Here is a 72,089-nt window from a genome sequence, read left to right as displayed (position 1 = left end):
AATATGAATTTCTGGTTTACTGACTCATAATTCAGCATTTGTTTCCTCCTACTCATGAAGTCTCTGCACGAAAAAGAAAAGAATTTAAAGTTTTGAAATTCTGTCAAATGCTATGTATAAGAGAGTGAAAAATAATTTTTTTTTGCACCACCAGCAAGTGTTTTATTTTTCTAATTTTATTATTTTAAGTAACATATCACATTCTTTATGTTACAACAGGGTCAGCTAATGTTTAGAATGATGAGATGTTTAGCAGTCTTTGAATATTGTCGTACAGTCAGTCCCTAATTAGCTTCAGAGGTGGAATTCTTTTGGCTTCATTACTTTCTCTTCAGGGAAGTATTAAAATGACAAATTATGAAAAGTTAAAATTGGTTTAGATTGAGCACCATTATTAGAAACTTAGAGTATAACATTCACAGTGACTACCTATTGTTTCTTCTGTAGAAAATTACACGTGCCCCAAGTGAAATTCAAGGTCATTCGAGCTTTGCTATGCACTTATACAGAAAGGAATGATGGTGTTGAAGGTGGAGGCCTGATTCATTCAAAAGGACTCAAGTGAGCAATTTGTATCCATTTCTAGTAAATCAGTGTGTAGAGGGAGTGTCGATATTTGGGATAACGTTTAATTGTAAGGTTCTGCAGAGGTAAAATTACATATTATGCTTTGACTGGGTATGAGATTGTATGCAGTCTGGTTATTGGGTCATGTTATCAGAGGCTTTTGCTTTCCCTTCCTCAGTTTTGCCTCATATGGTAATGGGTGTTTATTAGATTCTTGTGGCCTCTGGGGGGAAAAATTATGTTTTCTTCTTTTAAGTGGCTATACAGTCTTATCATTTCTCTTCAGAGAGTTCTCCTGGGTTTCACTCTCTTTCTCTTTTTTCCCCCAGCAGCTTTATTGAAGTTTGATTGGTAAGTAAAATTGTAAGATATTTTAAGTATACAACGTGGTTATTTAATATATATAAGTGCTGTGAAGATTCACACCATCAAGTTAATGAACACATCTGTCAACTCACAGATTTACCTTTTTTCTTTTTAGTGAGAACATTTATGTTCTACTCTTAGCAAATTTCAATTATACAATGCAGTGTTATCAACTATAGTCACCATGTTATGCATTAGATACTCAGACCTTATTCATTGTGTAACTGAAAATTTAGAAAATATAACCAGAAGTGGGATGGCTGGATCATATGGTAGTTATAATTTTAATTTCTTAAGTAATCTCCATACTGGTTTCCTCAGTGGCTGCTCCAATTTACATATCCAGCAATAATCTATAAGGGTTTCCTTTTCTTTACATCCTTGCCAGCACTTGTTCTCTAGTCTTCTTGATAATAGACATTCTAACAGGTGTGAGGTAATATCTCATCGTGGTTTTGATTTGCATTTCCAGGATGATTAGTGATGTTGAACACCTTTTCATGTACCTGTTTGCCATTTCTATGTCTACTTTGGAAAAGGGTTATTTTGGCCTATTTTTTAATCATAGTATTTGTCTTTTTGCTAGAGCGTTGTATAAGGTCCTTGTATATTTTGGATATTATTGGATATGTGGTTTGCAAATATTTTATCACATTCCATTGGTTGCTTTTTCACTGTGTTGATGATTTCCTTTGATACGCAGAGGGTTCTTTCCTTTGATGTAGTCTTGCTTGTTTAGTTTTGCTTTTGTTGTCTTTGCTTTTGGTATCAAATACAAAAACATCACTGCCAAGACCAATGTCAAAGAGCTCACCCTTTATGTTTTCTTCTAAAAGTTTTACAGTTTCAGTTCTTACATTTAAGTCTTTTATTCACTTTGAGCTGATTTTTGTGTATACTGTAAGATAGGGGTCCTATTTCATTCTTTTGCATGTGGATATCCAGTTTTCTCAGCATCATTTACGGAAGAGAATTCTTTATTCATTGTATAATCTTGGCTCCTTTGTCATAAATTAATTGACTGTATATGTATGGGTTTATTTCTGGAGTCTCTATTCTGTTCCCTTAATCTATGTGTCTGTTTTTGATGCCAATATCATATTGTTTTGATCACTATAGCTTTGTAATATAATTTGAAACCAGAAACTGAGATGCCTCCATCTTTGTTCTTCTTTCTCAGAATTGCTTTGGCTATTCAAAGTCATTTGTGATTCCATACAAATATTAGAATTATTTTTTCTATTTCTGTGAAAAGTACCATTGGAATTTTGATAGGGATTGCATTGAATATGGATCACTTTGGGTAATATGAACACGTTAACAATATTAATTTTTCCAATCCATGTGCATGGAATATATTTCCATTTATTTGTGTCTTCTTTCATTTCTTTCATCAATGTCTTATAGTTTTCAGTGTACATATATTTCACCTCCTTAGTTGAATTTATCCCTATTCTTTTTAATGCTGTTGTAAATGAGGTTGGTTTGTTAATTTTTCTTTCTTATGTTTCCTTGGTAGTATGTAGAAATGCAATTGATTTTTGTATATTGATTTTGTATCTTGCAACTTTACTGAATTAGTTCTAACGATTTTTCGGTGAATTCTTGAAAGTTTTGGCAGATGATAAGTCATGATTAAGACATGTTAATAAGTTATCAGTCTCACTGGAGGCCCCCTTGAGTTGTGAAAACCACTGTAAGACTTGGCATCTGGTATCCAGAGATATAGGGAGAAAACATGTGCAGTGAGGCTGCCTGCCCCATTCCAGAGGGACAGCTAGCCTCCCACATTTTAAGAGCTGTCAATGATTGTCTGTACCCAAGTCACACACATTTCAATAAACTCGCAAATTAAGTGTGTGAGAGAGCCCAGGCATTTAGCTATGCTTTAAGCTCCTTGGTAACACTTGTAGAATCTTGGGCAATTTAGGTAGGGCAATGAGTACTCTGGCCCACCTACCTCATGCTTTCACAGTTTCTAGTGGAAAGGAATTTAATGATAATAAGAATAAAAAAGACATATATATGTATATATTATTTTATAAGAAATAAATTTAACCTTTAATGCAGAGTTTTACACTTAAAAATACTGCCACTCAATTTTGCAGTGTCTATTATAATTTAACATGTGTATAATTTAAGACTTGGACATCCTATTTCTTATTCATACTCAGACACCAGGCACTGCCTACCAAGATGCTCACTGCAACATCGTTCATAGGAGTTAAAAGTGGCAAAATATAGGAATGTCCATCAATAGAAGGATGATTAGCAATATAATGCATAAAAGAATGAGGTTGATTTGCATGTACTGACACAAAAGTATACTCAAAATATACTATTGAGTGGAAATAATAAACTATAAAACTATATAACAACTATAAAACAGTATGATAATTTTCTTTAAAAAGCTACACCACATACTTTACACATACATGTCTATGTATATAAGTTCATAGCAAAAGATTTAGAAGGTAAATGTCAAATTGATAAAGTGGGTGTCTCTGGTAGTTGGGGCTTTTGGTTAGTTAAAACTGAAGTCTTTTTGTAATGTTTTAGCTTTACAAAAAAATGTGATAGAATTCTAAGATGGCTCCTGGGATCCCTGGGCCGTAGTGTACACATTTTGCATAATCCCTAGGACTATGAATTGGATGGATTTTATTCCCGTGATTAGGTTCTGTTCTATGTCACAGTTGATTTAAGAAAGGAAGATTTTTCCAGGTGGGCCTGACCTAGCCTTATGAGACCTTAATATCTGGGTCTAGAGGTCAGAAGCAGAAAAAGTCAAAGATTCAAAGCAAAAGGGGGAATTCCACACTTGAGAAATTCTACGTTGTAGAAGGAGGCCACCTGTCAAGGAATGCCGGCAGCCTTTCAGATTCTGAGAATGACCTCTGGCTGACAGCCAGGAAGGAAATAGGAACCTCAGTCTTACAATTGTAAGATACTGTACTCTGCCCCAAATATGTGAGCTTGGAATAGGAACGTGAACTCTAGATGAGGGAAGCAGCCTAGCCCATACCCTTACTTTAGTCTTAAGGTATCTTGAGCATTGAAATGTACATAATTTATTACATATTCTACTTCTTATTAATTCTCAGACACCAGGAGAACACAGCCATGCCGCACACAGACTTCTGAATACAGAAACTGAGATAGTAAAAGGATGTTGCTTTCAGCCACTGTGTTGGTAGTAACTTGCTATGCAGCAATAGAAAATCAATATAAATTTGTTTGAGTATTAGCTATTTAATTAATTTGATGTTATGAGAGCAATTAAAGTGTAGTTATCCTTCATAACTTTCTTAGTATTAACTGTACTTACAAAACAAGATATTCATCATTTGTCATAGAAGAGGGTAGCGGGCTTGTGTGCATGGTTCAGTTTTAGGCAGTCAGAAAGACCCTCCTAGCTCACCCGTGAACTGTGGACCTACCCTTTGGAGATCATCTCGTCCAGTGCCTTAGAAGTTGATTCTAATTCACATGTGGTTATATAGTTGGATTGAACATCCTCAGTGAAGACAGGGAACTCGCTATTTCACAAACAACCCCATTCCATTTCTGGCAGCTCTAATTGCTGTCAAGTTCGCTCCTAGAATAATCTTTTTGCCACATTTCTTGTGAGCCTCAGCTCGGCCTTCGGGACCACTCAAGTTCTCATAAGTGGTAGTCCTTCATAGACTCTAAGACTTCACTCATGTTCCCTATGAATACTTTCTTATTGTCTTCTTATTCCTCAACATAAAATAATAAAATACCCCATATCTTGCTTATACAGAGCTCTCAATCTCATTGGACAAGTTGAATTGAACACTGGACAAGTCCAATTTATAAGTTGAATAATAGTTTCTTGGGGTCTACCCTTAGTGGAGAGCTACATTTCCCAAGTATTTAGGGAAGCTGAGCATCACAGTAGTTGTTGGCTGGAAGAATTATGAATCATTGATGATGATACACATTCAATGCTATCAGAATAGGAGAAAGCCAGGGTTTATCCAAAATAAGTATGAACAAGCTGTTTTTACTCTACTTAGCAAATGTTTTTATTTTATTTTATTGCTTACACCGGCGATTTTGTGGCCACAATCACAGCATACAGCAGAATTAAAGTATCTCAGAAATGAAAGAAACTAGAAGCTGTCATAATCCAACCATCTTTTCAATATAGCTGTCCCCACTTATCAGCACTTTCAGTTACCCAATGGTCCAAAAATATTAAATGGAAAATTCCAGAAATAAACAATTCAGATGTTTTCATGCCATTCTGATTAACAAGATTAAATCGCATGCTGTCCAGCTCTGTCCATCCTCGGACATAAATCTTCTCTTTGTCCCTGGTGTACCTGCCCGCTTTTCACTTAGTAGCTGTCTTGATTGTAAGCTGGATCTTACAATCACAGTGCTTGTGTTCAAGTTACCTTTATTATACATAACAGTGGCCCCAGAACACAAGAGTAGAGATGCTGGCAAGTCAGATATGCCAAAGAGAAGCTGTAAAGTGCTTTCTTTTAGTGAAAAGATGAACGTTCTCGACTTAATAAGGAAAGTAAAAAGATTGTATACTGAAGTTGCTAAGATCTATGGTAAAAATGAGTCTTCCATTCATGATATTATAAAAAAAGAAAAAGAAATTTGTGCTAATTCTCCTGTCACACTTCAAATGGCTAAAGGTATGGCCACAGTGAGTGATGAATGCTTCGTTAAAATAGAGAAGGCATTAAATTTGTGGGTGCAAGGCATGACAGCATTGTACCCACAAATTTAATGCCCTTTCATTGTTTGATGGTCCTTCTTCTGATACATTATCATTACCATGCTACCTAGTGCTACGTCACTATGCCTACGTCATTTACCTCACTTCATCTCATCATGGAGGCATGGTATCATCTCATGTCATCACAAGAAGAAGGGGGAGTGCAGTACAATGAGACATTTTGAGAGAGAGACGGATCACATTCACATAATGTTGATTACAGCATGTTGTTATAATTGTTCTATTGTATTATTAGGTGTGTTAATAAGTATGTTGTGCCTAATTTATAAATTAAACGTTGTCATAGGTATGTATGTAGTATCGGAAAAAACATAGCATATAGGGTTCAGTACTGTCCCTGGTTTCAGGCATCCACTGTGTGTCTTGGAATGTATCCCCACAGATAAAAGGGGGCTACTGTACTTTAATTCTTTGTAAGACAACCCCAGCTTTTCCTTGAACACATCTGGTAACAAGGAGCTCACTATCTGATGAGGCATCTAGGTCTATTTTTAAAACTTTTTTCTCACAGAAACATTTTCATATTGATTTGAAATCTGTGTCTTTTTAACTTTTTAAAATTTATGATCCCAGTTCTGTCCTCTGAGTCTAAACATAGATCTGTCTAATCCATCTTCCTTTCAGATAATTAAAGTCAACTGTCGTGTCTCCTTAAGTCTCCTGTTCTCCAGCTCAGCATCTTTAATTGTTTTACCCTTAATTAAAGAATCCTAAGGTGATAGCAGGTTTTATTTTGCGTGTGTGACCATTTTCATATAGTTTCTGACTGAATTTGTAGCCAGAGAAGGACCCTGATCCTTTACATCAGAGCTGATAATATGACATGTCTGAGACTTCTTGGCTTCCTGGTTTGCTGCAGAGAGGCAGGGTGTAAGTGCAAGATGCATGGTATCAACAGTTTATCAACCAATCCGAAGACATTTAAAAGAAAGTCATTTCATTTTCTTCCCAATTCCTGTGTGGACCTCAGGGTCTACCTCACTTTATCTCCAGAACCTAGAATTCTAGTTTCTAGAACTTCTAGAAGTTTCTGGTCCATGGTGCAAAACTTACTTTAGATAATATATATCTAAATATAAATTTCTAAATATATATTTAATATCATAATATCTAAATATTTAAACACAAATAGTAGGACACTATATACTGTGTTCTGTTATTTCTTTTTTTTATTTAATTGTGTAATTCTAGAAGTCTCTTAATAACAGAATATATAAATCTGCTTTGTTCTTTTTAATATTTGCATATTATTCCAATGCATAGATGTACCTCATTGATTTAATGTATCCCCTTTGATGGACAGTTAGGCTTTTTTCTTTTTTTAAAAATTTTATTTTGCAATTATAATTAGCACTGCAAAAATACTTTTGTATACATCTTATCACATAGGAACAAGGCTATGTCTAGAACAGTAGTTCTCAAACTTTAGCATGTACAGAATCACTTGGAGGTCTTGTGAAAACACAGATTGGTGGGCCACCAACCCTTGAGTTTCTGATTCAGTAGGTCTGGGGTACGACCCAAGAAATCACTCTCCTAATGAGTGCCAGGTGATGCTACAGCATGGCTGGTCCAGAGAACCATACTTTGAGAACCTCTGCTCTAGAATACCCAGTGAAATCACTCCATCAAAGGCTATGTGTTGTACATTCTCCTTATCCCTGATTCCTAGTGATCTGGTTAAAGGGGAAGTATGAGTGTCAGGCAGCTTCAGGTAAGTGATTCTGAGTGAGGCCTGCCTCTGCCCTGCCCCCTGGTGGAGAAGACGGGGAGGGCAGAATAATCAAAAGCACAAACAAAAGACTCTTTGCTGCCAAGTCTAGAGGCTTTATTATCTTCAGTGCTTTCAGCCCACCATCTGCTATGTCCACTAGAGCACCATTGCATGCAAACTCTTGAAAGCTGCTTTAGTTATCTTCCTTTTTGCAAATATGGTGTAGGAAAACCACACTGGGCACCTCTGTTTACTCTGGGCTCAATGGCTCAGGCCCTTGTAAATACTTTTACAATGCAGATACATTCTTGTATCTGATACCCCTTGTAAAAGTATTTACAGGGGGGACAGGATGGTTTCATTGCTGTGAAGACAGGATGTTCATCCAAGCACTCTCCTTAATTTTCCATGACTCTGTGGGTCACCAAGTCCCACAACACATTTCTTCCTCCCCTTTTCTCTGACCTGGGTCCAAAGCATTCTATCCCCTATTTTTGGCCTATTTAAATCTCTCTCTCACTCCCCAACCCCTGATAATCACTGATCTTTTCCTGTCTCTATAGTTTTGCCTTACAAGAATGTCATATAATTGGATTTATAAAGACTTAGACTTCCTTCTTTCACTTATCAATATGCGTTTTAGATTTATTCATGTCTTTTTGTGGCTTGATAGCTCATTTCATTTTGTCCCCTTTTCAACAAATGTTTATTATTGAATGTTTACTATGTCATACATATTGTCACACATAACATACAACTTACCATTTTAATCATTTTTAAGAATACAATTCAGTGGCATTAAGCATATTCCGATTGTTGTACATCCACACCTTATTTTAATAAGGCCCAACTAATTTATCAATTTTTTCTTTCATAGATCGTGTTTTTGATGTTGTGCCTAAAGACTGTTGTGAAATCTAGAGGTTTGATTTTATCCTATGCTTGCTTCTAGAAATTTTATAGTTTTGTGTTTGACATTTAGGCCTGTGATCCATTTTGAGATAATTTTTGTGAAAGGTGTAAGGTCCATGTCTTGTTTTTGTTTGTTTGTTTGTTTTTGTTTGTTTGTTTTTGCACGAGTGTCCAGTTTTTCCAGGATCATTTTTTGAAAAAACAATTCTTTCTCCATGGAATTGTCGTTGCTTCTTCGTTAAAGTTCACTTTTTCTATTCGTGTGGATCTATTTGGAGGCTCTCTGTTCTATTCCATTGATTTATGTGTCTATTCTTTGACAATGCTATGCTGTCTTGATTGTTATAGCAATTTACTTTATATTAAAGTAAATCTTGAAATTAAGTAGTCAGTCTTCAGAATTTGTTATTGCTCTTCCTTCTCTTCCTCCTCTTCCTTCTCCTCCTTCTTCAGTATTGTGTTTGCTATTCTGGATCTTGCCTTTCCATATAAACTTTAGAATCAACTTGTCCATATCTTAAAATAATAGTTTGCCATGATTTTTACTGGAATTTTATTAAATCTATAGATCCAGTTGGCAAAAATCGACATCTTAACAAGACTGAGCATATGTTTACATGATTATTTTTCACTTACCCTTGACAAAGATCCAGGGCGATTTTTCTTGGCTCTTCATTGTGAGAACCTGGTTTGGTTCCTAGAGGTAAAATCTATGAAAACTGGAGGGGTATGCCTAAAACAGGAATTTCTCATTCTTGTGCTCATCTACACTCAGCCTCCAGCAATTCCTCAAAATAAGTATTTAAGTGTTCCTACCAATTTATGCCTCCAGTGGCTTTCGGTCTGGATAAGCTGATCTTGGCTGTGTTTTTTTGTGTTCTCTTGTCCCTCTAGATTTCAGAATGGATCTCTGCCCTGCCACCTGTATTCTCTGATGGTCCAAGAAAATTCATTGACTTTCAGTTTGTTCAGATTTTCCTTATTCTAAGGGTGAAAGTGACCATTTCTACGTTCTTTGTGTGTGAGAGCTAAACCCAAATTTCTCTTAACATTCAACTTTTAGATTTTAAAAACATCTCCAAACAAGAAGTTCTGACAAGTCGCCTCTATATTGTAGCTAAGGTACAAGTATTGTTAGAATTTTGTAAATTTGATAGACTGTTGTCATCTTGGAAAAAGAAGAAAGGAATTGCTGTTTGAGAAGAGATTTCCTTCTGCTTTCCGGGTGGGCTTGATAAAGATATGCCCTGAGTACAGATCACGTTTTAGCCTTCTGAATCTGAGGTGAAGCTAATTGGAAAGATGTGATGTTTTATGCTAATTAGATTGTCAGTGGCACCTTGCAGAGGGACCATGAAAATTCTTTGGCAAATAAAGTGAGATTTTTCCTGGTCCCTCCCTGACTGCAGGCATCAAACAAAGAGAAGTGAAAATGGAAAATAACAGCAAATCTGAATGGTTAGGAAATACACTAGAATTTATTGGCTGGAAATTTACCACAAGTGTGCACATGCAGTCTTAGAGAGTTCTTGAGCAAAAAGCAAGATGGCTCTAATTTGTTTTAAAATGTGTCTGTAGTCCTATCAGTGAAAAATAAAACATGGCCACATGAGGAGAAGAGTGGATCTTCAACGAGGCAGTGATAGAACCATGAGATTCCAGACTGAGGGAGACCTGTAGGGGGACATAGTAGGGAAAATTTCTGTTAGATTTTTTCAGAAGCAGCCAGGGGGCAGCACAGCAGTTTGGTTCTAAGTGCCAAAAAAGGCATTGAAATGGGTCCTCTAAATGGACACTTATACTAAAGAAACGAACTACAGATGGTGTTTCTTATTCAAGGTTCACAAACACCTCCCACAAACACCAGACAAAGATATAGTCAGGCATTCAAATGAGAATAAGAATAAACATCTAGAATTCAGAGAAGCTATCTGAAAAAATGGCAGTAAAACTTTGATCAACTGATCATAACAGGTAGCAAAAGATTGGATACATAGAAAGTAGGCAAATTTATTAGATAGCACCGTACTAAATAGAACCTCCAATCCTGAATAGGATGGAAATCCCTTTAAACAAATTAAAAACAAAATAGCTGTTATTTTTGCGCATAATTTTTTAAAGCTCACTGCCCCAAGTTCTGTTTAGAAAACTGTTTGAAAGTCTGTCCATATTTAGTCCAATGATTTTCACTGTCTGCCAGTCCATTTTCAGAAATAACTCCTGAAAAATTAGAATGACGACCCTGAACCCATAAAGAGATTCAATTCCATTCATTATATTTGTACATTTATGAATGATCCAGACATTCCAGAAACTTTATTTTTGCAAAAGCTGTTTCTTCCTTAGATAATCAGAAAATCCGATTAACATGAAAGTTCCATTATTGTTTAGTATTTTAGTTAATGTATTCCTTTTATCTATCATCCTTTGGCCTGAGCCATGGTCAGATAGAAAGCGAGTTATAGTCAATGACATTTTAGGATTTAACATTCAGTCTGTGAAACAAAGTAGGTTAACATCAAGATTCATTCCCTCTGTTTATATAATAAATTTAAACCAAGCTAACAATTCTATTGCATCATTCTATAATCATGAGCTATTGTCAGGAAGTGACTTAATCCATAAATAATGGGCTATTTTTTTTTTTCTCTGAACTCCAAATTAGGAGTTCAGAAATGACAAATGTGATAATACTTTTGTGGATAATGAGAGAGAATTTAAAATGTTGGCTCTCCTAGTAAATCCATGATGGAGAGTCACAATATCCACCACTACTCTTTTCTACTGGCTTGGAAAAGTTTGGAGACCTCACTAAGAGAGTGCCTCATTCATTCATTCATTCATTCATTCATTCATTCATTCATTCATTCATTCATTCATTCATTCTCTTAAGATTCAGTCTTTCCAGATGTCTCAAATATAGCAGGTCCTCTGGTTTGAGTTACTTGGTTTCTGCTTGACACATGTGCAAAGGACTTTTCCTAAATAGAAGATGGGCCTCTACTTAAATGTCACTGTGAGAGAAATGCATATTTTTTTTTCTGACAAATACTTCACTTAAGTCTGAGTTGCATACTTTGCACCAACTGGCCTTGACTCAAATGAAGTTTTCGACCAGTTCAGAATTAGTAATTAACAAAAACAAAAAAACTTTGGTTGCTTCTGATTCATGTTAAGGTCAACCAGTGGAAATAATAGCTCTAGGCCAATTTCTGAATGTCCCTGAATGTCAGTAGTTATTCATTTTGGAAAAGAGAGCAGATAAAAATAACAAAGATAGAGGCAAGTGTTCAAGACTTGGTATTTTGATTTGTTTATTAGGTTTCTATTTCCTGTAGGAACTGCTGGCATGTCATGCACTCTTTCAAAACACATGAATTTGAAAGGTAAGAATGTGCTTAATTTGATAACATGAAAATCAACTTGTGGATCTTTAAACTTTTACATTTCAAAGTGGTTGTTACTATTATTATTAATAATATTACCACTGTCAAGACTGGCATCATTTTTTCACCTATTGAATTATTTCATTCAGTGAATATTCCTTAAGCATCTATAAGTGCAATGCTCTGACAGCACAATTGCTTCCCTTTCCCCTACTCGCCCACAAAACGTTTCAGGTAAATCTTAATAACCACTAGTCATTTTTGGCGTTCATTATTCTCTATTAAATAGCAAGTGTTTACTGATATACCTTTCCATGGCTTGAATCAGTCCTGGGGTGGGTGGGGAAGTGTCTATGATTGAGGGTTATAAAAGCAATTAGTGGTTGCTCTGGTCATCAAAGAGAAATAGAAGGTCAGACAATTAAGTTCGTGAACTCATCCTATGAAAAGTGCTACATACCTCGTTGCTGAATATCACTACGGTCACCTTTGAAGTACTCCCCTTGGGAAGCTATGCACCGATGCCAGCGCCTAGTCCACCCTTCAAAGCAATTTTGAAACTCTTTTTCTGGAATAGACATCAGAGCTATCGTCCTATTACACTTGATGTCCTGAATGTCATCAAAATGTCTTTCAATATTTTCTTTATCTTTGGGTAAAGAAAGAAGTCATCAGGGGCCATAACGTGAGTAAGGAGGGTGGTTCCAATACAGTTATTTGTTTACTGGCTAAAATCTCCCTCATAGACAGTGCCCTGTAGACTGGTGCATTGTTGTGATGAAAGAAGCATGAATTGTTGACAAGAAGTTCAGGTCTAACTTTTACACGCAGCCTTTTCAGCACTTCCAAACAGTAAACTTAGTTAACTGTTTGTCCATTTGGTACAAATTCATAATGAATAATCCCTCTGATATATAAAAAAAGTTAGCAACAAGTTCACAATAATTGTTGCAACAAGTTTGCACATGGAATCGTCGGAGACCTGGTATGTCTGTCTTCAGTTTTGTGTCTGTGTATATTCAAATATCAGGCACAAATAAACCAAAAACGACTACTTCCTTTCAATTTATCAAAGATAATGACGATTATTTTGGGTTAAACCTTACATATTCAAAATAGAGTATACGAAGAGCATTATAAATCAATGCATTTTAAAAATAATTTGGATTTTTAACCTTTTGGAAAAACATAAACCAAAACAAAAACCTGGACAGTGATAATTTTGATGTAATAGGTCCTTTTATCCTTCTAATGAGAATCATTTTATTATTTTTCTTTCTGATTATGGAAGTAACGTATTCATTGGAGAAAAAAATTAAAATACAGGGAAATGTTTTGTTGTTGTTTTTAATATTTACCATCTAGAAATAACCATAGTATTTGCTATGTGGCTTTCATTTTTTTGATGAATATTGCATTCATATCCTTTAAAAAATTTTTACACATGGAATCTTGTTAAAACACAGTTTTGTAACTGACCTCTTTGTTCTACATGTACTTGGCTTTGCCTGTTGATAGATAGCAATCTAAATGGTCACATGGAAATTCCATGACACAAGTTTATGGGGACTGATGGGCATTTATGCTGTTACAGTTTTGCTACTACTAACATAACATTTGTTGAAACTTCTTGCTCTTGACCTGCTTCCAAAATGTGCTTTCAGGCCTCTGAAGTGAGGATGTTGCTTGAACTTTATAAATAACTGAGCTTGGTTAGGGCCTGGTGCTAATAACACGAAGGTTGCCGGTTTGATCTCTGCATGTGCCCCTGTGAGCTGCGCCCTCCTTTAAAAAAAAAAAGGAAAAAACTATATAAATAGCTGAGTGATCACCATATATGTTGGGCCTTGGCTGCTACTGAATCTGATTGTAGGAGATATCTAAATTCTCAGGTCCCCTCTTATTCAGGATGGAATATGCTGCTCTTCACAAATAGGTCAGTGCTCTCTGAGAAACTGAAAGTAGCTTTTCAGGCAGCTTGGAAAATTGTGTATCTTATTTTCCACCCCTTATTTATATCCTGCTTACCCTGAAGGAATTGGAAATCCTTTTACGTTTATCAACATAGCTCTTACTTTCCCTACAGAAACATTTCACTTTTTAGATATACCAAGTAAATGTTTGTTGAAATGCATGTCATGATGAATTTTCTGTGTGCTAAGAATAATATTATCTTATGTGCAGTAGGAGTGGGACATTTCAAATTTAGGAACAAGGATTTTTCTGCAGGAGGATTTGCCATGTGGGTTCAGCTTGTGGGTTGTTCTTCAATTATCTTTTTTTGGAAATAAATCCATTTGCGGATTTAACTCCAACTTGCATTACTTTGATTTTGCTGCTAAAACAGAAGGAAAGATTAGTTTATCAGATTGCATTTTGACATCACAGAATTCTAGCTTCTGGAGGCAGAAGGAATTTAGAAAGCACATTGATCCTTAACTTGTGTTACTTGAATGAACTTTAGGACTCCATTAAATCCCCAGAAATAATTTGCAAATGTGTGCGTGTGTGTGTGTGTGTGTGTGTGTGTGTGTGTGTGTGTGTGTGTATTTCTTGTAGATAATGTCTAAAGCTTTTATTTGATTCCCAAAGGAATAGATGATAGGAAAAAAAAATGTTTGAAAATCGCTGAAAGTCCTCATTTTAAAATTTAGGACCAAACTAAAATGCAGAAACCTCACCGAAAATCAGAGAACTAGTTAGTAGCAAAGTAGAAGCCATACGCCCCTCCTAAATTCTACTTCTAGGCAGGTAGAGCCCAGTATTTTGAGCACTACTCTGCTGGTCAATGTTTAACAACCAGCTCTCCAAAAAAAAGAGTATGCGTATGTGTACATGCATAACTTTATTATAAAATTTGTTAATATAAAGGAAGTATATCACACCATGTACAAATAATAAAAATAGTACAATACTCTTTACTATAAATCACATACACCAATAATTTCAGTGTGACTTGCTATTTCTTACAAAATCTGCTATTTTTATCATTCTGTTGCCAACAATAGTGTCACAAAACCAAATTGTGATGACTATTGAGTTCAGTCAAGAAGTCACTCACCTCACTGACAATCAGGTGGAGTTCCAACATAAATGTTAACTATGCAAAGGTGAAAGAACTCATTCGACAGTGGAGTAAGTGATTTCTTGGCTGAAACTGATGATATTTTTCAAATACTGTGATATTGACAATCTAATGGCAATAGACACCCACACTTTTCAGTTCAATCTGCATTTTTAACGTTTTCTGTATCACTTGTTTAAAGCTTAAACAACCAACAAAACTGTAAGCCAAGCCCCGATTTGTAGTGCTTATCGATTTATATTGTGTAAATATTCTCATCATGGCTGATTTCAAGCTGCCAATGAAATCTCACTGAGCCAGATGTTGGGAAGAAATGCCTGCTAGCACACTATTATGTGGTATCCTCAATATTTAGAAACAATAGACATATAATTCATAACTTCAATAACATAACTAATAGTAAAATGTAATAAAATAATTAGGAAGTGAGTATTCATTACCCTATTTTTAATCTAATTTATTTAATTGTAAGTTTGTGTAATTTAACTTTTAAAAAATGGCCAAGTTTTAACAATCAGCTTCCAACATTCCTGAAATTTTAATTATTTGCTCTTGTGAAACAGTTAAAGCCAAGTCCAGCTCACTACTGGTTCTATCCTGGAAGTTTGCAATGCCTTGAGCTGAGTGTGGGAAAGAAGCAGAGTTGGGCTAACCAAATCCCAGGATCATGGAGCATGAGGGAATAAAAACAGTCTGCGTGACAAGACAGAATCTAACACTAAGGAGACTGAACAAAATGCCCCATTCCAAGAGGTCACTGAAGAGAATGAGATAAATCTGTTAGCACTAAAGTAGAAAGCTGTGCATGATTTCCTAGTAAGTAAAAAGTTTACTTACTAATAAAAAACACAGTTTTTGTTTTATTTTTGTTTTATTTTTTAATTAAAGTTTACTGGGGTGACAATTGTTAGTAAAGTTACATAGATTTCAGGTGAACAATTCTGTAATACATCATCTATAAATCCCATTGTGTGTTCACCACCCAGAGTCAGTTCTCCTTCTATCACCATATATTTGATCCCCTTTACCCTGATCTACCACCCTCCATCCCCATTACCCCCTGGTAACCACTAAACTATTGTCTGTGTCTATGAGTTTTTGTTTCTCATTTGTTTGTCTTGTTCTTTTGTTTTTGGTTTATATACCATATATCAGTGAAATCATATGGTTTTCTGCTTTTTCTGTCTGATTTATTTCGCTTAGCATTATAATCTCAAGATCCATCCATGTTGTCGCAAATGATACTATTTCATCTTTTCTTACCGCCGAATAGTATTCCATTGTGTATATATACCACAACTTCTTAATCTATTCATCTATCGAAGGACATTTTGGTTGTTTCCATGTCTTGGCCACCATAAACAAAGCTGCAATGAACATTGGAGCACACATGTCTTTATGTATAAATATTTTCAGATTTTTTGGGTAGATACCCAGGAGAGGGATTGCTGGGTCATATGGTAATTCTATTCGTAATTTTTTGAGTAACCTCGACACTGCTTCTTTAGCGGCTGCACCAGTCTGCATTCCCACCAACAGTGTATGAGGGTTTCTTTTTCTGGGGATGCTTATAAAATTCCCACTCTGCTTCTTTAAGGAAAACTACTCTAATGATGGACATTGTTCTTCAGGGCCTCTGGAGGTCAAATGCTTTATATTTTTTAATATGACTCCCCTTAAAGACTGGACCACAATAAGGACTGGCTTAGGGATTACACTTTGAGCCCAAAGGCACCAGATAGTGCTATGGGTTTTCCTAGTTGTTTACAGTTCAAGTTCTTAGTGGCTTGCTTTTCTTTTACATGTGAGTATATTTTGTGTCAACTCCTTTATTCTATAGAGCATGTTCAATAAATGCTTGTTGGCTCATTGGGCAATGCACAGTGACATCTGTGGAAGATGTAAGAAACATTCATCTTTCCTTCCAGAGAAGCTAACAAAAAGAGAATATATGACTTCAGAAAAGAGATTCTGCTCTGTATCGAGGTAAAGAAATCTACAGAATCTGTAGCAGCTCAGCTCATTTTTAACTGGCTATATTGAGTAAGCTTCTAGAGCTGTTTAAATTACTTATAATAACCAAATTAAATATAAATTCAGTGTTCCTAATGCATATCAACCTGATTTTTAAACCACGTTGGTGTACCAGAAGAGAACTGAGGTGAGAGTGAGACGTTCTATATTTGAAGAACTGGTGCTGCCATGTACATTGCCAGATCTCTGAGTTTCTGTGTCCTCATCTATAAAATGGAAATTCAAAAATACCCCTTAGCAGATGAATTTATAATGATAAATGCTACAATTCACAATGGCAATAGAACTATGAATCTTTTGGAACCAATCACTTCATTATGGGAACATTAAGACAAATTGCAAAATCACAAAGGAGGATGGCATCTGATCACTGGACATGCAGCTCTATCTATGTCTGTTTTACCCTCACCCAGGTGTGGCCCAGTGATCACATGCTCACGCTCTGTAGACAGACAGCCAAGGATCACATTCCAGCTCTTCCATATTCAGCTCTACGATTCTGCTCAAGTTCTCTAATCTCTCTAATTTCATTTCCATATAACCAAAATGAGGATGATGAAAATATTACCCACTTCATTGGTTGCGGTTTGGGTTTAATGAGACAACACATGTAAGAGTGCTTGGCATTTAACAAGAGCCAAATCAAAGTTAGATATTTTTGTTTTAAAAAATATCATAACAAACTTACCTGAAGGTTTGTATTTTTTTCCTCCCAAATCTTTCTGGCTCTTTCAACCATGAGAGTGGAGGAGATGAAGATTTGCTTTTTGACATCACATACTCCATAATTCAAGAATCCCATCTCATAAGAGAGAGTTTCTTAAAAAGCAACTTGTTCTTCTTTAGATGCCTGATTTTAAAAAACAAACAAACAAGCCAACAAGCAAACACTCTCCCAAATTAACTTTGTATCTGAGAACTGTAGCTTCAAAGATTCTACTCTATCCTATTTCCATTATCCCATTATGACGAATTACAATTAAGTTTTAATCAAGATGTCTAAATCCATAAATCATAGCAACATATTCCCTTGTGCTTGTTCACTTTATGTGACCTAGTGAACAGAAACAAATGAAAATCAATTAAGGATATGTAACAATCTGACCTTTGAAGTTGGACTCAAGGCTGAAAGCCAAAAGCCATAATTTAGTATCTAAATAACTTTGTAACCTTATTTTTACCTCTTTTATTGAACAAAATTATTTGGAAAAAAAAAATTGTGCTGTGAAAAAGATATACCACCTTTAAATGCTTCATTGGGAGTAGCATTTAAAAGACTAATGACAGCCATCCTCTTGCACTTTGCCCTAGTATTTTGAAGTTCTACCGATAAATCAATACTAAATGCATTCATTATCTTTGAGGAACTACATATGTGAATTAAAATGCCATCACTCCACTTTGCTTGACATAACGGTGTTGACTCTTCAATTTTTATTTTGAGATCTATTAAGCAAAGTCTTTGGGGAACATTTTAATTTGAGATAAAGCTTATAATTCCATTCACAAAAAATTAATTCCTTGCTGGATATGTCCTAAAGGAACCAGAATCAGCTTAAGATCATTATAATTACTAAGGAAAAGAAATATTAGGTTTTTATGAAATTGATTTTTCATACCAGAAAAAGGTAAGAACTTTGGGAAACTGATAGGGGATAATATTTAGAAATCATCTTCCAAATTAGGGTAGCAGACTCATCTAAATTTTATGTTAACGTTGATTCATTTTCCCCTCTTTTCACTCTCAGAAGCACATGAATGAAATAAGCAAACTTTATTTTACTTTAACATAAATTGCCATTTGCTTAGAGTGACTATTTGTAGAGCTTCAAAGAGGTAATTGTGTTCAATAGATTGAAGAGTTTTTGAGCAAAATACTACTCAGTAGCCTAGACAGAGCATATATGCTAGGAGTGACGGAAGGAGAAGCAGGTAGTGAGGGAGGAAACATATAAGATTTAAGGGAGCTTCTAGTATACCTAAAAAGTTTGGGCAGTTAGAATAATCAAGGTCTTGTATTATGTGTCAAATGAGTGGTAAAGAGAATAAATGAGATCAGATTTTACATGGATTTGAATTTAACAATGCAAAAGTATTACCATTCATGTTTTATCCTCCAAATTAAAAAAAATAAATGCCCAAATTTCAAAGCTGGCTGTCTGGGTGAACTCTATATTATGTTTTGACGGTGGCAAAATGTTGGTCTACTTTAGTTGGTAAATGGAAATACCCAGCATCCTTTGTTGGAGTTGCTTAGTATTGTTTATATACATGTGGTTTTGATGACTGCTGTACTATTTTAATACTATTATTATAGTTTAAAAAGATTTTTTTTTTCTGTAACAAAGTCATATAAGTGTTCATTATGTGGTGATATTGGTACAAATGTTTATGCTAATGTTAAAAAAGAAAAAGAAAAAAACCTTTCCCAGAAACCAAGATCTTTGGAACAATACATGAAGATAATGAATAAAACACATGAAAGAAGCTAAAGAACCCCTACTTTCCAAGAATTTCTTCTAAAGATTAGAGATAATGGTGAAAAAATAAGAAGCAGAATTAAAGTAAATGTAGAGTGGTTATAAAATTATATGTTAAAGGTATACATCTCCTGTATGAGAATATCCATACAAAAACATCAGTTTTGAATTATGTGAGGTCTTCAGATATATACTCCTCACATGATAGTACTCTAAAGAGTAATAGGATATATGATATACTAGAAAAGGCAAATCTATAGAGACAGAAAATAGACTAGTGGTTTCTGGAGCTGGGAATGCAACAGGGATTAATTTTAAATGAGCATGAGGGATGTTATTGGAGTGATAAAATGTGTAAAATGAGACTGACTGGGCTAAAATCAAGGTGTTACGGGGCTGTTTCCTTCTGCAGGCTCCAGCCATAAGTCTGTTCCTTGCTTCTTCCAACTTCTAGAGGTTTCTGACATTCTTTGGCTATTGGCTACATCACTCCAATTTCTGCTTCCATTGTCATATCTCCCCCTCACCCCCCTTCAGCCCATTCTTTCTACCTCCTTCTTATAAAGATCCCTGTGAGTATATTTAGGGCCCACCCAGCTAATCCAGGATAATATCCCCAAATCAAGACCCTTAATTTAATCATGTCTACAAAGACCTTTTTGCCACAGATGATTCTGTGACTTAGAGGAGAAGGCAGGGACTTAAATTTATTCTTTTTTGCGCTCTCCACACCTAGCAGCTGGTGCATATGCATTTGTCAAATTGAAGTGAGGACATGAAGAAAGGTACAAAGGTAGGCATGAATATATGTGTCCTGGGGACCCTGCCTATATTGTTAGATGAGGACTGAAGGAATACAGCATTAAGGGTGGTTGAAAATGGAGTGGAAAGGCAGGTTGGGGCTATATTGCTGAGTGCCCTGAATAGCAGGCTGGATTTCCAGACTTAAACTAATGAGGAACTGTTAAAGACTGTTGATTATGGGAAAGAAATGATTATAGGAGATTTTGATAAAAGGTTAATCTGGTGAATACTGACCAGGTATAGTGACTCGTAATAGTTGAATCACGATACGAGGGTATGTCTGTTAAGATTGATTGTATTAGTTCTAAAAGGCATGGAAATTCCAACATAATTAAAGAAAATAAGTTTATTTTTCTTCTATAACATGGGAACTGAAGGTAAATGGCTGTGAATTCACATAAAGCAAATTTTCCTATGCTCTTAGAGCAAAATTCAAATGGGAGTATTGGAGTATTGGGAGTCAGAACAATCTTTTTAAAATAAAGAAGTGATAGACATAAATACAAAATAAACAATGTTTCGTTTCCAAAAGGGAAGGGGGTAGTAGAATATTTAACTTGGGAACTTTCAAGGGTTTCTCAACAATAAGTAATAGTTAGGTACTTACTGTCCTTTGAATGACCTTGAGAGTGGGCAAAGTAGGAAGCCAGAAGCCACATAAACCTCGCAGCCTCAGACCACTTCAAACCCTTTGTTGTCTATGGACTGTATCTATAATTGGAGTTGGAAGGTGTGAGGAATAGGACATGTGTTTTGTAATGGTTATTTAGTGCCTATTAATATAATGATTTTTGGCAATGACTGTATCTCCTTTCTCTAACATCTTAAGAAGAAAGAAAGAAGAGTCTTCTAGGTCATCTTTGGTGGCCACAAATGGGCAGGAAGCAGAGTAAAAAGCTTTTCGATACAAATGTTCTTCCTTTATAATTATATACAGCTGTCTGAAAATCTTTTTAAAGTAGTGATTACAGCAGAAATGACATTGCCGATTTGGTAAAGTCATAAATTCACAGCTAAGAAGAGATTGAATGCTGGCAATTATGAAAAAATAAGAGACATAAACAAATAATCCTGAAAATAACCAAGTTATTTATGTTTTGGAAAAATAGACTAAATTACATTTAAGGTATTCTATGATTATCAATAAGGTTGTACTAAAACAACCTTATTGATTAATTCCACTCTTCACTATAACTTGAAAAAGGAAGGTTCTCAGAGCAGAAACTTTGTGTGTGGCATTCACTGCTGCCCGAACTTCACAGTCAATCCCTTCCAGGACTGAAGGTTATTATAATTTCATGAGGGAAGAAGACAGGAAAATCTTAGCTTTAAGGAAAATCATGCTTTAAGGAAAAAATTTTAAAACAGTAGTTGTTCAACTATCAATGTGATGACAAAATAAAATATCCACAGTCACATGGGGACTCTGCCTTGCCCGATTCTCCAACAACTTTCCTAATACTCCCAAGTGCTAGTTCTCCTTTAAGGGAGGACCTTTTTTTTTTTTTTTTTTTTTTTTTTTTTTTTTTTTTTTTACATCTTGCCATCATCAGTTAGACCACATTTACCAAAGGGAAATCTTGCAGACTCTCTGTCACTCTTCCTTCCACTCCATGCAGGTGATGGATATGTGAGTTGAGAGGATTTGCTCTCCAGACTTGGACTTCTCTTTCCAGGTCGTGTGGGCTCAGGCTCTATTCTGAAAACAAGCTCTCTCTGTACACATGTGTGAGGCAGAATTCAGGGTTTAGGAAGAAGTAGAAGACCTATGCCTTTTGCTCCAATTCCATTTCTGTACTACTGCTTCAGGGGTCATCTGATGCTGGCTCAAAGTGTACTTTTAAAATTTCAATACCACTCTTGTTCCTTGAATAGGAGCCTTGCAGGGACAGGAGGGAGTTGGAAGTCAGCAAAGCATTATTCCATCTCTGGCTGTACTATCACTGAATACCTTCACATTTAATTATCCTCCTTTAAAATGATATGACTAGTTTTGGAGAGCTATGTGTCTGTATTGCATAAAGATAAACATACACATACCCTCTGGCCAGCAATTTCACTCCAGATAGAGTGCTGGAAAAACTTTCATACATTACAGAAGAAGATACATACAAAAAAGTTTGTTGCAGCTTTGTAATAGCAAAAAGAAAAGGGGTGGGGGAGGGATTACCTAAATGTCTAACAATAGGACAATGGTTTAATTGTGGCATATTTATAGAATGAAATATTATTTGTCAGTAAAAAGTGAATGAACTAGAGGTCTAACACTTCTCATTTATAGAAATGCTATGTATTTCTTGAAAAGCATGCTATATACATCAATGGATGCATGCATATAAATTAAATTGAATAAATTTTAAATTAAAGTATTAAATTTAAATTGAATAAATTTTATTTAAATTGAATACCTTAATTTGAAAATGAGAGACACCAAATTCAGGAGAATGATTGTGTTTAGACAGGATACCAGGAAATAGTATTGTGGAGAGGTACAAAAGAGCTTTAGTTGTAATATTTTAATTTTTTAAGCCATGAGTGGGGTACACATATGCTTATTGCATTATTCTACATTCATTTTCATGTGCTTGAAATATTTTATTTCTAAAAATCTTCCAAATCCTCAAGAGATGCCAATAATATCACATACTGACCATTTTAAAAAAAAGAGATATCTTTTAGACCAAAATGCAAAGAACAACTGTTTTCTCCTGAGAGAGCTTATGTTTTATTTTATTAACAAGGTCAATCACTCACTAATAATACTTCCCTTTTCCTTTGCCTGCCTGGAAGCTCAGAGCCAGCTGAGAGCTCTAACTTTAAGAATCAAGTAGGACCCTGTATATCTGTACTTTTTCTTCCCTGAACTTGATTTTTTATAAACATATGCATTTCCTTTGGTCCTACATTTATTTGTTCTCTTTTATGGCTTTATAAACTTCTTCCCATTCTTTGAGGAAGAACAAGAGTTATAAATAAAAATATAAAAGTTGTTTTTTTTATGTTCTAGTTTTCTCTGTGTTCACATCAACATATAGAATTTGCACTGGGCAGGACTATGTGTCTGCCTTGTTTACTCTTCTATACCTCAATGTCTAGCATAGTGTCTGGCATTCTGTGGGCATTTAGTTATTTGGTGCTTAAATGAGTTAATAAATCCTCAAATTCATCCTTAAACCGATCTTGATTTTTGCACATTTCAGAGGTGTCCAATTTGTCTTGTTATAAATTTAGCTTTCGTGAATATCTTGGTGAATATCATTTTGGATTATTTCCTAAGGTTGTTTTTCCAGGAGCAAATTCACATGTGTCAAAAGATATGAGCACTTAATGGCTATTGAAATGTTTTTCCAAACTGCTCTCCAAAAAAGCTTTTAGCAGTTTCTACAGCAACTAGCAATGTATGAGGTGATTTCCCCAGAATATAATGTGTTTATTTTGTACTGTATTCATGCAGAATTTTGTTTTGTTCTGTTTTACAATTTAATACATTTCAAATTACAGCTTGATGTGGGGTTAATAATTTTTTTAAAATTATGTTTACCTACATTTCTATCATCTAGTTTAAATCACTACTGTTTTTACGGTGAATTGAATGTGGTCTTGTGAAGAACTCATTTGGTTTTTCCAGACCTTATCATAAACTTTCATTATTTAATATGACCCAGCAGAAACAATAACCCATGGAAACTATGGAGGCTTCTTAATTTCCAATAATTGCCTTTATGACCTATAGATAATAAACCTCTTTGGGCTTCAAATTTCTCACCTATAAACTGGAGACAGGAATATGTACCTTGAATGCCTATTGTCTTCAAATCATATATATATATATATAGTTACCACCACATGCATGGCAAATGCCCAGTAAATAATAACTATTGCTGTTATTTTAATTATGTCCTTTAAAATTAGGTTTATAATCTGGATGATCATTGATTTTATTTCCTGGTCTGTGTGCATAAGGAACAAATATATATTAATTATGGATTTTTTCATGATCCATCTTGAACTGCCTTAATCAAAAAGTGGAACTTATCAATAGAAGGGTAGAATAATCAAGAAGAAGAAAGAGCAGGGATCCAGCTGCACCTCCAAATACAGGAACCCTCAATCCTGATGTTGCCAGAATGTTCTCTCATCAACTCCTATTTCTGGTTCTCCCTGTACTTGAGTGCCATTCTCTTTCTCCACGGGTAGACTTTTCCCAGACAACTGCCAACCCCCACCCCCTCCAAGTCTGACACCTTACAACTTCACTTTCTGAGTAGGGATAGCCTAGATAGTTCCTCAGATTCTAAGTTCAAATATTTTAGGGAGGGGGCTTTTTGACCCAGCTTGGCTCAGGTACTCCCATCCCCAAGTTCTATTCAACTCTGGCTGAGGTAGGGATGTTGTTGGGTCACCAGACAATATAGAAGCTTCTATAGAAACTTTTAGGAAAAAGAGGAGTGGTGTTTTCAGAAAAAAATGAGGGATGAACAAAACAGTCTGTATTCACCATAAATTTAAATGGTCAAGAACCCCTTGAGAAGGACGAATTAGTCCTTTGGGGGTGGGCATAATCCCTTTTTAGTAGATATGGAATAAAAAAACATAATTAGAATGATGTATAAGGTTCTGGGTGAGGGGCACCCAAATAGTAACAGGGTGAGGTGGTGCTGTGTAAAAAGGATGTGTGTGTGTGTGTGTGTGTGTGTGTGTGTGTCTGTATGTGTCTGAAAGCCTTGCAAGTTATTCTTCCTCTCAAAGTGCTCAATGAATAATTGTTGAATGAGGAAAAACATTTAATAAATTGCCAAACACAATACCTAGCACATAGTAAGTGCTCAATTAACACGTGTTGAATTAAAGAGTAAACACAAGCCTCAGTTTTACTCTGGGTGTAATTCTAAAAATGAATGTGAAATAATGGCCTGATGGTAACTAGAGAGAATCTAAGAAATGGGCACCACAGTACCAGTAGAATCCATGAAAATAGCACTTGACAACCAAAAATAACTCCAGTTAAGTGTCATGAACCATAGTGAGAGAGCGAATCAGAAGTGGCAGTGGGAACTGATACAATACAAACCAGGAAGGGCAGAAAGACAAACTCCCTGGGGTATCTTATTATGTTGTCTCCAGGGACCTGAAAGTCCTGGACCTGTAACCAGGAGGAAAGTTTTATTAGCTTATCAAATATCCTGCTTTTCCTGACTCCTTACTCTTCTCTGACAGAATTAATCATTAATTTCTTTGTATGATGTTGTGTATTGTAAAACTCTACTATCTTATACCGGGGGTGCCAAAAAATGTATACAAGTGGACAAGGGGTGCCAAAAAATGTATACAAGTGGTCAGTGTTGCTCAAGCAGTAGTTCGCCATAATCAGCAGTGTATGGACGCTAATAGTAACCATTGTGAGCACCTCTTGTAACTGAAGAAGTCAAACGTGACTTGTATTCATCTTTTGTTATCGATATATATTGAGTATTATAATTTTAATACAGTTTTCCTTTCATAAAATGTGTATACATTTTTTTTGGCACCCTCTATATTTCCTGTGATACTTTATTCATTTGCCTACATATCTGTATTCTACAAAGCCAGGTTTTTTAGGACAGAAACAGGGTTTTATTCTTCACCTAGCACAATGCCTAAACATAATATGTGCACCAAAATTTATTGAACTTTATAACAATTTAATTATAATATATACACAACAGAATGTTCAAATGAGGTTCATTCTGTGTCAGTTTTAGCTGAGGCTTCAAGACAATAATTGATAAAAATGCCCATATACATATTCCTGGATTACCAGTGCTGGACTTGAAAAGGAGTAGCTGAAAATCAGTTTTATAACCCCAGTAAACTCACCTCTTTGAGATATATACAGGTTTAAAATAAAGTGGCCAAGGAATGGGAAATTCAAAATAAGATATCTTCAGAGGGAGCCACAGTGTGTTCCCATGAGGAAGGGGAGGAGGTTGAACCTCTCTGGCCACAAAAGCTTAGAGGATTTCAAGCAGATGACTTGAAAAGTTTCACCTACGATCCATTAAACTGTAGGCTATTGCAAAACCTTTACCAGGAAAAACCAGAACTCTAGAAAGTAAAGTTGGCTAGAAAAGAGATTATTGTCTTGAGAGTGGCCTGTACTCTCAGGATTTGTCAAAGTGAAAGGTGTGTAAGAAATGGATGTCTTGATATAGACAGCAGGCCTGGAGCCATTTTTAAAGGACTTGGACATAGAAAGCATTCAAGGGACAAGGAACTCTGCCTTTTTTTTTTTAACATTTTACTTTTATCTTCAATAATTACTTTTTTTTTATTAGTTTCAGGTGTACAAGACAAGGGGGTTCACAGTGTGAGGGATATAAATGATGAACGTCTAAGGAACTCTACCTTTTTTGCATGAAGTGTTCCACCAAAAAGCCAAGGACTGACAAAGGGTCTGTCACGTAAAACTCAGATATTTTGTTCAACATTATTTCTGGGTGTGTCTGTGAGGGTATTTCTGGAAGAGATTAACGTTTGAATTCTCATAGCCTGAGAAAAGCTTGTCGCCATTAGGTATCATCTAATTTGCAGAGGGTCTGAATAGAACCAAATGTGGAGGGAGGTAGAATTCTCTCTCTGTGCTTTAAATCTTGAGCTGGAACATTAGTATTCTCCTACCCTCAGACTGGAACTTACACTATAACTGCTGCAGGTTCTCAGACCTTCCTATTCAGATTAGAACTATACTACCAGCTTTCCTGAATCTCCAGTTTGAGATGGCAGATTGTAGGGATTTTCAGTCTTCATAATTCTGTGAACTAATTCTTTATAATAAATATCTATTATGTATACATATATAATAAACATATATATTATACAACTACATATAATATATATGTATTTATATCATATATGAGTATATATGAATATATATCTCTCTATATATGTCTATATATAGATATTTATAGGTATATACATATACATATACATATACATATATATGTATATACATATATATATATATATATATATATATATATATATATATGTATATATATATATCTCCAATTCGTGCTGTTTCTCTGGAGAATCAAGACTAATCCAGAATAATAAGCAGCCAGGTACTGGGGAGTGTTGCCCAACTATAGAAACCTGAAATAAAACATGAGATTGCTCCAAAAATGGAGGGGTTTCTGAAGATCTTGTATAGGGTCTCTAAGAAAGAGAATCCCTTTAGCGTCATGCAAGCTTGGAGATACTTAAATTGCCTGCTACAGCCAGAGAAAACCAGTAGTTGGTATGTTTGTTTTACAAGTGAGATATTGCCTGCCCCTTTTTCCTTCTTTTAGTTTGGGTTCCCGTAGAAGCAGATTCTTAGACATATATGTGAGTGCAAATAGTTTACTTGGGAGGTGATCCCAAGAAGCACAAGTGGGGAGTGGGGAGTGCGATAAGGAAGGGAAGGAAGCCAGTAACACATAAGAATTGAGTCGGTTACTGCTATGGGAACTGAAGCTCAAGCCTTCTGTCCTGGGATATATAAAGAATGTACCTCAGAGTTATGTCGACCACGAGAGCTGGGTCTCTGTCAATTCTTGATAGCCATTTGATGAGGGTTGCTTTTTGGAGCGTTAAGTCCTCAGAAGTTCTGGCCTTCTCTGGATCCACATGGAGTGGACGCCAGTGGCCAAAGAATGTCCTCCATTGTAGAATCATCCCACTTGCAAGTGGAAGCCATAGGTAACCTGGACTGAGTTGAGGGGTTATGGGCAGGACAATGACAGCAGTTGCTGGACATCCCCCCAGCCTACTTGGGTCCTAGGGTGTCAAAAGCAGCCCTGTAGGTAGGGAGGGAGAAGTGGAAATACCCTCCTGGGAAATAGAAGCATCTGACTGTAGGAGGGCTTTCCGTCTGCCGCAGCCCCAAGCTGAGGGAAGGGAGAGTCTCTACATTTGAATAGAGTTTTGAATTTCTACTTTTGCTAAAACTGGGCATTTTAATGCCAGAAATGAGTAGTTTGGGGACTAAAGAAGTGACCAGAGGATGACTCGTTCTCTGATAGTCACCAGGAAAGTCATAAGACCTGATCTAGATTTCTTTGAATAAATGGGAAAGAACTCCTCCAAGAGAAGGGCGGAAGAGACAGCAGAGCGTATCAAATATATTGCTTTCCTCAGGGCACAAATCTCACTCGTGTGCTATTCAGCTGAAGAATTAAAAATTCAGTTAATCAGATTTTTAATCTATAGAATAACAAATAAAAAGTAAAGTAACAAATAATAAATTAAAAAAAAAAACATTTATTGAGAAATTTCCATGTTACCTGCTCTGCACTGAAAACTATGAGGGATATTGTACAAGATTAATCCTAGTCCCTAATGGGTATTAACAGTTTATTTGTGAATCTAGATTGTGGGCAGAATTTTTCATTAATGACTGAGCAATTATGTGATTTTAAGGACTAATTTTTTTCATTCATTACTTACATATTTTTGCGTGTTTACATGTTTTTTTTAATAACTACTAGTAATCTTCAAATAGGGCCTTACTCCCTGCAGATTTATCTAAATATTTATCATTGCAATACTGACTATTACTGACTTCTTAATATTTCTTAGTGGGAAAGAGTTTGAAGGTAGAGTAAAATCACAAATCTGTGTGAAAGGTTATACTAACTACTGAATATATTATTTAACTAATTTGACTTTACAAGTTACCTATATGGTTATATAATTGAGGATCTCGAAACCAACTGAGATGTTCGTTAGCTCCAGAAGTATCATGAACTCAGCACAAGCAAAGGTGATAGAACATTTTAAATGTATTTTTCCTAAAAATATAATAAAGAAGGCAAAATAGGACAGCATACTATTCTTCTAAATTATTAGACCAACTGGTATGAAAGTGATCAGTAGAAAAACAATCTTGATCACACCCTTGAGAAAAAGCTAGTACACAGTGTATCTCTTTTCCTTGGCCTGCTTCACAATGTTCTGATGTTTTCCTTGATGGCCTTGAGACCCCCTTGGTCATCTATGGTAAGTGAAGAGGGGGTATTAGGGAGAAAAGATAAAATCCCCCATTGATTTGAGCACAGTGAGTGTGGACTTACCAACCAATTTAGAGTGATCAGATGCCTTGGATAGGGAAAGAAGACCCTGTGACATAAGGAACAGGGATGTGGTATGAGGAATTCTGGATTTGAGTACCACTTTGCTCCTTACTTTTCATCCGTTCTTTTTAAAAAAATTTTTTACTAAATTTATGGGAGTGACATTGGTTAGTAAAATTACATATGTTTCAAGTGTTATTTCTATAATACATCATCTATATGTTGCATTGTATGTTCACCACTCAGAGTCAGTTCTCCTTCCATCACCATATATTTGAACCCCTTTACCCTCTTCTACATCCCTCCTTACCCTCTAGTAACCACTAAACTGTTGTCTGTGTCTATGTTTGTTTGTTTGTTTGCCTTGTTTGTTGCTTTTAGTCTTATATCCCATATATGAGTGAAATCGTGTAGTTTTCAACTTTCTCTGTCTGACTTATTTCGCTTAGCATGATACTTTCAAGATCATCCATGTTGTCACAAATGGCAGTGTTTCATCTTTTCTTATGGCCAAGTAATATTCCATTGTATATATATACCACATCTTCTTTATCCAACCATTTATCAAAGGACACTTTGGTTGTTTCCATATCTTGGCCACCATAAATAATGCTGCAATGAACACAGTGGTACATATATCTTTATGGATAAATGTTTTCAGATTTTTTGGGTAGGTACCCAGAAGAGGGATTACTGGGTTGTATGATAATTCTGTTCTTACTTTTTTGAAGAACCTCCATACTGTTTTCCATAGTAGCTGTGCCAATTTACATTCCCACCAGCACTATATGAGGGTAACTTTTGCTCCACAACCTCTCCAATACTTATTATTACTTGTCTTGTTGATATTAGCTATTCTAACAGGTGTAAGGTAGTATCTAGTTGTGGTTTTGATTTGCATTTCCATCACAGCTGGTGAAGTTAAGCATTTATTCATCTCTCTGTTAGCTGTTAGTATGTCTTCTTAGGAGAAGTGTCTGTTCAGATCCTCTGCCCATTTTTTAATTGGATTGTTAGTTTCTTCATTGTTGAGTTATATGAGTTCTTTATATATTTTGGATATTAGCCCCTTATCAGAGGTGTTGTTTAAAAACATCTACCCCTGTTCAGCTGGTTACCTCTTTGTTTTGTTGATGGTTTCTTTTGCTGTGCAGAAGCTGTTTAGTTTGATATAGTCCCATTCATTTATTTTTGCTTTTACTTTCCTTGTCTTTGAGGTCAAATTCATAAAATTTTCTCTGAACCCAAGATCCATAAATTTAGTACCTCTATTTTCCTTTCTGCAATTTATTGTTTCAGGTCTTATATTTAAGTCTTTGATCCATCTGAGGCAATTCATTTAACATTTCTGAATCTCCATTTCCATACCTGCAGAATAGAGATAACAATAACAATGCCCTAGGTTCTGGTTCATGGACTCTGTGTACCTGTCAGATTGGGATGGTAATCAGAGAGTAAATGGGTTTTTGACCTGAAGGGAAAAGGAGTAAGTCCCAAAGTTAAGAAATGAACTAAAGATCTTATTATACATGGTAGCTCCAGTCTGAAAGAATCTGATTTAGTAGGTTGAGGAAGAGATGCAGGGACCCACGCTCCTTGGTAATTTCTAATGTGCAGCCATTTGAAAACCACTGAGTTAGGGGGAGATGGCTACTAGGAAACATTCAAACAACTATCATATGGCTATGAAAATAGGATAGAAATCAGTTTCGAGATCAGGGAGGCAGAAGGATAATTTCCCTAACATATGGAGTTGCACGGAATAATCATGACCATATGAGTTGACTCATAAATCTTACTGGGAGATTCATGTAGGAGAAGATATGCTCCCCCAAACTAGTCCTCTTGAGATCCCCTTATAGTTCTTGGAAGATATATATGTTAAGCAACAGAGGCATAGCATCCCCAACTGCTCCTACCCTGGATAAAAAAAAATACTGGAGGATTTATTAAATAATAAAGTGTTGCATCATTTCAAGATGGTAGTATCAGCCCATTGTGGGGTACAATGAACTGGACTTTAGCATTTGTCAACCAAGCAGTCATTGTTAATGCAATATAACATATTTTTGCTAAACACTTTTAAATGTGCTACAAGGTGAATAGCATTTTTATCCCTATTTTCTATATATAAGCTGAAAACTCATCAGGCAAAATGTTTTGCTTAATGTCACAAAATTAATAAGGAGCAAAGTCCTAGCTAGGGTAAGACTCCTGTGCCCTTTGTCCTAAATCCTATGCTATTCTAATTGTAAGAGCATTTGTTCGAGAAAAGGATTTGGTCATGTCCAAAAGCAAAGTCATAGAGCTACATAGGAGAATAAGGGTAAGACAGGTCACCACAGAGGTACAGGATGCCAAAGATTCACACAAGGGACAGAGAAGACATACAGAAGCATCTAAGACATCAAGGTTAATAGTAGAAGATCAGGGATAAATCAAAACATTTCTATTATTTAAGAGAGAAAGTCTGAAAAAAGCTGGAAAGCCCTCAGGTTGTGATTCCATGCCTAAGCAGATATTAAGCTTGACACTGAAGGACCTCACCTTCACCCACCAAAAAATAGTCTCCTTAACATTAATTACTAATTAAATTCACTGTGTTCAAGAAAATTGTCAGTCACTTTATTAAATAGGGGTTGTGTGAAAACCAATTGAATTAACATATATTTTTTCACTTTTAAATTAGATGCTTGATATTATGTGGACAAAGCCTGTAGGTTTAATAAATATGAGTTACTGAATTGTCTACCCAGCTCCTCAACAAGTAATATTTAAATACACTATTTTGATCACAAAAATTAGGCCAACCATGACCATTAGCCACATCTGATTTTATCATGGACACAAAGTCCAATGTACAATTTGGTCCTACATCACATTCACAGAGGGAGTAGGTCCAGAGATGTGTAGCAATTTGTCCAGAAACAAGACTTGAATCTATATTTCCATATTCTCTTCATTAACTAGCCTCATTTTTCCTCCAAGCCAATTAAATGAATGTTTAAGAATAGTAGATAGGCGTGTTGGATGGTTCTAAGAAAACCTTTTTAATATAGATAATAAATGCAACTAAAGGCAACCTTATTATAAATGTGCTCTGTGTTGGGCATAGTGATTCATAAGCTCATTTGCTTTATGACTCATAGCTCTTGGAAAAGAACAAGACTCCAAGGAAATATTAGTTTCTATTTAGAACTGGTCAGTTGTTCACTTTCCTCTCCTTCTTTTTGAAAAACAACCACAAAAATACTGTAGCCGGGTAGAACCCTTCAAAAAGCATCAATATGTAAATCTTCATTACCTAAATTGCACAATAATAGAACTTCTTTGTTGTGTTCATACATAGAAGAAAACCCACAATAACAATAATTATTTCTGGAAAGAATAGCTACAGATGAGAGGCTTTAAAAAATGAGTTAGAGGCATACTATAACAGATCATGATTACTCATTATAGGCTTTTCTGTTGCTATGACTCAATCTTAACCCAAGTATCCTTCAGAAACTACAGAGTATTTTCAAGATTTCATTGTCATAACACACATTGGAGAGGGTATCTTAAAGTATCAGAAAATCATTCAAACTGAGAGTGCACTAGATGATGGGAGGAGAAATAAATTGTATAGGAGAAAATTCACTTGAGATAATAATCCTCCTCCAACAGTTTGAAAAGAAAGAAAAACAACTTACTGCAAGAAAATATATCTTCTCTTGGTTTCCCAATAAGAGGTTACTTGAAGAATACCTGTTATTTGACAGCAATGCAGAATCTCTCCTTATCCTCTTCATATTTCTTTTTCCTTTTGTCTGCTACCTAGTGTAATCCAGAATGAAAATGAAAACAAATAACTTGTGTAAATCAGGTCAGCTACTAGTAATAAAAAAAAAAATCCACAAAAATTCAGCTCAAATACAATAAAAAAGAGAGTGATTTATTGGCTTTTCTAACTGGGAAGTTCAAGGGGGACCAGGAATGGCTTGGTTCAGATACTCAATGGATGCTAGTACATTTGCGTGTCTGCCATTCAGGTCTGCTGTTCCCTCTATTGGTCTTATTTTGAGGCAGACTCTTCCATGAAAGTGAGAAAGATTACTGCACCCAATTTCCAATTTGTTAGTTGAGCAATCTAAGGAAAATGGGGGAAAATACTATTGGAACTTCTCAAATAGATGCAAAGGAGCATTTGGGCTCCCACTGAACCACCTTGGGTTGTACACCCAACCCTGAATCAATCTAAGGGAAGCTAAGGGAATAGATTATGTTAATGGCCAGGCTGATCTGCCTATGTGATCCACACAGACTGACAGTTGGGGATGAGATCTATGTTTTCTGTTACTGAAAAAGAGATGGGCAAACAAAAGCAATCATTTACTGCGTAGTCTGCCAGTTACTATTTTTTGAATCCAAAATTCTTCTCTGGGGCCCAGAGAATATTGTCCAATGATATTGCTCCTGAGGGGCAACATGGATCCTGCAAGCCCCTTTTTCTCCTGTCAACAGCCTCTCCTCTGCCTCCATCTTAATCAAGTCCTGGGCCCCAACTCTGCCCCTTGCTGATTTCATTACAGCCCATTTAGTCTTCAGGAGAACCATTTTCTCTAAGGTGCCTGGGATACACCAATATTAAACCTGAGAGGAAAGAACTGAAGCAGAGAATGAACAGAAAAAACAATTTTTCTTCCTAACATATTATAGGAATTCATGTTGATTACATTTCATTTTCTCAGAAAGTCTAATTCCCCCATCCGCATGGAGCTATTGACATAAGTACAAGAGACTGTGTGGCTAAAGAATTATATATGGGTAGGAAGCATGATTTACCTTTTTTTACAATCCTGATGTGCCAGACTTAATTTTGTCTAATAGATGTTGAAACATTTTTCTTAGATTTACAAGAATTACATCCTTTTAGGAAATGTCAGAGCTCGAAATCAAATGAGACAACAAATGGAGGAGCTGAATTAATAAAAGTTCTGCTTATGGTTATACTTTCACTCCTAAGAATTTATGGGGACTTGAAATTCTCAAGGCCAGAAATAGAAAACAGTTTGATGAGTATTGACATTTATTTAACATCTAGTTCATGTTTTCTGTGCAAACCAGAATTCAGCTCAATGTTCTGCTGAATGTCTGCTTTGTTACATTCCTGCTGTTTTCAATGTTTGGGAATTGAATTGAATTCACAGTGAAGGTGCTAAGGCATTTTGCTCATCTGGACACTGAATATAAAACTGCAAAGATGACAATTTTTCATTTCTTTTGGCCGTAGTACCCAAGATTGTCATGTTCTATGCATTCAGATGCCAAGTACCTCCACCCAAAGTAAAGGATGAACTTGGCAGGTAGCCAGTGGATTGCCTGAGTTGGGCTGAGATGCGGCCCCAATCACTGGCATAACACTGGAACTTGATTTGAGTGATGACTTATAAAAAGACAGCATTAAATAACTGACTCACCAAGTGAGTCACCTTTGCTGAGCCACAGGCTTTTAGTATCCTCAGAAAGCTATCAAGAAATCATCTTACTGCTTGCCTAATGCAAATGGAAATATCTACCATATTGATTCCACTCCCAGTTTACACTCTGGTTAGAGACCAATTTATACCTGGGGAGTGTTCCAGGATCCTGTTGGGGCAAAATTGTGAAATAGGCAGAAATTGTCTTCAGAAGCTCTTTTCTAGCCCCCTTCTAGTGTATATTTACTCCTACCTCTCAGGAAGCAAGCATTTTCCCTTCCTCTCTCCTTTCCTCCCTGCTCCCCATTTCTCTCTGTCTCTCTGTCTCTCTCTCTCTCTCTCTCTCTCTCTCTCTCTCTCTCTCAAACACACACACACACACACACACACACACACACACACACACACACACACAATTATTTCCTGGATTCTGATACGGGGACATTGTGGCTTTCTCCCTGCATGACACCTTCCACTCTGAAATTTTCCCCACTCTCTTGTTGCCTCCCTCTGTGCCAAAGAAATCTGTTCTCTACGTCCCTCTCCCTTGGGCCTTGGTAAATGGTTAAAGTTAATTTGATAAAGATAGATTTGCATATTGGGCAGAGAAGTTGACAAGAGATACTTGTATAGTATCAGAGAAACCTAATTTATGGAAGGTAAAACTTTGCGTCTGGCTGATATATGTACACTTGGCTCCTGAATAATCACTATTTTGAAAGGCATCACTGTTTGGTAGAGAATATAGACCAAGAGTTAGACATATTGTGTTTTCCATCTGGGTAATTTTGAATCAGTCTTTTAACTTATTTGAGGTTAGGTATTGTTACCTATGAAAAAAAAAGGAAGAATGAATGCCTTCCTTTCTTACCACAGTGGCCATGTGATGGTTTCCCTGCTTGGCAGATGTTTCTCCTCCTTCCCGATTTTAGTTTGCACAAACACCCATCCCCATGCTCAGTCTATGTGCTTTGCTTGATGGTATGCTGGAACACACTTAATCCAGAACAGTTAAAGTTAGCCTGGGGACTTTTACTGCAATTAGTACGTAGAAAACAGATGAGCTCTTCCTACTGGTAACTTAGAGTATTGAGTGGTCCTCTTTATCAACACCTGGGGAGAGCTACAAGCCTAAGACACTCCAGTTTAGCAAGAGAATGAGGCCATCATCTTTCTCTCAGGATCTGACTGTCAGTTACAGGAAAGGTCACTGGTTTCCCCGATTAGTTAGGAGCCCATCCTTGAATCTGTGCATGCCTGCTACCAAATCTATTCCTAAGCCATATGATCCAACAAATCCTCCTCTTAGCTTAAATCGTATTTGAGTTGGATTTCTGTCACTTACAGACAAGAGTGTTCCAATGAAACCATCCTGGAAGAGCAATAAAAAGAATTCCATGGAGAGACGTCATCAAAATGGTGGCATGAGGTGAGCATCTGTAAATCTTCCCTGGAATTTACAACTAATCGAACAACTATAACTCCACAAAGGACTCCCTGCACAGCAGACAGGCAAGACGAAGCGGCCCCAAACTGAATTCACCTAAAGGTGGGCGAATTGCACAAGCGGGGGAGGAGGGAAGGGAGAAGTGCAGAGACAGAGCCCCGCGGACGCAGGACGCAGACCTAGCTCAGTGCTCCGAGCTCGCTGCATCTCGAACTACTGCAGCTGTGGGAGAGGGAAGAACTCGGACTGCTAAGGCTCCTCTTATCGCCCTCAGGGCTGAGGGGGCAGCATATAACACGGCTGAACCCAACGATCAGAGCAGAGACCTCGGAGAAAACACTGAGGGAAGAAGGCTGAAAACGGTGGTTTAAGGCCACACTGCCGAGCAGAGAATGGAAGCCTTAGGCACTGAGACTAGCCGCCCCGTCCCTACCCTCCCAGAGCTCGCCCCACCCCCACCTGCCTGGTGCTAGAAGCAGAACAGTAGCAGTGTCAGATCAAAAGAACAGAATATTTGCTGTTCTGAGAACTGTGGACCGCAGACACAGATTCGCAGCCCAACTAGTTCTGGCAAAGGGGAGGGAGTTGTGGAAGCAGGACCGGCTGTGGTGGTGGTCGTCGCCATTACTCTGGGCCACCTCTCACAACTCACCCTGCCCCTGGCCCCACCTACCTCGGTGGATCCCTGCAGGAGCAAACAGAGCTGCTGAAACATATGGGCTTTAAATCTGGTGCAGTAAGAGCTTTGGAACTTCAAAAGCTCTCCATATACCCACACGGACACTGCACCCTGTGACCCAAGCGAACTATTAACAGAGGAGAAGCCTGTCTCCCAGGGAATCCCCCATTGTGTGAGAAGCTGGAATAGTGCAGAGAAAACATAGCACTACCGTGTGAGAGAGAAAAAAAGGCTGCAGTCTGAGAGTAAATAAAATATTCTATCAACAAGTACTGGAAAACAAAAGAAAGACCTCTTCCTAACAAACTATTGCAGAAGTCACTCCTGTAGATGTCTAGGAAGAGAAATAATAAATCAGTAATTGCCATGAATCACCAAGGCAACAAGACAGCTCAGAAAGAAAGTGAAAAGTCTCCAGAAAAGGAACTTAAAGATATGGAAATAAGTGACTTAAATGACAGAAAATTCAAGATTGCAGTTCTGAAAACACTCAACGAGATGCAAGAAAACACAGAAAGGCAATTTAATGAACTCAGAAACGCAATCAAAGAACAACATGAGCATTTTACGAAAGAGATTGAAATTTTAAAAAAGAACCAAATGCAATTTCTGGAGATTAAGAACTCAACAGAAGAAATTAAGAATGAAATAACCAGCTTAGGTAGTAGAGTTGACCAGATGGAGGAAAGAATCAGTGACATCGGAGATAGAAACCTGGAAATTACACAGATGGAAGAAGAAAGAGACTTGAGACTTAAAAGAAATGAAAGAACTCTACAAGAACTTTCTGACTCCATCAGAAAGAGTAATATAAGAATAATGGGCATACCAGAAGGAGAAGAAAGAGAGAAGGGAACAGAGAAAATATTCAAAGAAATTGTTAATGAGAACTTCCCAAATTTGTGGACAGAACTGGATCCTCGAATCCAAGAAGCAAATAGAACACCTAATTACCTCAATCCCAATAGGCCTTCTCCAAGGCACATTGTATTGAAGCTGTCTAAAATTAACACCAAAGAAAGAATCCTCAAGGCAGCCAGGGAAAAGAAGACGGTAACCTACAAAGGAAAGCCCATTAGATTATCATCAGATTTTTCAGCAGAAACTCTACAAGCCAGGAGGGAGTGGAACCAAATATTCAAATTATTGAAAGAGAGAAATCATGAGCCAAGAATAATATATCCAGCAAAGATATCCTTTAGACATGAAGGAGGAATAAAGACCTTTCCAGACATACAGAAGCTGAGGAAATTTTCTAATACATGACCTACACTACAAGAAATACTAAAGGAGGCTATTCTACCACCATCAACAGGGACAATTTGTGGCAACCAAAATATAAAAAGGGGGAGAGTAAAGGCCTGAACTGGAATGTGGGAATGGAGAAAGTAAGCGTGCTGAAGAAAATGGAATACTCTAAATATCAAACTTTCTTTTACATAAACTTAAGGGTAACCACTCAAACAAAATCCAGAACTGAAATACATACTGTAATAAAAGAAGAAACAGAGGGAAACATCATAGAATACCGCCACACAGAAATAATAGACAACAACAAAAAGGCAAGGAAACAATGGAGTCACAGACTTACCAGAAAACTAAAGATAGAATGACAGGAAATCCTCACATATCAATAATCACCCTAAATGTAAATGGACTGAACTCACCAATAAAAAGGCACAGAGTAGCAGATTGGATCAAAAAACTATGCTGTCTCCAAGAGACACATCTCAGCTACAAGGACAAGCATAGACACAAAGTGAAAGGGTGGAAATTGACACTCCAAGCAAATGGTATCCAGAGAAAATCAGGTGTAGCCATACTGATATCAGATGAAACAGACTTCAGGGTGAAAAAGATAACAAGAGACAAAGATGGACATTTCATCATGGTAAAGGGGACTACACAACAAGAAGACATAACAGTCATCAATATTTATGCCCCCAATCAGGGAGCACCAAAATATACCAAACAACTACTAACAGAACTAAAGGGCGAAATTGACCAAAACACAATTATACTAGGGGACTTAAATACATCATTGACAGCTGTGGATAGATCATCCAAACAGAAAATAAATAATGAAATAGCAGCCCTAAATGACACGTTAGATGAAATGGACATAATTGACACATGTAGAGCACTTCATTCTAAAATATCAGACTATACATTTTTTCTAGTGTACATGGAACATTCTCAATGATAGACCATATATTGGGACATAAAATCAGCCTCAGCAAATTTAAGAAGCTTGAAATCATACCAAGCATATTCTCTGATCACAAGGCTTTGAAGTTGGATATCAACTGCAAAAAGAAAGCAGGAAAAAACACAAATACATGGAGATTAAACAACATACTTTTAAAGAACGACCAGGTCAAAGAAGAAATTAGAGGAGAGATCAAAAGATACATAGAAAAAAATGACAATGAAAATACATCCTACCAAATTTTGGGGATGCAGCAAAAGCAGTTTTAAGAGGGAAATTTATATCATTACAGGCCTATCTCAAGAAACAAGAAAAATCCCAAGTAAATAAACCCACGTTACACGTTAAAGAACTAGAAAAAGAACAAATGAAACCCAAGGTCAGCAGAAGAAAGGAAATAACAAAAATCAGAGCAGAACTAAATGAAATAGAGAACAAAAAGATAATAGAAAAAATTAATGTGACAAAAAGCTGGTTCTTTAAAAAGATTAACAAAATTGACAAACCCTTGTTTAGACTCACTAAGATAAAAAGAGAGAAGACACTAATTAACAAAATCAGAAATGAAAAAAGGGAAGTTATCACGGACACAACAGAAATACAAAGTATCATCCAGGAATACTATGAAGGACTATATGCCACCAAATTCAATAACCTAGAAGATATGGACAAGTTCTTAGAAACATATAGCCTTTCTAGGCTGAACCATGAAGAACTGGATAATCTAAACAGACCGATCACCAGTAACGAAATTGAATCAGTCATCCAAAACCTTCCCAAAAGCAAAAGTCCGGGACCAGATGGCTTCACTAGTGAATTCTATCAAACCTTCAAAGAGGATCTAATACCAATCCTGCTTATACTCTTCCAAAAAATTGAAGAATAGACAGTACTCCCTAACTCATTTTATGAGGCCAACATTACCCTGATACCAAAACCTGGTAAGGACAACACAAAAAAGAAAACTACAGACCAATATCTCTGATGAATACAGATGCAAAAATCCTAAACAAAATTCTAGCAAATCAAATACAACAATGCATTAAAAAGATTATTCATCACGACCAAGTGGGGTTCATCCCGGGGGCACAAGGATGGTTCAAATCTGTAAATCCATCAATGTGATAAATCACATAAGCAAAATAAAGGACAAAAAATCATATGATTATATCAATTGATGCAGAAAAAGCATTTGATAAGATACAACATCCATTTATGATTAAACTTAATAGGTATAGAAGGAAAATACCTTAACATAATAAAGGCCATATATATGAAAAACCCTCAGCTAATCTCAAAATTAATTGTGAAAAACTGAAGCTCTTTGCTCTACGTTCAGGAACACGACAGGGATGTCCCCTATCAGCTCTGCTTTTCAACATAGTGTTGGAAGTCCTTGCCAGAGCAATCAGGCAAGAGAAAGAAATAAAAGGCATCCAAATTGGTATGAAGAAGTTAAACTGTCATTCTTTGCAGATGACATGATGCTATATATAGAAAACCCTAAAGATTGCACCAAAAAGCTATTAGAAACAATCAATGAATACAGTAAAGTTGCTGGCTACAAAATCAATGTACAAAAGTCCATTGCATTCCTATATAATAACAATGAAGTCTCAGAAAAAAAAGTACAAAAAACAATTCTTTTTGCAATTGCAGCAAAAAGAATAAAATATCTAGGGATAAACGTAACCAAAGATGTGAAAGACCTGTATGCTGAAAACTATAGGACATTTTTAAAAGAAATTGAAGAAGACACAAAGAAATGGAAAGACATTCCATGCTCATTAATTGGAAGAATCAACATAGTTAAAATGGCCATATTACCCAAAGCAATATACTGATTTAATGCAATCCCCATCAAAATCCCAATGGCATTTTTTAAAAGAAACAGAACAAAAACTCATCAGATTTGTTTGGAACCACAAAAGACCCCAAATAGCCAAAGCAATATTTAAAAAAAAGAACAATACTGGAGGTATCACACTCCCTGAGTTTTGCTTGTACTACAGGACTACAATAATCAAAACAGCATGGTATTGGCAGAAAAACAGATACATAGACCAATGGAATAGAATTGAGAACCCAGAAATACTACCACATAAATATGGACAGGTAACTTTTGACAAAGAAGCAAAAAACGTACAATGGAGGAAAGACAGCCTCTTCAATAAATGATGCTGAGAGAATTGGATAGCCACGTGCAAAAGAATGAAACTGGACTGCTATCTGTCACCATGTACCAAAATTAATTCGAAATGGATCAAAGACTTAAGCATAAGACCTGCCACAATAAACTGCATAGAAGAAAACATAGGTACTAAACTTATGGACCTTGGGTTCAAAGGGCATTTTATAATTTTGACTCCAAAGGCAAGGGAAGTAAAAGCTAAAATAACTGAATGGGACTATATCAAACTTAAAAGCTTCTGCACAGCAAAAGAAACCATCGACAAAATATAGAGGCAACCAACTGAATGGGAGAAGATTTTTGCAAACAGTGCCTCTGATAAGGGGCTAATATCCAAAATATACAAGGAACTCATGAAACTTAACAACAAAAAAAACCAAACAACCCAATTGAAAAATGGGCAGAGGACCTGAAGAGACATTTCTCCAAAGAGGACTTACAGATGTCAAATAGACATATGAAAAAATGCTCAACATCGCTAATCATCAGAGAAATGCAAATAAAAACCACAATAAGATATCACCTCACCCCAGTTAGAATGGCTATCATCAACAAGACAAATAGAAACAAGTGTTGGAGAGGCTGTGGAGAAAAAGGAACCCTCATACACTGTTGGTGGGAATGCAGACTGGTGCAGCCGCTATGGAAAGCAATGTGGAGGTTCCTCAGAAAATTACGAATAGAATTGCCATATGACCCAGCAATCCCTCTCCTGGGTATCTACCCAAAAAATCTGAAAACATTTATACATAAAGACATGTGTGCTCCAATGTTCATTGCAGCTTTATTTACGGTGGCCAAGACATGGAAACAACCAAAATGTCCTTCGATAGATGAATGGATAAAGAAGTTGTGGTATATATACACAATGGAATACTATTCGGCGGTAAGAAAAGATGAAATAGTATCATTTGCGACAACATGGATGGATCTTGAGAGTATAACGCTAAGTGAAATAAGTCAGACAGAAAAAGCAGAGAACCATATGATTTCACTGATATGTGGTATATAAACCCAAAACAACAAAAGAACAAGACAAACAAATGAGAAACAAAAACTCATAGACACAGACAATAGTTTAGTGGTTACCAGAGGGTAAGAGGTGTGGGGGGTGGGAGATGAGGGTAAGGGGGATCAAATATATGGTGATGGAAGGAGAACTGACTCTGGGTGGTGAACACACAATGGGATATATAGATGATGTAATACAGAATTGTATATCTGAAATCTATGTAATTTTACTAACAGTTGTCACCCCAATAAATAAAAAGAAATGAAAAGAATTCCATGAACAAATGCCTTTGTTCTATAGCAGGGTTTGGCAAACTTTTTCTGTAAAGGGCCAGGTAGAAAATATTTCAATAGTTGTGGGCTACAGTCTGTTACAACTTTGCACTAAAAAAGTGGTCACCATAAATAAATATTATTTATGAACACTGAAATTTGAATTTCATATAATTTTCACATATGTTGAAATATTATTCTTTTGAGTTTTCCCAACCATTTAAAATATAAAAACCAGTCGTAGTACAAAAACAGGAGTTATGCAGTAGTTTTCTCACACTTGCTCTACAGAAATAGTTGATTGTGAGAATCCTAGCAACTGCCTTTCTGAAAAAAATATTTCGGTTGACAAAGAACACTTATAGCCCTGTGTACAATCACTAGATCGATCATTTTTTCATTTTTCAGTGGCTCTGGGTTTTTTGTTTTGTTTTATTTGGCCCTCCTCACAGCTAATGTCTTCCCAGTTGATGGAATTGGCTACATAGTGAATTTGATTTGCATGTTAAATGTCCCAACCATTAGGTTTTCTATATACTTGTTGAGTCATATTTTTCCCTAAGGAACCTTTTAAATTACATAATCTACTCAGACAGTAAATTGAAGAGATCCGCAAGTTAAGAAATAGATTAATGTGGTCAATAAAATCCGCCTGTTAGAGAATACATTGAAGAGTTCTTATCCATAGGGAGGAATGATAGCACCAATTTATGGTCAACACATGATTAGTAATGATACAGGCTACAAGAAGAAGGTGAAATGTGACAGAAGAACTCTACATCAGATGTGAAATATCAGATGTACCAATGAAAAGTGCTCATTATCTTTATAATTAACACTCTCTTATTGTATGCATAGCTATGTGCTAGGAGTGATTTATTTATTACACATATATTCAATATATATTTATTTGTATATATTATGTATATATTTATATATATGCAGAAATTATGTGGACATCTTTATAAGTTAGTAAATTAAGTAATAATTGAAGGTTGTTCAAGGACAGGAAAAAAAATACTAAGTTTTTGGGGCTGGCCCGGTGGCTCAGGTGGTTGGAGCTCCGTGCTCCTAACTCCAAAGGCTGCCGGTTCGATTCCCACATGGGCCAGTGGGCTCTCAACCACGAGGTTGCCAGTTCAATTCCTCGACTCCTGCAAGGGATGGTGGGCTGCACCTCCTGCAACTAGCAGGCAACTAGACCTGATCTGAGCTGCACCCTCCACAACTAAGACTGAAATGACAACAACTTGAAGCTGAACCACACCCCCCACAACTAAGATTGAAACAACTTGATTTAGAAAAAAGTCCTGGAAGTACACACTGTTCCCCAATAAAGTCCTGTTCCCCTTCCCCAATTAAAAAAAATCTTAAAAAAAGAATACTAAGTTTTTCAGATAATGTGCAAGCATGTGAAAGTCTGAATTTTTTCATAAATTAAATAGCATAACATCTCATTCGCTCTCTTTTCAAATTGTTCTGTATATAGTGACTATTTTTTAATATTATGAAGTATTATCCAAAATAATTATTGCCCATGGATTACCAAATTAATTTGAATGAATATAATTGAAAGACGTTTCAAATACTTGATATGCTTCGAAGTAATCGTCAAGAGCTAACCCCAAGGTCCTCCTTTCATATAGAAGAGCTCCTTAGCTGAAATATACCTTTAGAATGACTTTCTGTGAGAAGAGAGAGGCAAACATGCGTAAATGCCCAATCAACCCTGATACCAAAATGAAAAGCAATTCCATTTGCAAGTATTAATAAACGCTGTTTATTTTCTGTGTAACACTTGAATTTTATTGAGATAGATAGATATATTCTGTACTCCAGATCAAACTTAGTAATAATTCCCATAAATAAAGCAGAGTGGAAGATTGTGATCCTCTGTTTTCTTTTGTTACAGAGAAGGGCTGATTCCTGACATTTGGTGGTTTTCCATTCGTTTCGATTTGATTTTTTTTTTACTTTAGAGTAGCGGAGTTTTCAGACACTCAGACCTACAAGTTTTAATACCTGTTGGGGCAAAGGGACTTGGGGAGGCAGACATCAGTAATATTAGGTTGTAGTGTCTCTAAATGAAGATGGCTCACAGTAAAAGAGATTTCTAGATTAATAATAACAAGAATAATAATAATAATAGTAATAACAATAATAATAGGTATGCCCTTTCAAGGAGGATGAGAACAGAGTGATAAAATAATTTCCAGTACAAACATCTTTCTGCTTTTCTATCATTTCTAGACCTAAGTGCCTAAAGTCCTTTTTCAAGTTTACCCAAAGTTGCCTTCTCTCTCTTTTCTATTTATTTCTCCCCTACTCTATTCTACTTAATGCTCTAAAATCAATGCTCTGATCTTATTGCTTCCCCATTGAAAAACTCTCAGGGGCTCCCAAAGGGTAAAAGTTTGAACATAGTTCAAATATTAGCACAATATTTAAAGCTCTCCAATGAGACTTAAATTTGGCTTTCCAACCTGTATTCCCACCAGTGCCCTTCAGACATTGTTAAAACAGCCTATCAGAAAAATTCAGTTTCTGGTTCATGCCCTTTTGCTTTTGCTCCTCCAAACTTCAAACCATATTCTCTCACACCATCTGCTGAAATTCTATTTGTCCTTCAAATTTAGTCTCTTTCTCTAAGAAACTTTCTCAGATCCCCAGGCAGCGTTTTGATATTGTGTTCCTACAGCACTATCTTAAAGCACTCATTATAATCTATTTTGGGTTATATTTATGTGTATATTTTTTACATCATCTCTCCTACTAGAGGACAAATATGTTTGAGGAAAATAACTAGATTTTTTTTCATCGTTGTACCCGTAGGATTTTGTTTTAAAACACACAGTGTTTGCTGTATTATAAAGTAAAATACTTGTCTCTTTCCTTTCCCTTATGTATTTCCTTCATTTATTCTCTCAGTTTTCTTTATTGACTCTCTTATTTCCCTTTGCAATTCTACAAACTTTCCTCTTTTCCTTTCTATTTATTCTTCATTCGTTTTTTAAAATCTCTTCACTTCTTTCTCTGTTCCTTATTTTCATCTTCAACATGGTGGATTTAGCATACATTCTCACCATCTTTTCACCTATCCTTTCTATTTTTATTGTAAAATGTTTAACCTGTCCTGAAACAAATTTTGGCAATGCATGATGATTTAGTAGTTCACTCGTTTGTTTTATTTCATTTTATTACATGAATATTTATTGTTTGATCACTAGCACCAGGCTCTGTCCTAAGTGGTGGAGATCCAAACTGACCAGGAAGAACAGTCACTGTTCTCATGGAGGTTACATTATTGTGTGGGGGGGCAGAGGAATAAAAACCTCACGAAGAAACAAAAATTATTCTGTAATAATGAGTGATAGGTATAGAATTTAAAAGTAGACTGTAAATGACAAATTTTCAATCCTACCAATGACAGTTATGAGTATTAGACTTACTTTCAGACATAAACAAATGTTAAGACTCAAAAATTTATATATATGAAAATTTGTGTATACATTCTTTTAGAGATGATAGGTAGATAGATAGATAGATAGATAGATACACTTGATCTTAGCCAAAAGGCCAAGAAGCGATGATGATGATAGATAGATAGATAGATAGATAGATAGATAGATAGATAGATAGATAGATACTCTTTTAAGGTATCTAACAATAGACCCTACTGGACTGTTTTCCTTAAAAGGAAAGAAACATCTGAGGTGAGGAACATATTTACCCTGGTTTTCTGATTAGGAGAACTTTCCAAACCATAGCACAGTGAAATAGAACCTAAACATACATGAGTGGTGTCCAAGATAGGAGTTAAGATATTTCTGGTGGCTGAAGTTTGCAAAGCAGGTTAGTAGAGCAAAGGTAGCTGTTTAGAGATGGAGCTTCAGAAATCTTTACCAAGGTCCTTTTGAGCCACTGTCTGAGTACAAATCTCTGCACTCACAGGGCAAGACTCCATGTGGCTCAGCAGAGAACTATTTCAGGACTGTGAGACAAATGGAGATTTTAGAGGTTGAATAGTGATGAGACATGTTAGAGGTCCCATGAGCCAGAGTGAAGGGAACTTGCTCTGAATGAATATGTTGGGCATTGGGCCTTCAGTTAAGATGCCCCAAAAGCCATGCATTAGGGCTTTCTTTTATTGCCTCAGAGCAAGGGATCCTCTGGACATATTCAAACATAGCTGAAAACCAAGCCCCCAGAGGGTCATACAGAGCCGCTGCCTGACAGAAACTCAACACTCTCCAAAGAAAGACAACACCGTAGAGAATTTTTCTTAAAAATCTAGTAAAAAACACATAACATGAAACTTATTATCTTAATCACTTTTAAGTGTTCAGTAGTGCTATGTTCACATTGTTGTGAAATAAATCTCTAGAACCTTTTCATCTTGCAAAATTGAAGACTATCTATACAGATTGAACAAATCACTTCATATATTTGGGAGCTCTGATGTTAAGTGCTTAGATATTTATAATTGTTATACATATATAAGAATTTGTTGAACTTGTTGAATTTGTCCATTTCCTTCCTCAAATTTAAGACATTGTTGGTTATCATTTCTACACATGGCTTTCTGCCTTTTTGTCTTTCTTCCCATTCTGTGACTCTCATGATGTACTAGTATCTATTGGTTGGTTGCTTGATGGTAAACTGACTCTTTAATCAGTATGTAGTATCTTTTGTGGCCTCTTGTGACCATTTTGGACTCAAACTCTGTTTCATTTGATATAAGTATGATCAGTTTTTCTCTCTTTTGGTTACCATTTGCAGGGAATATCTTTTTCCATCCTTTCCCTTTCAGCATATGTGTGTCCTGAGATCTAAAGTGAGTCTCTTTTAGACAGCCAAGAGTCTTGATTTTATAATCATTCTTCAGTCAATCTATGTCTTTTGATTGGGGAGTTTAAGCCATTTAAATTTTAATTATTAATAGACGAGGACTTACTATTGCCATTTTGTTTATTGTTTTTTTGTATGTCTTGTAGCTATTTTGTTTCTTTTTCTCTCTCATTCCCTTTGTGTTCTGTCGATTTTTTTTGTAGTGATATGCTTTGATTCTTTTCTCATTTCCTTATATATCTTCTATAGGTATTTTCCGTTGTAGATACTGTGGATATACATAAAACATAAAGTTTTAACAATCCATTGTAAACTAATAACTTAATTTCAATCACATATAATACTCTACTCCTTTACATCTCTGCCTCTCTCACTTTATGTTATTGATGCCACAGGTGATAACTTTTGTATTGAATATCTATTAACATAGATTTATAGTTATTTTTATGCTTTTGTCTATTAATTCTATATCAAAATGAAGAGTTAAATATCAATATTACAATACTAGAGGATTTTATGTATGTCTAATATTTATTTTTCGCAGAGAGCTTTATATTTTCATATAGTTTACTTTTGTTATCTAGCATCTTTTTGTTTCAACTCCCTTTAGCATTTCTTGTACGGCATATGTAGTGGTGATGACCTCCGTAAGTTTTTAACTTGAAAGTCTTAACTTCTCCTTCATTTTTGGAGGATGGTTTTGCCTAATATAGTATTCCTGATTGGCAGTTTCATTTTTCCTTTCAGTACTTTAAAGATATCATCTCACTTCCTTCTGAACTGTAAGACGTCTGCTGAAAAATCAGTTTATAATTTTATAGGAACTCCCTTGTATGTGTGTCATTTTCTCCTGCTGCTTTCAACATTCTCCCTTTGTGACATTTGAAAATTTGATTACAATGTGTCTCTTTGTGCATTTCCTTGGGTTTATCATAGTTGGAATATGTTGAGCTTGTTGAATTTGTCTCTTTCCTTCCTCAAATTTAAAGCATTTAGGGCCATTATTTCTACAAATATGCCCCTGCCTTATTGTCTCTCTTCCTTCTCATTCTGTGACTCCCATGATGTGTATATTGGTCTGCTTGATGCTATCTCTTAACTCCCTTAGTCTCTCTTTACTTTTCTTTCTTTATTTTTTTTTAATCCCTCTGTCTATATGATAGAAATGACCTCTTTTCAAGTTTGCTGACTCTTACTTCTGCTTGATTGAGTCTTCTCTTGAAATCCTGTAGTGAATTTTTATTTTATTTTATAATTTATTTATAATAATTAAATTTTTTAAAATTGCAGTTGACATACAATACTATATTAGTTTTAGATGTGTAACATAGTGATGAGACATTTGCATAACTTATAAAGTGATCACCACAATAGATCTAGTACCCATCTGACACCATACATAGTTATTACAATATTACAGATTATATTCCTTATGCTATACTTTGCATTTCTGTCACTATTTTGTCAACTACCATTCAAACTTCTTAATCCCTTCTACTTTTTCACCTATTCTCCCATCCCCACTCCCATTTGGCAACCATAAAAATGTTCTCTGTATATCAGAGTCTGTTTCTGTTTGTTCATTTATTTTGTTCTTTAGATTCCACATATAAATAAAATCATATGACATTTGTCTTTCTCTGTCTGACTTACTCCGCTCAGCATAATACTTTCTAGGCCCATCCATGTTGTTGCAGATGGCAAAATTTTATTTTTTTTAAGGCTGAGTAATATGCCATTGTGTGTGTGTGTGTGTGTGTATGTGTGTGTGTGTGTTTGTGTATCTTGGTTATTGTAAATAATATTGCAATGAACATATAGATAGGCATGACCTTTTGAAGTAGTGTTTTGGGTTTCTTTGGATAAATACCCAGATCTGGGATTACTCGGTCTTTCTTTGTCTCTTGTTATAGACTTTGCTTTAAACTCTATTTTGTCTGGTATAAGTATTGCTATGCCAGATTTTTTGTTGTTTTTATTTTCATGAAATATATTTCTCCATCCCCTTACTTTTAGTCTCTGTGTGTCTTTCGATCTAAAGTTAGTCTCTTGTAGGAAGCATATGTAAAGATCTTTTCTTATCTATTTAGCCACCAATTTCTTTTGATTGGAGCATGTAATCCCTTTACATTTAAAGTAATTGTTGATAGATACACAGTTATTGCTATTTTATTATATATAAATAAAATATTATATATAATAAAATATGTGTATGTATATATATACTCACCATCTTCTTCTTAAAGACATCTATTAATATTTCTTATAATGCTTGTAATATTTCTTAATATTTCTTATAATACTTGTTTTGTGGTGATGAACTCCTTTAGCATTTTCTTGTCTGGGAAGCTCTTTATTTGTCCTTTGATTCTAAATGATAGCTTTGCTGGGTAGAGTAGTCTTGGTTTTATTTTCTTGCTTTTCATCACATTGAATATTTTATGCCAATCCCCACTGTCCTCCAAAGTTTCTGTTTGGAAATCTACTGACAATCTTATGGAAGTTCCCTTGTAGGTAACTGCCTTTCTCTTGCTGCTTTTAGGATTCTTAGCTTGTCTTTAATCTTTGCCATGTTAATTAAGATGTGTCTGGGTGTAGGCTTGTTTGGGTTCATCTTGTTTGGGACTCTCTGTACTTCCTGGGTTTGTATGTCTATTTCCTTTACCAGATTAGGGAAGTTTTTAGTCATTTTTTCTTCAAATAGGTTTTCAATTCCTTGCTCTCTCTCTTCTTAATCTGGTAACTTTATGATACAAATGTTCGTCATTTGATGTTGTCCCAGATACCCTTTCAACTCTCTTCATTTTTTTTTTTTGGTATTCTTTTAGCTGTTCTGATTGGGTGTTTTTGGCTACCTTATATTCCAAATTGCTGATTCAGTTCTCTGTTCCATCTAATCTTCTATTGATTCCCTCTATTGTATTCTTTATTTCCGTTATTTTATTTTTCATTTCTGACTGATTCTCTTTTATGTTTTCTATGTCCATTTTTATGTTTTCTATCACTTTGTTGAAGTTCTCCCTGAGATCATTGAGCATCCTTATAGCCAGTGTTTTTAACTCTGCATCTGGTAGATTGCATGTCTCCATTTTGTTCAGTTCTTTTTCTGGAGGTTTGTTCTGTTCTTTCTTTGAAACCTGTTTTTTTTTTTTTTTAGGTCTCCTCATTTTGGCTGCCTCCCTGTGTTTGTATGTACTAGGTAGAGTTGCTATGTCTTCCGGCCTTAGTAGAGTGGCTTTATGTAGTAGGTGTCCTGCAGGGCTCAGTGGCCCAGTCTCCCTGATCACCTAAGCTGGGTCCCTTGTATGGGTTATATGTTCCCTCCTGCTATAGTTGAGCCTTATGTGTATATGATTATATTTATACACAATTCTGGAAAATGCAAATATCCTATATTGACAGAAAGCAGGTCAGTTATTCCCTGGGTATAAAGAAGAGAGAGGGAGAGTTGAAAAGGAGGGAGGGATTTTATAGGGACCCTGAAACCTCTTCTCCTCTTTATATTGATGTTTTAAATATATTTTTTACTTTTCCTTTTTTAATCTCCTAATTCCTGCTCTTAATCCTTAATCTCCAATTTTTATATGGGTTTTGTCTAAAATTTTATTTCATGGATTTTTATCCTTTATCTATTTTGCTTTTAAATTTTTAGTCTTTAATCTCACTGACCTCTAGCCTTTTATACTTTATTTTAACCACCATTTATTTTATTATTTTTGACTGTTAACTTTTTGTCTTTGTTGGGCTTTTCATTCTCCCATTTTAATCTGTATTTTATTTCTTTTTCTTTTTGTTCTCTCTTATTTGCAATGTTTTAATGTTACTATATTTCTAATCTCCCATTCTTCCTTAATTACTAAAAAAGCGATCATATATATTTCTGTAATTATTATTGTTTTTATCATGGCTGACAAGACCTGTGATCCTAGAGGTTGTAGGTACACAGAAGACCTATACGAGAAATAGGGGAATTGGAAGCTTTTTTTTCTGTGCACCTTGCTTTTACAGATCCCCTCTTAATAATATCATTTGCCCATATTTCTCCTGGACTGTTCAGCTTTTTTCTCTTATGATTTCATAAGAGTGTTTATTATTCTTTTATTATACATTTCTTACCATGGAGTTATTTTTCTCTGGGCACTGAATTTTAGTATTAGCAATGGTCTTATGGCATCCCACTTAGAATTAAGAGGAACAAGAAGATTGATTCCCTAGAGAACATTCCTTTATTAATATTTATTTCAATTATTCCATCTTTAATGTGCAATTCATCATTTATGAAAATGTGGACAAAAAAGTTTTTAGAATTTAATATGATCTTCTGGATGCAATATTATCAGAAAAGTAAATAATTCTAGTTTCTCTCTTTCTCTCCTGCTTGCTTTTGTTTTTCCTTTGTTTTCATTCTCTCTTTTCACACCTATAAATATAAGGTTGATAATGCCAGCTCTATATGGTTTCAATGAAAATTAAATGAGAAAAATTTATGTCACAATGAATAGCATAATACATAAACTATATAGTAGCTTCTCAATGGAAATTTCCCTTTCTTTTTTTCTTGGCCAATTAAAAATCATATCAAGTTAAATTGCATATACAAGTATATTGATTAGAAGAATAAATTTAGAATCAGAAGCTTCATAGCTTATAGAAACAAAGCAGATGCTTATTATTAAACATAAAATGAGCCTATGGAAATAAAAGACATAAACACAGAGCAACTAATTTTGTCAGTAGCTGTTTCTTCAGTTTGAAACATATTCTTTTACTGATGAATTGATGTCTTTAATAGAGATTATACCAGACCAGAACAGTATTTTTCTCCCTACAAGAAACCTCAAGAACCAAAGATTCAGGGTAGGAACATTCTTTTAGACTAAGATGTATTACTTTAAATGAAAAATTTCTCAAAAAATATACCTATAAACTGATGATAGTGGTGTATATGGTAACTTAGGAAAGCATTCTAGAGACTTTCCCTCCTCCAGCCACCACATTACAGAATTCCAGGATGTGTCATCCACATAAGCTATAATGTAATTAGAGTCTCCTGGGCTTGTGTGACTCCAGTGACCTAAATGTCTAATTTTGATGTCAGCACAATCTATTGTGTGAAGTGACTCTCTCTACTTATCACCATCTTCAGTATAATTGTTCCCCCCAGGAAAGATAAACACAACATTTTAATGGGTAGCCCAGCTGCTCCAGAGTCCAATACTCATTTTCAGATCAGGGTTGAGAGAGCTGAGAGAAGTGTGGTGAACCAAAGCTTTAAAACTGTGTCTAAAGTCTGCTTAAAACTCTGCCTGTAATGCCTCAATGGGAAGTTTATTCCTCCCCCTTCTATCAAGGTTTGAGCTTAAAATAGGTCAATTTTCTTGTGTCACAGCAAACACGGTTTGCTTGTTTTAAATCAAACCTTAGTGCTTTAAATCAAACCTGTTTTAAATCAAACCTTAGTCAGTTTAGACTGACTTGAAAAGATCATCAAATCTTTTGACTTAAATCAAATTTAAATAATATTATGAATTTCTTGTCACCTTAAAAAACCCAAGGTTTAATAAATGGAGGTAGGAAGAACTGCAGTTGGATAGCGTAGTTGGCCAGAGGAGCAAGTACTGGATGTGTGAAGCCAAGATCTCGATGGCTACTTGGCAGGCATTCAGTTTCTCAATGTCATGAATCAAACTCAACACTTCAAACTTGGAGGATCTGAAGTTGCTTGCTAATCAGCTCTTTCATTACATAGTTAACCAAACAAACAAGCAGACAAACAGAAAATCTTAGAAACCAAATAAAAGACCGTGGGAAGATGTCTTGCCAATGAATTCACTTTTATCAATAGAATGGCAAAGTCTCCTTTTACTAGATCCAGAATGTGGTCTCTTCCAGTGTTTCCCAAACTAAGTCCAGACACATGATCTAGGCAGTCCATACATTTTGTGTGAGAATTTAAAAACTGCTTTGTATTTTTTTCAAAGAAATTTTTAAAAATAAAATTAATCAAGCTCGTACTATCACAGTGTGGATCATCTGAGTGATATCCGGATTAGCCAAGGAGACTCAGGGGAGCTCGGTACCCTATTAACCCCTGTGTTAATGTCCCATGGCAGCATGCTAAATTGGAAATTACACTGAGATGTCAGATATAAAAGGGGTAGGGAGACCAAACCCAAAATGTAGATTTTCAAAGAAAATATTCAAGAACTGGATATGACTTTTGGATTCTTCATCTAGGTGGAGGATAGACAAGCATAGAAATGATGGAGATTCACTGAGAAAATTTTGAGTATTTTCAGCAAGCTGTGCTGTGAATCACAGACACACACACACACAGTTGCAAGGGCGAGGTGCTTCTTTCATCTTTCAACACCACAAGCACTGTGAAGGGTTAAGAGGGAGAGGCTGTAGTCGTTTATATAGTTTATATTAAAATACATGTGCAGAGTAGGCTGGTTCAAGATTCACACCTGAGTCAACACTAGGGGCCCACTATACATTTATTTTCTTTATAAAGAACACATATATTACTCAAGCTGTAAAGTAATAATGCATTTCATTTTTTAAAGGACATACTTTATTCTCCAAAAATGAAAGTTTTATTCACTTACTACACAATTCATCTAAAATATGTTTCTCTCTTGATTGCAAGTTTGGGCTTTGGGGGCCAGAATTCTAATCAAGAAGCAAATAAATGCTGTTGTACTCATCATTACCTGTATGAGAATTCTTTTAGGACTAATTGAGGCAGGTTTGGTGCTTTTATCCACTTTTTCCCCAGCCTTTGATTCTATGCACAGATATCAGTTATAGGCTCAGTTGATTAGCTTAAAATAAATCCTTGATGTGCATACAAACTCTGTGACTGCAAGTGTCAGGGTTGATTGTTCTATTTTGATTAATCACACAACAATTTCCATCTCAGAAGTATGTTCTCTCCATTGTTCCTTTTCATTCAAAGCTTCATGTCCTGAAACTACTTTTGCTTGTGATAGAGACATACCTCTCCTCCATAAAGAATAGGAAGATCAACATTCTTTGATATGCAGACACCACGATTTTATTATCATGAACCAGCTGTGCCCCTAAGAAATAACCAAACTGTCTCAGTTACTACTGAGAAAATGATTCAGATAAAATATTTTAATACCAAAGTGATAGTTTGGGGAGATTGAAACTTACCCTAATAGTTAACTGTTTTAGCCAACTTCTAACTTTTCAGATATGTTGTGTTATATTTTGTAACTGGTTTATTTTAGAGGATATATCAGAGTGCACAATTTAAATATTCTCTGGCTTTTCTTACAGTTATGTTTTAATTGCACAGGTGGGTATCTGATGCTTTTGATGTTTTCCACACTATCACTATTTTAGGCTACAATCTGTGGGATAGAGTTTGGGGGCTCAGCTACCTTTTCTCATGTATACTAAAGAAGAAATATTACAATCTTTTGAGGAGCTACTTGGCCAGCGTGTAGATCCTCTCTCAGCTTAGACGTAGAGTGACATATGCTTGTCAGTCTTCACATTCTCATAAGAGAAATCAGCCTCATTCCATCTTGGTATATTGTTAAAATAATACATTTCCAAGTTTAACTAGAGGAACTGCAATCCAGGTCTTGACAGCAAGCACCGGGCCATCTGTTGCTTTGTCTGTCAAGTATTGTGCCCCTATTCTGGAAGTAGCAGCCATCTCATTAGAAAATTACTGACCCACCCTGTTATGGACTGAATGTTTGCGTCTTCTCCCACCCCCATGCCAAATTCACATGTTGAAGCCCTAACCTCTAGTGAGGTTGTTATTTGGAGAAGAAATTGCTAAGGAAGTAATTAAGTTTAAATGAGGTCATAGAGTACGACCTTTATCATCCAATAGTTGCCAGTGGTCAGGATTTAGGCTGAGCAAAAGAAGTCAGTCTGAGAGAATGCAGCCATATTCTGAGAAGCAAAGCTGAGAGAGGGGGAGAGTACTGATTGTGGTCAAGGCCTTGGTTCTAGTTGTTTCTGAGGCCCAACTGCATGTCTTTTCTTCTGGTAATTTCATGGTGAGCCTATTAATTCCTTTTAGCTTACGCTAATTTAAATTGGGTCTGTATTACTTGCAACTTTACAGGGAGGAAGAAATGTGTTGTGGGACTTGCTGACCCACAGAGTCGTGGAAAATTAAGGAGAGCTCTTGGATAAACACCCTGTCTTTACAGCATGAAACCATCCTGTCTCCTGTAAATACTTTTTTTTTTCAGTTTCATGTGTACAAAACAATGTAATAGTTAGACAGGTACACCGCCGTAAAATGATAATCCCCCTCCCCCAATCTACTACCCCTCTGATATCATATATAGCTGTTGAAAATATTCTTAAAAAATAAAATTTACTCCATAACTCTCCTATACAGAAGCACTCACTGTTAGCTGTGATTTCTTTTCTATGCATAATATATGTATATAATTGAGCTTATGCATATAAGTCAGTATATAATTCTACAGACAAATTTTTTAAAATAACGTCACATCGTGATAATTTCTCAAAGTCATTAATATTCTTAATACACATAACTGATGACTGTGTAATAATCCATAATCTAAGTATACCCTTTATATTTCATTATTATCATATTTTTAGTCATTTAGGTGAACTCCACATTTTTGCTGTTATAAGTAATGTTGTAATATTTTTGTTCATACAAATCAGGACTTTTTAAAAAGAACTTCCCATTTATTTGTGTCACTGCTTTCATCATATTTGGAGACTCTTGTACTTACAAAGAGGTTAGTTCTGAAGATTATGTGTAAAGCCATTTGTTTTTAAGTCCAAAGATACCAGCAAGAACAAGTGCCATCTGTTGGTGGTAGGCAAAGAGAGGCACCTTGCTCTGGCTTGTGGTTTTGTTGGTCTCTGTCTAGGTCTCTAAGTTAAACATTCATAAGCAGAGGAGTTTTTGTGCTAACTTCTTAGATATTGAGTTTATTTCTAAGCTATTTGACAGAGCTATCCATTTATCCAATTTTATATGTTATTTTTTATTCAACTAACATGTTCTAATTATATAGAGAACACATTTATTGCAAAAATATGGAAGACAAGCAATACTGAAGAAGAAAGTGAGCGTCAAAGTGATCTATTAATGATACAGCGCTTAACTGTTCATTGTATTTTCAGTTTAATATATGTATTTGGGCTTTTCCCCCACATAATCAAACTTCTATTTGGGGTATGAATTACTCTGTAGTTTTCTGTGCCCATCTCTTGCCCTGTGCCCTCTCACTTTGGCCAGTCATATAACTCGATAGCAATAATGAAATAGTTGGCACATAAAGTATATTTTGTGGTTTGTGGAAAAGGCAGATGTAAGCTTACACTCCATATTGCGTCTACTAACTCTGTGACCTGGGGCAAAGGAGATTTTGTTTCCAGACCTATACACAGAATTAAGAACACCTACTTTACAGGGTTGGTGTGTGGCTCAGATGGAATAGTGGACAAGAAAAGCAACATGTGACCTGTTAAATACTGTATCATTATTGACTAAGTTAAAGATTTTTTAAAGTGGAAAATGGAGAGAGGAGCATCTGAAAAGAAGTACTAGTACACTCTTGTGAAAGCCTCAAATCCTGTACTTTATTCCATTAGGGAAAGATGTTTGAGTGTTGCAGTACTTAACTCATCTTTTAGATCTTGCCCACTTTCAGCAATGGTTTAGAATGTTGTGGAAATTTTATATTTATAAGCAACAGCCATGGATTTATATAGTATACATTTACTCATTCATTTATTTATTTGTTTATTCACTAAATAAAACCCTACTGTGTTTCAGGTACTGTGCAAAACTCTAGGGATCAAATGTAAATAAGGCACAGAAATTGGTCATGAGGCACTCACAATCAGGTGTGGAAAACAGGTGAGTAAGCACAATCTTATGTCCGAAGTACAAACATCTTACTGAGGGAACAAAGATAAGGAAGACTGGTAGTGGTGTCACAAAAAGTGACACTTGAATACATGTTGTTCATGCAAAGAATGAGGAATGATCCTTCTTGGCTAGGAAGACAACATATTCAAAGGCCAGAGAAGGCATGCTTGGAGAAAAACAAGGGAATTGTGGGTAAGGAAAAAGCAAAGCAGGTAAAAAGGAATTTTGTAGGAAAGGGGGGGGAATTTCCTTTGGGATTTGTGGTGGATGTGTTTTAGTTGAACTCTCTCTCTCTCCCATTCTTAGTCCACGTCATTTAAATAGAGCTGACCCCATCTCCTTCTTTGAGTGAAAACAGGTATATCTTTGATTAATAAAAATGGGAAAATTAGTTATTTAATAAAAATATATTATTGTATTGACAATATCTTGAAAAATATAAAATTTATGGAGAAAATTAATAAAGGGAACTCCTGGTCTTGAAAAAGTTTGGGTAGCACTAACTCATATGCTAAGAAACATGCCAACAACTTTAATAATTCAATTCAGTTCCATCTGAATCAGGTCATGGATACAGTCTTAGCAGCAAACATGAGCTATTTTATTGATGGAAGAGGGAGGATAAAGTCATATCGACGAGATAATTGGAACATTTGCTCTTGGGTGAAAGAGTCTTTAAAAACAATAAGCCAACTGATGGAATCTGTGTTCTCAAAGGTTACACATTTATTTTGTCAGCTGTTTAAATAATTTGGGTTAGACTAATTCTTTTTCCTGGAGTATTTGTGTCCTGAGGTTAAGGTATATTTCTTTAATCTTTGCTTAGTTTGTGGAGGTGGTCAACTGGTGAATATTTTATTGACAGTGTAATAAGGAAGGGAAGAATATATTCTTTGTGAATATTCCTGGATTTCTTTAGAATGCTGTTTGTTATTCCTTTAAACCCTGAGGCTAACAATTGTGAAATAGGAAATTGCTAAACTGTGGAAGAACTTTAGTGTTTTGCATCTTAGAAGCAAACAGCATTGAGTAATACTGTATTACTACATTCTTATTTTGTCATTTACATTAAAATGTAAAGCCAGCCACCCATCTCATAAGACAAGACAATGGTGAGAACAATGGTCAAAATGGCCTCAGCAGATCCAGCTGTTAGAGGAAAAAAGGATTTTGAGGCACATTGTGCCAGCTGGATGGGAACTCTCGATGAGTTAGAATTAGGAGGAAGGAGCTTTGGGCCCAGAATGCTCACTTTTGCATTAAAGTATTGATGTTATTATTGTTCCTGCTCTTGCCCTGGTTCTTAACCTTACGATTTCTCAATTGTCTGCTGCTGGAGAAAATAAACAGGGTGATTCTTTTTCTATGGGATGGAACATAGAACTTGGTTCAGAACTACCATTCCTAACGCCGTCAATTTAAAGTCTAGATAGAAGATTTTCTGGGCATCTCACTCAGCAGCGACATGGCAATAAAAGTGTTTCAAGTAAGAGTTGTGTGAAGCTAGAAAAAAATGTGTAGGTACAGAAAATACTTTGTTAGAGATTTGGGTGGGGGAAAGAGAAGTCTGTATTTCTGAGTCACACAATTTTGCTGATGTCTTTTAAAAAAGGAAAAAATGGGACATTCAAGCTTGACACAGCTGAGATGATATCAGCTTGATCCAGCTGTCTGAACATCAGAAATGATTGCAGCTGGTTAATCCCTAATTATAGAATCTCTATTATTGGTGATTTAAGTGGCTGAATCTGTGGTTTGACTTCTACAATCCCTGGCTTGATGAAAGGCTGGGATTTTTAGATTATGTTTTTTTTCCCTTTATAAACTAAACAAATTTAAATTAACTCTTGGGGGACATACAATTAAGGAGCTGCAGATGATATTTTTGCTCCTTTTGCTGACCAGAAGATGCCTTGTGACTTTGGTTGAAGCTGTTAAATTCTGTTACCAGGGGATTCAATCCAGAGTGTTTAGCTCTGATGTCCTAAGGTATCTGGAGAGACCAAGGTCAACGTCAGCAATTCCGAGTTTCAGAGAAAGTTTATTTCTCTAATGGCTTGTGTTTGGAGAAGATTTCAGATGGAATTATTGCATTTCAACTTTACTCTGAACCCTTCACTCATCATTTGACTTCCTTGCTGTCACTCTCTCCACTAATTCTGATGATTTTTTGTAGACTGGTTTAGAGAAAAACAAGTGACAAGGTTGAATCTACTTGTTATCAGTGTCAATGTACAGGCATACCTAGGAGACACTGTGGGTTCAGTTCCAGGCCAAAGCAGAAAAAGCAAAAATGACAATAAAGTGAGTCATATGAATTTTTTTGGTTTTCTTGTGCATGTAAATGTTATGTTTACACTATACGTAGCCTATTAAGTGTGCAATAGCATTCTGTCTTAAAAAAAATGTACATTTCGTAATTTTAAAATACTTTATTGCTAGAAAATGCTAACCATCATCTGAGCCTTCAGCAAATTATTTTTTTGTTGGTGGAGTGTTTTACCTCAATGTTGATGAAAAAGCATTATCTGTAAAGCGTAATACAGAGATGAGCGATAAAATGAGACATGCCTGTATTAGTCTACTCAGACTCCTATAACACAGTACCATAGCCTAGGTGACTTACACAACAGACATTCATTCCTCATCATTCTGGAGGCTGTGAAGTCCAAGATCAAGGGGCCAGCTGATCCATTCCTGTTGAGAGCACTCTTCCTGGCTAGCAGATGGCTGTCTTCTCACAGAGGAGAGAAAGATGGTGAGTGCTCTGATCTCTTCTTCAAAGGGTGCTAATCCCATCATTAGGTCCACACCCTCATGATCTTTTCTAAATCTAGTGACTTCCAAAGACCTCACCTCCAGCTACCATCACATTGGGAGTTAGAACTTCAACAGATGAATTTGGGGTGGGGGGACACAAGCATTCAGCCCATAATAGTCAGGAAAATATTGCTTAGCTGGGACTCACCGGACTGTAACCCTCAACTTGTCACTTGAAGAGAAGGAGACACTTTATTTGGTTAAAGGGATCTCAAACAGTCACAGGACAGTCAATCACCAGCTTCCCATAGTATCTTCATGTTTGGTATCACCTTATTATGACTAATGGTGGGAATGTTGCTCAAAACACTGAAAAATATTTAGAGACTGAAGAGTCAATATGCAGTACAGTTGGCCCTTCCTATCTAGAGGTTCCACGTCAATGGATTTAACCAACTGCGGATTGAAAATATTTGAAAAAAAAAAAAAGTTACACTGTTGTTGACAGGTACTATGTAGTTAGGCATATAGTAGTTTTTCTGTACTGAACACATGCAGACTTTTTGTGACACTTCTTAAACAACACAGTAGAATAACTATTTATATAGTATTTACATTGTATTAGGTATTATAAGTAATCTAGAGATTATTTAAAGTATACAGGAAGATGTGCATAGGTTATATGCAAATACTATGCCATTTTATATAAAAGACTTGAGCGTCTGTGGATTTTGGTACCTGCAAGAGGTCGTTAAACCAATCCCCATGGATACCAAGGAACACCTGCATGTTCTTTGTATAAATTTATAAACCTGGACTATAAAGGTTTTCAATTTGTTTTGGAGAGAAGATTTTAATTATAAGCAAGCTAGGAATTTTATGTAAAAAGTATCCTTGATTTCTTCAATATTTTATCAAGACATTATCTGGCTATTATAACAATATACAGTACAACTTTCATTTTAATTTTTCAAATAGCCAATTGTTGGACAAATTTAACTCTTCTTTACCTCCCATACCAATCTATTATTAAGTAGTCATCAATCCTAACTCAGAAGATGTGTCTTTTCCTTGACCCATTAGAAAGCAGAGCTGTTTAATATATTTCCTCCCCAATTGTTACCCCATGGACACAGTGCTCTCTTTCACGTGAAGATCATGGTCTCTCTTTTCCATTTCTACAGATTTTTTGTTGTTGTTGTTCCAGTTAATTTCTAGCTATCTAAGAAAAAATTTCACAGATGGTATGATTTGCAGTTATAAAGAAAAAGGCAGTTGGTACCACTGTAGGAATGGTAAAAGGCAGACAGACCATTGTAAGTTCATATACTAGGGGGATGTAAAGAAGAATTTAGATATATTGAAAGCTTGAAGTTTGAGTGTTTCATATTTTATATCTAAAGCCACAAAGATTTAAAGGCTCAGAGTTAATATGGCAACCTAAACCAAATGGAGAGAATTGTTCTCTTGAAGTAAGTTTGTCGCAATTCAAAATGATAAATAAATACTTTTTCTTCAGTTGTGTGATTTTTTTTAAAGAAAGCATAGCCTAAGGCAAGGATTAAAGTGCTGAAATTTTATTTGGGAGGTATAAGCCTAGGGTGGCAAGGGTAAAGAAGAAGGGAAGTGAGTCCAAAAGAAAGATGTGAAGTTATGTGATGTGACATTTCCTTGCTGGCTATCATGGCTCAGTGAACCATGAAGAGAAATGGCAGTCATTGGGGAGACATGCTGACTTAGCAGAGGACTCTCCAGAAGGGCTGTGAGGAGAACAGGTATCTCCGTGTGGTCCATGGAAGTTGGAAAGGAGGGCAGATGGATCTGTCTGGCTCCCTCCTGTCCCCCGTTGCCCACTGGTCAAATTTCACTCTGCAGATATTTCAGTTCCCCACACTTCTGGATTGTACCATTAGTCCCATTGGCAGCTTAGGAAGCCACTGTGTGGCATTCATGTCCTGAAGGACGAGGGTGATTTGGCATGAAAGAAATGAGAGCCATGGAGACCTGAGAATTTAAGTCACACCTTCCATCTTGGGAACCTTAGTGAAAGTGGCAGTGGTGGTGTGGTCCAGGAGGTAGCTTTTGTCTTAGAAAACACAGGGCAAGCAGCCATTTGGAGTTGGATACAAAATCCTATGTCCAATTTGTAATGTTAGAAATTTAGAAAAAGTAAAAAGATAAAAGTAGAAGCATTAAAATTATTATTGTTTAAGGAAAATAGTCCTATTCAGAAACATTTAGGGAAAGAGGGTTGCTTTAGTCAGTGTTCTCCATGAAAACAGAACCAACAGAAATATATATATATATATATATATACATATATACACATATGTATGCACAGACACAAACACACATGTAATACATGTATGTATACACATATACACATGTATATATACATATATTACATGTGTATATATGCATGTACATATGTATAGATATACACACATACATATACACATACTCATATGTGCAGAGATTTATTATAAGAAATTGGCTTACACCATTATGGAGGCTGGTGAGTCCAAAATCTGCAAGTGTGCTGGTAGAACATGAGTCAGGCAGAAAGAACTAATGTCACAAATGAAGTCTGAAGGCAATCAGGTAGAAAATTCTCTTCTACTTGGGGGAGAGTCTGTCTTTTGTTTTATTTAGGACTTCAACTGATTAGGAGAAGCCCACCACATTATGGACAGCATCTGTTTACTCTACTGATTAAAATATCTCATCTAATATTAAAGTCTACAAATTTAAGTGTTAATCTTATTCCAAAACATCCTCCCAGAAATACAGAATAATGTTTGGCCAAATATCTGGACATCCTGTGGCCCAGTCATATTGACATAGAAAATTAACCATCATAACGGTCTATCACTCTTACTAGAAAATTCTGTGTGAAAGAGTAGGAAGGTATTAAATCTAAGGACTTCTGAATTAAAGCTCAGGCTTTGCCAGTTATTAGCTTTTTAACCCTGGGGAAGTTCAGACTTTACAGCTATAATAATTGCTGATTACAAAGTCTTAGAACACACCTAGCAAAGGTGTGTTACAAAATGATGAGAGGCTAGACTCCACCTACAGTTAAAGCCAAACACAGAAATCCTTGTAAACTCTCAGCAAGATAGATTTATGTCAGATATATGGGAAAACCTCCTGATTTACTAACAGGGATAAGGCAGACTGACAAATGAATTACTGGAGAAGATTAGGGAGACAATGATACTCCTGCTTTCTGAGTCTATATACTTTTTGTTTAAAGCAGGGCCGGTCATTTGGACATACATTTCAAGATGTCGCTGTAATTCCTGATGAGTAATTCCAAAAATTGATATTATATGTTAAAATATTGCTTTCTTAAATATTATTTGACATTTTAAATGCCTGATCTCCTAGAAGGATTTGCTTAGAGCAAAGGAATGAAAATGAAGATATTAGAGAAGAAATTGGGGAAATAGATTTGGAAAGGTCATTTGTTGGAATATTAAGCAAAATGTTATTTTCCTGTCCTGTTCAATCTTTTGTGTCTACACTGTAAGACCAATGATATCTAGCTTGCCAATTCTCTTGCTGTGTTCTTTGTGATGATTCTCTTTACACCTTTGCTTCTTGCCCCAGTTCCTTTCTATCCCATTCTGTTTGTGTGGGAGTAAATGTGTTTGCACTCAGAATCTAGCTCTAAATGTACTGAACTCCGCCAGGTATCAACATAAAGAATACATCTTCTCAGATAATTATTATCAGGTCTGAGGACAAGCAACAATTATAATTAGATTATACCATAGATTATATACATACTCATATATGAGTAATAATTATTAATATCTTAAGTTGGCTTTTGTTATTTCAGTGTGAGAGTGTATGAGGTTGATAAGTTTTGTAACTTTGGTATAAAATAGTACACTTGAGAAATAGGAAATATTTGGTCGTTTGAGTGCAAAAAATTCCTTTGATTTTTTTTTTTTTATCCCAATATGTCTGCTCAAGGCAGTTTAATCTTGGATCAATTTGCCATCATCTTGTGGAAGATACATTTATGTGATTAATTCCAAACCACATTCTCTAGGAACTAACTCCTCTCCCTGTTCATACATAGGTGGTGTGGAGATACTTTTCTCTCGTTGGCTAGTTTCTAAGTGTAAGTGAAATGGCAATGTGTGTGGCAGCCATATTTCCACAAGGGAACAGAGAAAGCCTAATTGGAGAGAGACAGGAGAGGAGAAGGGAAGGGAGGGAAGAAGAGGAAAGTAAAAGGAGGTATGAGGAGGGGGAGAAGCAGTAGGAGGAGGAAGAAGAGGAGGAAACAGATACAGTATTCAACCGTGAGGAAAACAAATGAGAAATGGCAGAAGAGTACAAGGCGAGTATTAGTTCATGTCCTTGTTGCCTCCGTCTAAAGTAGATTACAAAGTGGTAGTTTGTTGGTTACATCCAGCCCACAGAAATATTTTGTTTGATCTACATTTGATCTAAAAAATTAATTTCCAACTGAGACATTTTATATTAAAAAATCCATATCCCTAACTTTTTAAAAAAGCATATCTGGCCATCTTTGACCCACTTTTTCTCATGGCAACAGTGGGCTGCTGCTGAGCAATAGGTGTCTCCTTTAGGTAGAACACGAACTCTACCCTGTTCATCACAATCACCACCACACCCTATTTTTCTTTTCCAGCTACTTCACTGGCTTATGACACCTGCCTGGCCTCTTTGGGTTTTTGAGTTGAAGACTCTTGCAGCAGTATCTTTTATGGTGTAATCGCCTTTAAATATTTATTCTCTTTAATCTACTTGGCACACCGTAGATGCCAATGACTAATTGTAATTAATGAATAAAGTTATTGCTGGAAAGAGACCTGCTCCTAACATGTGAGGGAACTGGAGCAAGAATACAGATATTTAAAAGTAATAAAACAAGTTAACACACTGTTATGTAAAATTCATGTCTTCCTGTTGTGGCAAATATATCTCATAATAATAAATGAAGAATATCCTAAAACTTACAGTTTTAATTTTATTAAATCTGGCAAAATGCCAAATATGACTGAATTTAATTATTTTTGCACATATGGTTGTTTTCTGAATGGGCTAATGATATTTGGAGGAGTAATAAAGACCTGCATAATTTATAAATTATTTTATATTCATCCCATAAAATTGATGTTCCTTGCTTTTACTTTAGCAAAGCAATTACTTGATATTGTTATAGTCAATATTTTCAAATAATCTGTGGTCTCTTCTCAGCAATGCCATCTTGTTGAGTTATTGTGGTTTTTAGATAGTTTTTTTATTAATTTAATTTCAGAAAAGCTTCATTCTTCTAAAACATTAGCAATTTGAATCGTCTAAAAAAAAACCTCTTAAAGCAATATTTCAATTTGGAAATAATCGTAAACTTTATATATCATATCAAAGTCATGAATTTATATACCATGTTCAAACATTGTAATAGGATCACATATGGTAAAATATGATCACATAAATATTACAACATACTTTAATTTTGCTATATAAATCTATAACACTTTTTCCTTAATTTTCATCCTATCTTAAAGCACTTTTAGATCCATACAGTAAAATAAAGAATTGCTACCATGAATGTATGTATGTCTTTAGAAAGAGGTGTGTGTGTGTGTGTGTGTGTACCATGCAGGTCAATCTACCAAAAAAGGGACAATATTATATGGTTTAGTCTGATATTTATTGAAGTTACATGAATTCTTTCATGTTGTAAAATATTCCTCAGCTACCAAGACCTCACTAATTTGCGAGTATCTCTAGAATTAGAAATAAGAAAGAGACAAAAGTGGGTGCTGAGCACTCCTGGGAAATATTTTGTTATGCAAGAGTTTAGTAGAGCATTTGAGGTATCTTTGAGGAAGGATTGACAAATTAACTAATTTGTCTTTTCTCCTACTCAAGCTATTTTGTCATTCAAATCTGTCCAGTACTCTGGAGTAGTGTCTGTGGAAAAACACGGAAACTACCGGGACATTTGGACACAGTTTCTTTTCTTCTCGAGAAATATAAGGCAAGAGATGTGGAGAAGTGTTGCTCTGAGTCTGAAATGGTGTCAAGAGGTGTGAATGTTTAACTGTGGTTAGTCAGTGCTGAGCACCAGGTCACCAAGGACCCATGTGTCACCATGTGTTCGCTAACATTCCTTTAAAACGCAGGCCTAGCCCAAAGCCTCCCCTTGCCCAAGTCTAAGGGTGATACTGGCTGTCAAATTCATACTCCTGAAACATGGCTCTAATCTTATTCAAAAGTATTCACAGACGCGCAGAATACAGTCATACATAGTATTGGGGTTCCTGTCAGACCCCATCACGACCTACTGGGCTTCCCTCCTACTCTTGGCCTTTAACAGGCTCCTCAAGGGCAGAAATTGCTATTGAAACAAATTCTACATGCCAGCTGCTATGTGTACATTATTTCTTCACACCCTTAGAAGCTTCTAAGATTGTTTACAATAGAATTTGAAACTTAGAAACAATAAATTAGATGTTAAATAATTTCTTCAAAATTGATTCCCGTCCAGAGCTGGCTCCAAAGGTGGTTAGTTTTACACCAAGGCAGGCTTTTCTCAAAAACCCAGAAACAGTGTTTCCCTTCTGCACAGTCCCTCCTTACCCTGCATTTAAAACGTGTTCAATTAATATTTGTAGCCTGACTACATTTATATTTTTACCAGAACTCTAATGAAGTAGATGTCCAAACCCATAATATATTTTATTTATGCAGTTTTTTTTTCCTATAGAAGAATGGCTTAATTTACTAAAAAAGAGCTGACTTCACCCGACATGCTCCGCACAAAGCCCCCATTGAATTTGTACTTGTTGGTTCTTTCTGCTCCTGTTATCACGGCTTAGACTGGCTGTTGTCTCTGTTCAGAGCTCTTGAGATTCTGAATAGTCCTGGCCATTTTTTATTCCAGAATGTAACAGTGAATTCCTAGAGGAGAATTATTTCCTTGGCTTCCCTAATAAAGCTAACAGAACAACTGAAAAAAGTTTTAAAAATTGCACGTATGTGGCTTTTGGTTATTAGAGACTATCTAATTACAGACTGTGAATGAGAGCTGGATATATGGCAACTTTAAAAAATAAGCAATCATTTAAAATACTCTAGCAAATAACAACAATAAAAATGAGTAGGGTATAGATGACATTGAGAACTCAAAAGATAGACATCCACAGAAGTACTCTGTATATTAACATGACTACTATTCGACTGCTTCACCAGTATAACTTTATTATTCCACTGCCTTCATCAATTTGATTTCATTATTCCATGGTACCCTTGCTCAGGAAGATAAACATTGTAGGTAAATTGATTGTTTTAGGAAATTCCCATAGAGCCCGTTTAAATGAATATCAAACTATTCAACTCTTCAATAGATAGCATAAGGTCACTGTTCATGCCTCAAGACTCTTTGAACCCTTTGCTTCTAAATCCTCACCTTGCTGGGCCCATGCATCATAAATTATTATATCATGTCCTTGCTTAATCCTAATCACACCCTCCTCCCATTGGGAGATTCACCTGAAACCAGACTCCAAAATCTCATAAATACTCCAACTTTGCTATCTTCACTTTAAAAAAGTATTAAACTCTGATAATGCAGTATTTTCAGGTAAGAACAAACTCCACTTTGTCTTATCAATAGGCTGTTTTGATGATATTTGGGGGGAGCCAGCCTTTGGCAAAGAAGTCTGACTGAATACTGACAATTAATGAAGCTGGTGATAGGCATATGGATTTATTATACTAGTCACTCTACTTTTGTATATACTGGAAACGTTAAAAAAAATACTAAAATCCTTGAGTTGAAACCTAGGTGGGTGGAAGGCCAAGAAAAGGAGCTGCTGAGTGACTGATGACAGCTCAAGACAATGTAATAAGTAGACTAGAAAATGTAGCCCTGCCACAATTTGAGGAGTGTCGACATGAAATTGCCAACCTAATATACAGCACAACAAAGCACCATTGCCCACTCATGAAAGGCAGACCACAGGCTCCAACACTGTTGTTATGAGCATGCTATCCATTGGTGGTGGTGTTCACTCTAGTGCTTGGAGAATATAAAGTGAACCCTCTTCCACTGTGTTATTTCTCATCATGGTAGAAAGAGGGTGGATAAAAAAATAGATAAGACAGGGACTCCTAAGTGTAGGAAACATCATAGGAACCAGGCAGTTGAGAGAATGCCACAGAATGATTGGAAATCCAGAAACCTCGATTGCCTCTTAATAGCTACACATACTTTGCCTGCTGTTTCCTGACTTCCTTTGCTGCATTTCATAATCCTTAATTTTCTCCTTCTGACCCTTCTCCCTGATCTCAGTCCCCTCTAAATTTTTCTCTTTTCCACTTCTACTTCCAGACCTTCAGTGATTATAATGGCAGTGGGATGGGAGGGAGATGTCATGTTAGTCCCTTCGACTTCCTCCCATTGATACGTCATGAATGGTCAAGTCACAGGTAGCCAGGCTAGACCATAGAAGCCAATTTCCCCATAATGAAGCAGACATGTAAGTCTTTCAGTGGAAAACAGAGCAAACAGTATTGAAATAATCCTATTCTAGTCCCCAAAATAGTACACAATTTTCCAATTGGGTTATTGAGGCTTCTTAGAAGGTCATAAGTAGAACCCATAAGTCAACCCCCTATAAAATGAGCCAATCAATGTTTAGTAGTATTGTAATTCTGTCAATTCAAATTCTTAACCACTGGCCAATGCTTTCATTAAGTCATTTATTATGTTGATAATAATGTTGATCATTGCCTAGAGAGGGTTTTAACTTCTAAGTTTTCTCCCCTATGTATAGTTTTTCTTTTTCTCTTCTTTCCTTTTTCTCTTTTCCTCCTCTTTCCCTCCCTCCCTCTCTCCTTCCTTCTTTCCCTCTTTCCTTCTTTCTTTCTTTCTTTCTCCCTCCCCCTCCCCCCTTCCAAAAATGGACCATGCAAATTTATTTTTACATTTCCCCCAAACCACAGAATTTTAAAGCCGGCAAAGCCACGAATGGCAATCAGATCTGGCTGCCTCGTAATTTAGGACACTGAGGTCCGGAAAAATTTAGCCACTCACTATACAAGGTCGAATATGTTAATGGTAGCGCCGAGGCAGCTTCCGGGCCCCAGAAGTCCCTGTCTGTATGTTTTCTTATATTATGCTGCTCTCTAGGCTTTTGAGCTTTCAGTACGTTCGTTATTAGATGAAAAGTATCTCTAATGGATGATATACATCTAAAAAATTGTCTTTCTTGTTAAGTTGATTCTGAATATTCTATATTTGCTCACTAGACTGACCATTTCTGATCAGTTTTGTGGCAGTAATTTATGTCCTATAGGCTCTAGGACTTGCTGGTCACCATTTTAGTTGAAAGTTACAATATCACCCATGACTTTTTGATGATTTCTTCAGGACCTTTAAAGAAGTTAGTTGGTTTCTGTGCAAAGTCAAGCTCAGTGACAACAGGCTCAGCAGTGATCTGAGTTGAATTCTGCACCAAGGGATTGATACCAAATATAGAACCGCAGCAGCCCTCACCGCTCCAGGGCCAAGGGCAACTGGCCTTCTTTGGATGTGCATGAACACCTACGAATGATGAGCAGCTCACAAGGGCCACCGAAGATGGAGCTAATTCATTGCCTTGAGGTGATAAGGGCACATTTTATTTTATACTAATATACACTTAGTAAGTAGAAATAGTTGTGAAGTGAGACATTATGCTTTTGCTACTATAAATACATCTGCTCTTTTCAGTCTCAGTGAGCAGTATTCCTGCCCAAGTTTAGCAACATATGACTTTTGAGTTATTTTTCCAGTATGATTGGTGGCTGATAAACATTTCACTAAGTTTCATTAGCTTCTACTTGTGAGCCCACTGAGGAAAAAGGGCTGGGGAAAGAAGAGAGAAAGGCGAAAGAGAGAAGGTCAAGGCAGAAGAGGAGAGGGAGGACAAAAACTATACGATTTTTCTCTATTGCTACTGAGCAAAATAAACTTCAAAATTGCTTCATATTTGGATTTTACCCAGTTTTCGTCTAGCTAGCTAATACTGGATTCATTAGCAACATACTCTAAGCAAGGAGTTCTTAATCTTTCTTTTTCTTTTTTTCTCCTCCTAGCCATACAAGATGGATGATGGCTGTGGTGTGGAATTTTCCCATCAGTGTGCCAGGGTTATGAGCTGTTCCCAGTGGAAGAGAGGCAACAACTCCACCCCTTACTCTCCATGGAAGAATGCAATTAGGAATGCATGTGAGAGAGAATGATGCTGTCATACAAAAAAACTTGCATCTGTTCTAATTTATTATTTAGAAATTGCATTGTTCACAAATGTCAGTATTTGACAAAGGACTTGAAAGTTGCAATATACCTCACAGTTAATCATGTCATGTCAGTGTTGAAACAGCACTGTCAAGGACTGTTCCTTGAATTAGCTAAATTAAGTAGCCAGACTTTTTATTTCTTGCAAATAGCAGAAATCTTACCTCTCTTCTTAATAGCTATATCTTCCATCTATCTATCTATCTATGTATCATCTATCTATCTATCTGTCTGTCTGTCTGTCTGTCTATCTATCTATCTATCTATCTATCTATCTATCTATCTATCTATCTATCTATCTATCTATCTAAAGTATAGATTAATAGTCCATTGAAGTGAGAAGTATAACTATCTGCTGTCATGACTCTCAGGATAAGGAAACCAAAAATAATTATTCCGAGATGCATCAATGTAAATGTCTATGGCACACTAAAGATGGTAACAAATTCTTTGATACCCCTCCCCTTAAGAGGTGGGCCTATTATCTTGCCCTTGAATCTGAGCTGGCTCACATCTGGTTTGACCAACAGAGTATGGCAGGGGTGATGTTATGCCAGTCTAGGCCAAACATTTAAGTGGACTGGCAGCTCCTTCTTGGTCTCTTGGAAGTCAACTGCCAGGTAAGAACATAGATTGCTCTGAGACCACTATGCTGTGAGAAGTTCAAGCCACAGGGAGTGGCCCTGAAGGATAATATGCTGTGTGGAGAGAGAGGTCAAGGAGCACTGAGTTACTGGCTATATGAGTGGAGAAGCCAACTTGGAAGGTGATCCCCCAGCCCCACGTGCCCCAGCTGATACCACAAGGATCAGAGATGAACTGCCCAGTTGAACTCTTCCAAAGTTCCCACCTCTCAAAGTCAAGAGCAAAATGAAATGTTGTTTTAAGCCATTCAGACAATAGGTAACCAGAAAAACGTCCATGGGTTGAGAATTTTAGAGACACGGAATAAGATGTTATGAGCAAAGGCATTTATGTAAGGTGATTGCCAGCTGAAATGTGGACAGATTGACATGGGCCAATCTTAGATAGCATTATAAAGAAAGACAATGCTATCAAGATTTCAAAACAGAGAAGTAGTTAAATGGAACCGTGGGAGTCAGAATAAAAACTTAAACAAAAACAAAAACATTTTGAAGCTGTAGGAGGAACTAATGGGGGAGAAAAATACCTTTTCCTTTTCACAGACCAGAGGAGGCTTTGCTGAGTGGGCCCCAGGTATCTTGGATGTGTTCTGCTTATGTGAGTCCAAGGAAGTGTGACGCTGTCCTTGTTGAACTGGATGACTCATGAAATTGCTATCTGTGTTTGACTAGAGCTTCAGCTGCACCGCTTTGCTGGAAGAGCGTGCTGAAGAGGATATTCCCTCCTTGAATTGATTCGTGCCTTCAACCTACCACCTGGTAACCCTGGGCCCCCCCACTTTGCTATCTCTCACCCTAGCAGCATCCCCAATATTTGGCCCAAGTCCTTTTTCTCATTTCTTCTCTTCCCACGTATCACCCCTAAGGTAAAATAATTTCAAATATTCTAAGTTTGAATATATTAAATAATTCTTTAATACATTTCCCCTGATTATATAAGGAAAGAACTTCTGCATTGAGTATATTTATTGTATGCTCCAAATTTTGGGGAGGACTGTTGCCACAGAGTACTGATAAGAAAGTGGAGTGATAACTAACATAATTTTTTTGTTAAAATATATATTCTAAAATATCTGAAAGGTTGTATTTAATAGCATAAAATGTCAGA

Source organism: Rhinolophus hipposideros (genome assembly GCF_964194185.1).
Source record: "Rhinolophus hipposideros genome assembly, chromosome: 15".
Taxonomy (NCBI): Eukaryota; Metazoa; Chordata; class Mammalia; order Chiroptera; family Rhinolophidae; genus Rhinolophus; species Rhinolophus hipposideros.
Note: the sequence above shows the minus strand (reverse complement) of the source record.